The sequence below is a fragment of the Leopardus geoffroyi genome, chromosome A1 (genome assembly GCF_018350155.1).
Source record: "Leopardus geoffroyi isolate Oge1 chromosome A1, O.geoffroyi_Oge1_pat1.0, whole genome shotgun sequence".
Lineage (NCBI taxonomy): Eukaryota > Metazoa > Chordata > Mammalia > Carnivora > Felidae > Leopardus > Leopardus geoffroyi.
This window is the reverse complement of record NC_059326.1, coordinates 78,187,657-78,259,745: the sequence shown is the minus strand read 5'-3', so window position 1 is coordinate 78,259,745 and position 72,089 is coordinate 78,187,657. Positions and strand designations below refer to the sequence as shown.

The 72,089-nt window shown below is 40.5% G+C and overlaps 1 long non-coding RNA gene across 1 annotated transcript; it reads right to left on the bottom strand.

Moving 5' to 3' along the window:
• Nucleotides 1-38,383: 38,383 nt before the first annotated feature.
• LOC123596216 lies at nt 38,384-52,181 on the bottom strand. Its single transcript, XR_006711612.1, has 3 exons — nt 52,061-52,181; nt 39,522-39,809; nt 38,384-38,481 (listed from the first exon to the last, which is right to left on the bottom strand). It is a non-coding gene; the product is annotated as an uncharacterized LOC123596216 (long non-coding RNA).
• Between the last annotated feature and the right edge of the window lie 19,908 nt (nt 52,182-72,089).

Here is a 72,089-nt window from a genome sequence, read left to right as displayed (position 1 = left end):
CATCTGGGCCAGCACACGAAGGCAGTCAGAGAATGAGATTATTTTAACCTTTGGCACAGTGGAGCTCTAGGACTGACCCACAGCATGCCAATCAATTCCTTTTACTTTGTGGAAACTAATGTGTCTTGGGTTTGTGTCACCGGAAACTACCAGAGTTTTAACGTAGAAAATAAGAACAGTTAAACGCAATGGTTCCATAATCTTGCTATTCACTTAGGCTGGGAAAATTTTGTGCAACTTTCTCTTCTTATACTAGTTTGTTATGGGTTTTGATGATGGATTTCTACTTTGGTCCTACTGTCTGTCTATGATGTGAACATTGAGCCTGTCCTATATTTTCTAAATCTGTATATCACATTCTTGCATTTTCTTAATGAAAAGAAATGGACTAATACTTTATGATGCTGATTAAGTAACATGCTAAATGTTAATATATTAGTTAAAACATCCTTAATGGAGAAACCCAGACAGTCACTTCTGCTCTTAGAAGTGGCTGTCCACACATAGCATGACTACATAGCATACACATGGCATTTATGCTTACTAGCTCCCTGTATGCACGAATGTATAAGTGTATCATTAATAACATTGCTAAGAAGGAAAATCTAGGTAGTTGCCTAGTATTGTTTTTTAAAAGCACAGTGAACTGTAGGAATGCTGCATAAACAGAAAGTGACACCTTTCCTCAGCTTCAAATTAATGGAAATGTGTTTTAATTTTTTAAGTTTATTTATATATTTTTGAGAGAGAGACAGAGAGAGAGAAAGAGAGAGAGCAGGAGGGGCAGAGAGAGAGGGAGAGAGAGAATCCCAAGCAGGCTCGGTGCTGCCACCACGGACCCCACTGGGGGATTTGAACTCACCGACCGTGAGATTATGATCTGAGCTGAAACCAAGAGTTGATGCTTAACTGACTGAGCCACCCAGGTGCTTCTAATGGAAACATGTTTTAAAGTAAAGGAACATAGTAAGTATAAGGACATAGGAACAGTAGACTTTTGTGTTTTCAACACATTTAAAAGGTAGCAGAAAAGGCAGGGATATCTTCAAGCAGATGATTTCAATAACCAAAATGTTAGACAATGAAAACAAATGAACAAATGTAAAACAATTACAATACAAGCTTATTTTTCACTTTAGGAGTATTTAAGTGTTTTCTCATTTTAGAAGCAGTATATAGATGATGACACAACCTTGTTAGAGATATGATATCGTGCAGAACAAAGCCACCCCAAGTGAAAACCTCTTGAAAGAAGTGGATGTCAGGAAACTGAACTAACCCAAGCCAATTGACGCAACCTGGCTGATGAGCTACACGGCAACAATCTCCTCTAGCTTACTCTACCATAGATTGGCAACAAATCATCTGTCAATCACGGTGCCCTTTGCTGTAATTATCCCGAGCCCCTTCCCCAGGACCATCACTGGGTAGATTTTATAGCTTATTAATTTGGGGCAATATATATGATGAATCTGTGTGACACCTTAAGGTCTTCATTAAGACCGCCATAACTAGAGATTTTAGAGCAAACAAAAAGTTGCATGATGATACTTTTGGGATGTTTCTTTTTGTCTTTGGCAAACTCAAGTTTATGAACACGAGTGGTCACCTTGTACAAGCATGGCATTAGCTACGTCATAGAAATGTGACAGAAGACAGCCCGTATTCATGAGATATCTGTGGGTTAGCTGAGAGGACAGACACACACTCAAAAGCAGATGGTTATTGTGCTTTGCACATATATCTCACCCATTGTTTAAAGAAAACCCAGGACCAACATTTCAATATCGTGAGAGTTTTTCTATAAATCTGGGCTTACAAGTTCTCTTGACTCCCATTATAAGGGATGCTCAGTATTAACTCAGAACTTCTGAGTGTTCTGGTTGCATAGCCCCTCACTCATGGGTCAGACAGTCCCTAGAGTGAGTGCCTCTGGGCTTCATTGAATTTCTACAACAAGAATGAAAAACCCGTGATAGTCATTTAAGAGATTTAAGTGGGTCTTCCCAATTAAACATTATGGGACCAAAATATTCCAAGCCTCTTATTGATGCTTTGATTTTTTTTAATCCTTTAATTTATTTTATCTTCGTTAGATACATAAAGAATGAATGTAAAAATAAAGGAGTTCAAAATACCACCTTGGAATTGTTAAAAGGGTATATTTATGTAATGTGTTTTTGACCCCAGTTAAATAAATATAATATTTAATATATGATTAACATAATATATAATATAACATAATACAATATAATGTAATACAATATATAATCAATATATACAAAATATAATATAATATAATACAATATAAATACACAATCAATCACACCGGGCATACATAATTACACATGGCAGACTGGAGCAGTCCTCACTGATAACTCTAACACAGAAAGAACAACACGCTCAGATTAAGGAATGTAATATGACTAAGGTCAACCTTATTTATTTCCAGCTTCAATAAAATAACACTAACTAGAAATCCCAAGCTGTCATATCCTCCCCAGTTCTCAACAATCACCCTTATTATTCCCGATCCACACAGGAAACCATGTTACTTAACCAGCTTTGGTTACTAACCAAGCATCTTTGACTTAGAACTCCAGTGTTTCGTGACATCTGGATATCAGATGTTCTTCTGTATCTCTGGTGCTTAGCTCTAACAGGACACTCCAGTAAGCATTTGCAAATGACTAAGTATTTTGAAATTAATTTTCGTTAAGGAAATCAATGGGCCAATTAAAATAACCTTTCACTGAATCTTGTCTTTACATCCAGTAACCAACCTCATGAAAAATGCTCATGTCTTGAAAAATACAATATTTACAATGTCAGTTTGGCAACTCATTGTCCCGAGAATTTATAAAATTCATGTGGCAATTAATCAAAAGTAGCCTTGCCAAGCACAAATTGCCACTGTAAATTAAGAATACTTTTAACCACAAACAACTTACCATTGAAGTTCTTCTCTGGTGTGATTCATTTGCTTATGTTTATATCCACTCAGGGAAAGAACAATTGTGTTTTGTTCTTAAAATAAACAAGTTTCTCAGAGCTGAAACTACCATTTTCCTCTTGGTCTTAACTTTTCCTCACAGCATCTGCGTTTTCCTCTAAAAATTTCTAGGCAGCTTAAGAATTCAATTTGAGTGGTGAAAATAAACTGGGATCCAACGGACAATATAGTTCACAGTTGAGAGTTTTCTGTGCAATATTGTTGAGCGATTGCTGTATGTTGGCATTAAAATTTTTTAAATATCTTGGTGACAATATATAGAAAACATTAAGTAATGGGCCTGGTTTTGGGTTTTGTTTTCATTTTCTGTTTTTGTTTTCATTCTGTAAATAAATTCTTTATGGAAGGAGAATTAAGTTCCACTTCCTGGAATAAGGAGTTAACTATATTATTTGGAATTCTTTTGTAAGAAAATCTTGTCCCTCTTTGCCTGTTTACTTGTATCTATGTGAACTCCTGTTCACAAAGTTTTTCTGTACTTTGGGATATAAACCAATTCTACACTATTCATTTTGTTGCTTAAACCATTCCAGATTTATGCACTGGGAGATCTTTCTGATTGGCTCCTCTGTCCTTCAACACATCTCCATTATTTTATATGTTTGTTTTCGTTTTGAGCCTTTTCTTACACTATGGAACCACATATGTAGGATAATCTTACATCTTCCCTGCTCCACTCCCAGAATCAGGCATTTTCTCCAAGGGGTCTTGGTTCCTTTTAGTGGATAACAGTAGTTAGAAACCAAGAATTGGGTGCTGAGTGCTTTTTCACTATATTGGGGTGTCACTGCTTCTAGACTCTCTTAGAGCTAGGAAACTGTGTATGCATAATAACCCACACATACACACATCTACAATTATTTCTTCATTTTCTATATATATGTATGTATACACATGTAATCATATTGATGTCTGATTCCAATCCATTCTAGTGCTCATTCTAGCTTTCCCTTCCTTGATTAGTTGTAACTTCTAACAGTTGTTTTTTAACCAATAGAAACCTCATGTATCTTTGAACAATAGTTTGCACCAATACAACTGTTTATCCAAACTCTCTAGATAATGGTTACTAAAGGTTCTTTCTTATTATAGATACAATTATTAATTAAAACAAAGATTGAAGTAACCAAAAATACTTATAATTAATAAATCCTTAATAAATAGCTCTTCATTCTTGCATAGTTTTTACACTTTTGTACAGTGATAGTCAATATTCATGTTATCACAGAGGCAAGGTCCTACAGGATTAGAGGTAACTTCTTAATCATCTGAGAAAACTTATCATTGTTGGCTGCAAACTCAATGAAGTGGTCACGTGGTAAATAACACAGAGAATTCCTGGATACCTCTTATCTCAAATCCCCCAATATTAACATTACCACATCGATTTTATTGTTCTCAACCAGTTCAGAGTAAGTTGCAAAGATAATGTTCCTTTTACTCCCAAATATTTCACTGCATATTTCCTACTAATGAATCGCCTCATATGTTTTGTCCTGTTTGATTACTTTCAGTAGGAGAAAGGATACTAAGTTCAGAGGCTGAAAAACTGCTTACTTGAACAACTAAAAATTACTGCGGTGATCTGCCTGGGCAAATTACATTACCTCTCTTGGGTAAAATGAAGTAAATAAAGATGATGTGTAATTCCCATTTCAGGATCAAGACAACAGGGTCATGGTCATGATGGTGGTGGTGATGGTAATTATGATGAGAAAAATGTGTTGCAAGATATTGACAATGTCTTGACCAATGGCCTCACATATACTTGTCCACTGAGACTGTGGAGAGATCCATACAAACTACTAGTAAAAAGGAAAAAGCACTGGGGGCACCTGGCTGGCTCAGTCTGTTAAGCATCCAACTTCGGTTCAGGTCATAATCTCGTAGTTCATGAGTTCGAGCCCTGCGTCAGGCTCTGTGCTGCCAGCTCGGGGCCTGGAGCCTGCTTTTGATTATGTGTCTTCCTCTCCCTCTGCCCCTCCCCTGCTCACACTCTGTTTCTTTTCCTGTCAAAAATGAATAAATGTTAAAAAAATTAAAAAAAACCCCACTAGTTGCTAGTTAGTCTAGTTGCCAGTTGACTAGTAAGTCAATAATCTTTTGAATAGAACAGTTTTGTTATTTTTGATTATATTACAATAATGACAATGTTTGTTCTAAGTGTACATTAAATGCCAAATTGTCTCAGTGGTTTGAGTTGTCCAACTCTTCAATTAGTATTCTTCCTGAACCATCATATTTTTAATCCCACTTTGATTTCTCTTTCCATTTAAGTCAGAGTTGCAAAGTTTTTGCTTGACATAACAAAAATCTTATGTAACTATTGCTGACACAGTGGCACATTTTCTTCTCTTGAATAAGACACTAAAATATGAATTTTTATTATGCTTGTCTCTGGACAGTAGCTCATGACTCCTTTTTTTTTTCTAGAAGGTATTAGCATTCTTTTATGGGTTCATATTAATCACAGCTTTAAAATTGTTTTATGACAAATAGAGAGTGGTATCTCATTATAAAAGAACAGGCTAAACATACATTCTATGTCTGACATTTGAGGAGGCTTAGTCTGCTAATTTGTTCAGAGCAATTAATGGTGAAGTGTTTGGCACTTTTCACTGCCACCAACTCACTTGTGTTTGTAGGCAAGTGTTCTGCCATTCATCGTTTAAGAAATTTGCCAGATTTTACAGGATGGAAAAGTTTGCTCTGCTCTTCGACAGTGAATCTAGGTATAAAAATGTCACTTCTTAATCATAACTTACATTTAGAGAGTTCTTTTGCTTCTTAACTCTGAAATATCATCTTTTTTGCATTAAAAGCCCTTTCGAATGAAGATTTAATTTCAGGTATTTAGGTCATTATTATAAGTCTCTACATTTTGCTTAGGTCGCAAAATGTCTTAGTATTTTTTTTTTATGTGTGGCCTATTAGATAAAATTGAAAAATCTCTAAGAAGTAGTAGAACAAGGATTTAAATATATTTTATAAGCGTACATAGATCATATTTGCATTTTATGGAATTGTTCATGAGCCTATGCTTGTAAAGGTTTTAATCAAAGTGATTGTGCAATTAATCAAGATTGAGACAGATCATATGTATATAATTATCAAATCAGATAGGACTTCATTTGGGAAATCTACAAACATATATAACATTTATTTGCCTAAAAATATTATTCAGTCTTCAAGCATCATCTGACTCATCGAGAGAGATGTGTGTATCAATAGAGATTGTGTTGTGTAGTAGAAAGAGTATGAAACTTGGAACCAAGCAGAACCAAATTCAAATTACCTGGAAGTAATTTTGTCACTGTAAAATGGGGACAGGATATTGGCTTGTGAAGACTGACTTTAACAAATGCCAAGATGGTGTGCGACTTTTGGTTCTTTGAAGAGCGGATGCCATGATGGGACCAGATATGCAAAAAATGTATTGAGGGAGGTATTTGTGATGAATAGAGAAAGAAGGATCAGGAACAGACAGTGAGCAAGGAGGCCTCTAGATCATGATGCATGTCAGACCGCCATGGCAAGAGAGGGAGAACACCCCGGGTAGAGAGACTGTCAGATCATAGTTACTCAATCAGGGAGGGGTTCTCAAGCAAGTCTGCCTATTGGAGCAGTCTCATGCCAAGTAGGAACGGGCCAGCACTAGTACCCCTGCCATGTTCATTCATTGATTGGTGGCAACCCAGAGAAAGCATGGCCTCAGCATAAAGCTGGTACGGATTCAAGGCGTCAACGACTGGAGCTGACAGTCAGTGATGCTCTCCACAGGGAGATCTCAGAGCCACCATCTCTGGCCACTTGTGGTGAGGGGATTCAATAGAGGGCAGTAAATATTGAGAGGTAACATCGATCAGAAAGAAGATGCTGGATTTCAGGGGGAAAAATGTTGATTCACATTGTTAGTAATTTAAGAATCTATTATGTCTGTGTAGTTGAGGAAGGGTATCCTGGCCAACAGAGTGGTGTCAAGAAACAGATCAGGAGGCAGAAACTGTAGAAGGCTTACATTTGGCAAAGGAATGTGCTATAGAATGAATTGTGTCCCTCCAAAATTCATATGTTGAAACCTACCCCCCAGTGTTATGGTATTTGGGGGCGGGGGTGCTTGGGAGGTGATTAGCTCATACCAGTGAAGCCCTCAGAATGGGATTCTTGTAAAAGAGATCTCACAGAGTCTTGTGTTCCTCATGCCAGGTGAGGATACACCCAGAAGGTAGCCATCTATGAACCAGAAAGCAGCCCCCACCAGACACCGGATCTGCCAACACCTTGATCTTGGACTCTCCAATTTCCAGAACAGTGAGAAACAAACTTATATTGTGTATAAGCCATTGAATCTATGGTATGTTTGTTATAGCAGCCTGAACAGATTAAGACAGAGTGAAATGGCTTTAAATGTAGGTTGATTTGAGAGAGAAAAAACGTAGTCCAGTTGGATGGATCCCAGGCTGCAGCTATATTTATAACTCTAACTACCTCAGTTCTGAACCAGGAATCCCCTCCTCATGACAATAATTGTGACTCTGAGAAAAAATCATGTGCAAATAAAATGCTGGTAGCTAAAATAAATGCACATGGACTGGTTCACTCCAACTGAGAAGATCGTGCTCTTGAGAATGCAGTCCACAGTTTGAAGGTCTTTTGTGCAATATTGTTGAGTGATGTGTGTGTGTGTGTGTGTGTGTGTGTGTGTTATTTACCATGTTTGGTATTTTCCAAGATTCTCAGATTTGTGGCTTGGTGTCTGTAAGTAATTTTGGAAAAATCTCAGCCATTTTTTCTTTAAAAAAAAATTTTTTTCATGTTGATTTACTTATTTTGAGAGGAGAGGGCAGAGAGAGGCAAAGAAAGAGAATCCCAAGCAGGCTCCAGGCTGTCAGCTCAGAGCCCCACATGGGGCTCGATCCCACAAACTGAAAGATCATGTCCTGAGCTGAAATCAAGAGTTGGACACTCAATGAACTGAACCACCAAGTGCTCCTCAGCCACTCTTTCTTCGAATATTTCTTCCGTCGTGTTCTCTCTTTCGTCTCCTCTAGTACTCCAATTACACGTGTGTTAGGGTCTTTGACATCACCCCACAGAGTCGGGTGTCTCCATTCTGTTTTTATTAGTATCTTTTTTCTTTTGCATTTCAGTTAGGGTCAGTTCAGACCCATTTCAAGTTCACCATTTGTCTCCTCAGCTGTGTTCAGTCTACTGATCAATCTGTACAGCTTCTGTCACTGTGCTTTTTATTTCTAATATTTTCCTTTGACTGTTTCTTATAGTATCCATCTCTCAGCCTCAATTACCTTCTGATCTTGCATGGTGTCTGCTTTTTCTGTGTATAGCCTTTAACATATTAATCAGAATTATTCCCTGTATGATAGTTTCAACACATGTTTCCTAATGGGGTTGGGTTATAATGATTACTTTGACCCTTCAGACTGTGTTGTTGTTGTTGTTGTTGTTGTTGTTGTTGTCTCTTTCCTTTCCGTGCACTTCACAGTTTTGTGTTGAAAGCTGGACATGTTGTGTGTGACACTAGATACCAGGACAAGCGCTTTCTCTCTTTCTTCTATGCCTTCAGTATGGGGCTTGCTTTCATCTAGGCAGGATTGGGTCTGGATTTCAAGGTTTTATTGTTCTGGTTACTGGAGTTGAAATGTGTTGCTGTTTTGGACACCACATACTTTCAACTGCTCTAGTGATATCTTGTTTTTATCTCCCCGGTTGGTGTTGGGTCTTCAATTTGTCTTTCTCTCTTGAGAGAGTTTCTCTTCTGCTGGGATCTCCCCTTACTTTTGCTGGAGGCTTCTTTGCCATGACTGTGGAGTGGAGAGGTAGAAAGGAGGTGGGCTTTCAATCATATTCAGACTAGATTTCAGGTTTAGGGAAGCGTTGGGCAGACGTTGGCTGTGTGGACTTCACAAGACCTCTTGTCCTCCTGTGGTTGTTACTTCTTTCCCTTCCCTTCTCCACCCCCAGCTGCAGTGTCTGAAGGCTACCATTTTGTCCCTGGTCTTCTGCAGATTAGCCTTTGTCTATTGAGGAAGTAAGGGAGGAATGAGTCCGTGCTGGCCTCTGTCCCCTCTTCCAACTGTACAATCTGTGCAGATTCAGGCAGTGTTTTCTTTAGTGAGGAAAGTGGATTTTCAAGGTGGGTAGCCAAGAGGAGAAGTGGATTCTTTCTGATTTTGCTTCAGATCCTGGTGGATGTGTCCTGGAGCAAAGGCTCTTAGGGATGTGACAGCCCCTCTATGCCAGGGTCCTCCAGGGGTTTCACACTCACAGGAGAGCCTACATTCAGCTTTTAGCACCTTCTTAAATAATTCTACTTAAACTTCCCAGCAGATCCATATTGCACCCAGACATGTCTGCCCCCAAGCAAATGCGTAGGTTCTATTTCTTTCTGCAGCCTTCTGGGTCTCTCCAGAATTCAGAAGCATTGTCTGCCTTGTGGCTCTGTTCTCTGATGGGCTCAAGAAAGTCATCAATTCTCAGTTTGTCTTCCTTTTTTCTTCTTCTAAAATGTGACTGATATCCTTTTTCAGCTCTGTGTCACTCTGAGGCATCTTTTTGTTACGGATGAAATGGCAGGGTTTTTTTTAAATGTTTTATTGCCATCTTGATTAAATAGTTAAGCAGGTGGTGCCTCTCAAGGCACCCATATTCCTGTCTTAATCAAATGTCCACATTTTCTGTGACAACTGTTTTGATTTTTGCATCCCCACATTGGATCTTAAATATAGAAAAATTACAATTTTCAGGATATCTTTTAAACCTAAAAGTAGCTCGAGGTTTCCCAGAGGGGCCCTGGATAATCACAAAGATTTGTTCACTCATCTATAAAAAGAGATGAGCTGGAAATCATTAGGTTTATTTAATATGTTACTATTATAGTTGCATGGGAACACTCGTCAGATCGAAAGAGATGCTGACAGAGCCTCACAGAGAAAAAAATGTCATTACTGTAAATATTCCAGAAATTGCATACTTTGTAGGAAGTTTCTAGATACTTATCAGTACCTGCACGGTCTGCAAGAGGTTTTTACTTATTAGAGTTGTATTGTGGTTTTATTTTTTTCCTGATGATATTAAGTGATATCAGTTATTGGTCGTATGTTTAGTTATTATTTAAAATTCTTACTTAGCCATAACCTTGAGTACTTAATTTGAGTCTGTTACCTAAAACTGGATTCACCTTTTGGTTGGGCATTGAACCCCAAAACACAACCAACCCAAAGAATAGGACAAGGTAGGGTTTTACTTGCAACAGGTAGGAAGAACACAGGGGATCTTTCCCAAAATAGTATCTCCCCGGACAACAACAAAACTGGGAAGTTTAAGCTAAGGGTGCATGGATATTCATGAAAGGGCTCACACAGTGAGAGATTCAGCAAGGAATTGGGCAAAAGTCACCTTTAGGTGGCAGAGTTCAGGTCAAAGTCTTGAAGGCTGCCAAGGTCAGCACCATTCTCTGGCCCCGTTGGTCCGGAACCTGAGTACTCAGAGATTCAGAACCTTCGGAGACAATCCAAGAATGTGAGTCAGGTCAATCCTCACTTTTGAACCAGCACTGGAGGTTTTACCACCGACTTGTCCTTGATGTGACAGGCCATCTCCTAGGCCATGGTGGCTCTTTGCTCTGATATTCTTTCCCAAGAAAGTCGGAGACCTAGAATGACTTTTCTTATGTCAGGAAAGCCGTGTCTTGTCTTTCTTTTGGGGAAGCCTCCTAACTCTGCTTACAAATGTAGCATCTTGTAGGCCAGATACTCTCAATCACTGATGCACATCAGACCTACCCATGGAGTTTTATTAAAAAACCAATGATGGGGCCTCCTCCAGACTTACTGAGTCTCTCCACATGATAATCAGATTATATTTTGAATGGCCGGGGAGGGAGAACTCTTCTGCCATCGAGGTCTTCCAGTTGGACTGAGAATTCAAGTTACATGAGACACATTAACAGGAGAAAGAGGGACGCCTGGGTGGCTCAGTCGGTTGAGCGGCCAACTTCGGCTCAGGTCATGATCTCACAGTCCGTGGGTTCAAGCCCCGCATCAGGCTCTGTGCTGACCGCTTGCTCAGAGCCTGGAGCCTGCTTCGGATTCTGTGTCTCTGTCTCTCTCTGCCCCTCCCCTGCTCACGCTTTGTTTCACTCTGTTTCTCAAAAATAAATAAATGTAAAAAAAAGTTTTTTTTTTTAAAACAGGAGAAAGAAAAAAACATTTTATTTCATATGCACTAAATATTCATAATGAAACTGAGACCCAAAGAAATGACCAAGGCAGGCACTGTTTACACATTTTAGACCAAGAGATGATAAATTTGTGACGAATTTACAGGATAAGAAAAACAGGTGTTTGAGAGCTTTAATTAATAAGGAATTCTAGGCAGTATTTGGGCTGAGGTAGCAGATTAGTAAAAAAACTAACAAGGTTTATTTCTACAGCTTTCTTGACTTCAAAGGCCCTGTCTGTAGCAGTAACAATGTCTTATTTCTTAGCAGAGGTAGGTTATTTTTCCTGTGGGAGATTTGTTCCTTGCTTTCAAGGTGCAGAGGAGGGCCTGCGTGGCCTTGCACGGGCTGTTCCTCAAGTAGCTTCAACTCAAAATAAGCAATATTATTGATTCCCACAACTGTGGCACATTTTGGGGCAGCTTTACCTGGTCCCAGACAGTATATTATATATATTAAGTCTCCAAATAATTGCATCTTACATATCAAGATTTTTCTACAATAAAACGTATATTTATGTTTTAAAATTAGATGTCAGACTCACAACCTTTTTTAAAAATTGCAAAAATTGTAGACACTTTGTTGAGGGTTTTTTTTTTTTTTTTTTGGTATGGCTTTATTATTTAAGAATTTTTTTAATGTTTATTTATTTTTCAGAGAAAGCGAGCGGACGCGCGAGTGCGTGACCAGGGCGAGGGGCAGAGCTGGGCAGAGTGCGAGCGCATGACCAGGGGGAGGGGCAGAGAGAGAGGGAGACACAGAATCTGAAACAGGCTCCAGGCTCTGAGCTGGCATCACAGAGCCCGACACAGGGCTCGAACCCACAAACCGTGAGATCATGACCTGAGCCGAAGTCGGACGCTCAGCTGACTGAGCCACCCAGGCGCCCCTATGAGACTTTATTATCTTTGTCTGTCATGATGTTAGGTAGCTCTTTCTTTTTTGACACTGGAATATAATTCCCCGGCATCCCCAATACTTGTTTACTCCTTGTAACGCGCAACAGGCCTTTTACGTATTTGAAAGCAGCACTGAGTTTTCTTGTATTGCTTTTCTAACTGCTTCACCCTATGAAATGAGGTAATGGAGGAGGACGCCCCTCGGCCCAGCGCCCAGCCCCACTGCACAGTATTAGTAAGCACACACATCGCCCAGGACGGTGGGGGGAGATTTCAATGTGCTAATCCCCTTAGTTGCCTTTTTTTTTTTTTTTACTTTGTCCTCTGATTGGTCTCCTCTTTCATGTTTAGAAGCCCTAGTCAACTCTTTGCTGCCCCAACCACACAGACAACCTCCTGAGCACTGGTTTTAAACAATTCTTGCAAACATCTCTTTCATCCACATCCACAACAGGCACACACACACACACACACACACACACACACACAGACCACATCTTCCTAACTGGTACAGATGCTGTTATAACCGTAGTAATAAAAGCTTCTTTTTAAAACAGTATTGAATTATGTCTTTTCATCTCTAAGAAGCATCAAAATACACTTGTGTCATTGATGTCTCTAGACATTTTTGTCAAGTTTGGAATGTTTTCATAAAAACGAGTTTTCGGGGCTCCTGGTTGGCTCAGTCAGTTAAAGCATCTGACTTTGGCTCAGGTCATGATCTCACGGGTTCGTGAGTTTCAGCCCCATGTCAGGCTCTGCACAGACAGTGCGGAGCCAGCTTGGGGTTCTCCCTCTCCCTGCCCCTCCCTTCTCTCTCTCTCTCTCTAAATAAATAAATAAATAAATAAAGCTTAAAAAAAATAAAACCCTGAGTTTTCATCTAAATGGACGATTTCGGGAGAGGAGAATTCACCACTTACAGACAAAGGAGCCTATAGTCGATCATACAGGCGGTTCTCAAGTAAGTTATCAAAGGGGAGTTTGTGTGTGTAGAGAAGGAAGCTTGGTCGCCAGGAGCCCCGGGCCCAGTGACAGGAGACCTCAGGCAGCGAGCTTTATCTCACCCATCCCTGCACCGCATCTGTATGCCTGCATTTCCCCCAGTGTCTCCTGGGTGTTTTTATTACCCAAGGATTGTGAGTTCCCCAGGGTACAGTTCCTGTTTGCTTCCAGCTCCTCAGCGTCTATAACCAAGTGCACACGTAACCTTGTTATTTCCATTTTGAGCTAGTTCACAACTTCTAGAGAACTGCTGAAAACATGTAGAAACCTACCAAACCATTGACAAGATCTTTCACCAGATGCCTGTGGCATAATGGGAAATATACTCTTTATCCTAACACACACATGTACACACACGAGACACACACAGACACACACACATGCAATGCACACACAGAGTGTTGAGCCCTGTGTGAAATCCCTCAGCCACTCCCCAGAGCTTTCAAGGATTAAGGCAAAATGACCTTCCTGCCAAACACACACCTTGACATCCACCCAAAGGGCATTTGGATGGCAAGGCTGGCCTCCCTGCCTCTCCAGCCCTAGTCCTACTCCCTGAACCTTGGCCTCCGCACTGTCCACTCTGGCACTCTGTGCCCCCACCACTGCATTTGCACACACACACCCACCCCCCACCCCAGCCCTCTCCCCATCACTCCCAGCTGCCACCATCCTTCCTTCCACATTATGCCTCCCTCCCCCAGAACACGCCCCTGGCCCCTCGGCCTCCACCAAGTGAACCCTCCTTCTTTGTGCCTCGCACGCTGGCCTCCGGATCTTGATTTACTTGTCTCTCTTTCTCACCAGACACAATTATCTTTGAAAGCAGAGGCTGTGGTTTGTTTGACTCTGTGTCACCAGCACTTATTTTAGTTCCTAGCAGCAATATTTGTAGAATTAATGAATTATTTATGAGTGAATCAAGGCAAGCAAGAAATAAATTTGACTTAGAAATCCCTTGCTCCTGTGTCTGGGAGGATAATAAGATGAAGACAGGATAAGTGGGTGTAGAAACAGGCTTCGGGAAGAAAAGGTGAATTCAATTCAGACTCTGGAGCGCGAGTCCACGGTGCAACACCTAGGCAGGTAGTTAATTACATCCAACAAATACTTATTCAGAACCTACTGATGGCCAGGCCCAACACTGCATTAAAAGGGGAGTCGCCTTGCCCGCGGGGCGTGGCCCTTTCTCTCTCTCTCTCTCTCTATCAGGCAGCCAGGAGGCCAACAACTGAAAGGCTGGCAGAGGGGTTGTGGGGGACAGCTGGCTTGCCCGGATGAGCCCCCGGGGCCCTCCTTTCGCAGACCTTCTCTGGGATCACAGTGAGGCCGCTTGCTCTTAACCGTGGAAGTGAGCCTCTTCCGGGTCTTCTCTAAGATCCGGCGCGCAACCCAAGTGCTACCGGGTGTTTCTGACTGTTGTTCTTTTGGAATCACGTATTCTTCTGCAGACAAATTTTACACACAAGCTATTTTAAGAAGCCACTGTAACAGGTTTGTAAAAAGAAAGTAAAATGCCTCTCCCGTCGGAGTTTATATTCTAAAGAAACACACACCCACCCACACACACCCCATAAAGTATATGCGCCATCACCCTCCACAGACATTTGCTCGGAAAGAACTGAGCACAACGTCTGTTGAGAGTTTGGGGACATTCTTGTATATTTCAGCATTGTCCCTTGAAAAAGGAACTTTAGGAGCACAATAGCATGTCTTCATAAATAATATCTTCTAATTTCCACATTTCTTGTTATCTGCTGAAGTGCAGTGTGATTATTAAAGAACATTGTTACCTGCTGTATGTGACCTTGACACTCAAACACTTGATATTTGTTTATCGGGAAACACTCAGTGAATCATGGAACTCATCACCTTCACCTCTAACGGACTTTCCTCGTGTCACCAACCCTATTTTCCCTTTACCAGAATACTTAGTTCCCTACTCAGATCTGCGTACCTCTCTTTCTATCTTTCCATAACTCAGGTATTATCCTTCTCTCTTGGAAGAAACTTCTTTTCACCCATCATCACCCATCATGAATAGATTTAAGAATTATCCCAGAAGCAAGTATTTGTGATACTGTCTTAGATACTCATTCACATGAGAAAGAAGGAATATTTTGGGGGGCCTGGGTGGCTCAGTCAGTTAAGCGTCCCACTTCAACTCAGGTCATGATCTCACGGTTGGTGGGTTTGAGCCCCACGTCGGGCTCTGTGCTGACAGCTCAGAGCCTGGAGCCTGCTTCGGATTCTGTGTCTTCCTCTCTCTCTCTCTGCGCCTCCCCAGCTCACAGTCTCTGTCTCTCAAAAAAATGAATAAAAACGTTAAAAAACTTAAAAGAAAGAAAGAAGGAATATTTCTATAGATATCTTTATCATCTACACTCTTATTAGGTTTATGAACCAATTGAGTGGAAAGAGCATTATTTTGATATTGTTTAACATTTATAATTTTAATAAAACATTACAATACTTTTGCATCTTGAAGGTTCTATATTATTTAACAATATTTACATAATAAAATCTTTCATGTAGCTTGGAAATAGTGAAAAAATTGTAGTCTTGAATAGTATAAATACTTATGAATGAATATAGAATAAAACATATCAACAGATTTTACGGTTCTGCATCATTTTTAGAGAACTATAGAGATGCTTCACTGAAGACATTTAAAAATGTAATAAACTGGTAAATCACTACTCTGTCCTTCTCTTCCTCTCGTCCCTCCTCTCTCTCTCTCTCTCTGTTGTATAGGTTCATTGAGTAGACATTAGTAACCATGCATGCACTTTGAGAGAGATCAGTGATGTGAAATTCTATTTTTCTAAAGCAAAGCCTTAGATGGTTTATTTTAACTCTGCATTTATTTAGCACATTTATAAAAATAAGTTCACATGGAAACATTAGGAACAAAATTCACAAGTTTACAGGAAGAGAAGGAAGATTCTTTTTTTTCCCCCCTTCTAAAGGTTCTGGTAATTAGATTTCTCATTTTATCTAGTTCCATTGCTGAATAGTCTTATTTAGAGAAATCTTAAATAGTGAAATTTTTGGCAACAATAATGACTCTTACATATATTACCTCTGCTTTAACTCATAAATGTATAATAAGAGCTAATTTTGGTTTGCTTTTATATCCAAATTTTATTATGATTTTAACACAATTTTGAAATGAGACAAAATAGAAAACAAAGACACTCATAATTTGATTACCCTTGCACAAAATTGTTAATATGTTTTTAATTATAGGGCAAATATGTTTTTTATTGATTTGGTCTTATGTAAACATTTTGCGTATTGTTGTACCATGATTGTATCTTCTTAACCATCTTAACTTCTTATTTGAAATTATTTTATATAACATCCTACTGACTAATTTCCTTTACTATTTCATATTCCTGAGCAATCATTTTGTTTCTGATTTTAATTATATTCAAAATACTATAAAAATCTTTCTGCATATAGGCATCTTTTATATTTAATAATGCTTCTTTTGGATTGATCACAGAATATAGGATTATTAATAGCATGAAAATTGTAATGTTTCTTACTGTGTACAGACTTTGCATTTCAAATCAACAATATGAGTTTATAACATGTTTTAGCAACATCTGAGACAACCAGAGTCACTAACATTTTCAGGCATTAGGCATTTAAACCTTTATAAATGCCTTGTCAATATGTCAAAAGTTTTATTTCAATTCAATTATAATTTACATGAAGTTGAATATTTATGTATATATTCATTTACTTATTGTTTTTACATTTTGTAAATCATATATTATGAATTTTACGAATTAATCTTCTGAAGTTATATTAGCATTTCTTATGAATTCAGAAAATCTTCCTATGTACTTAAGCCTCCAGTTTTCTTCATAGTGTTTTTCTTTTTACTAAGGATATATGTATATTTAGCTGTTTCCTGTGTAATTATTTTAAAAATCTATGTATCAAACTTTTTTCCTTTTTCCATTGTGGTTTCTTCTATAGAATCTAAATTTTATAGTCTTTTCTAGCAACCTGGTAGGAATATAATATGTATTCCTTTTACCAACTCTCCGTTGAATACATTTTCAGTTTTATCTTTCTAATTTTTTAAAAAGTTTTATTTATTTAAGTAATCTGTACACCCGTTGTGGGACTTGAACTCAAAACCCTGAGATTGAGGGTCAGATGGCTGTCCTGACTGAGCCAGCCAGACAACCCTTATTTTTCTAATTTTTAAAGGGTGACACTTTCATATTGACTCAGAAAACAGTGCGTTTTAACATTGAATTCAGGAAAATGGAAATATTTTAAATTAAGAATGTTTGGCGGTTGGGGCACCTGGGTGGTTCAGCCAGTTAAATATCCGACTCTTGGTTTCGGCTCAGGTCGTGATCTCACGGTTTGTGAGTTTGAGCCCCACGTCGGGCTCTGCACTTAAGAGTGCTGAGCCTGCTTGGGATTCTCTCTCCCCTGCTTTCTCTCTGTCTCAAAAATAAATAAATAAACATTAAAAAAGAATGTTTAGTTATTTTGTCCACATCGTCATTATATTATCTTTATTTAAAGGAACATCAGCAGTCTTTGATTACAAATCTATGAACATTTCAGTGCAATCTGTTAGGAAATGTTTTCAGTCCTTGATATTAGTAACTGAGAATTGAAACATAGAGTCCCAAGGAAAACAAAACATTTTTTAAATATGTGGATAATTCAATTCAAAATTACATATTCTTTAATATGTCTAAGATTAATATAATCCATTCTGTCTTTGTCATTGCAATATAGATTTTATGAGAGATTTACTTAGAGATTTTCGCTTAAGGATGGAAGGATTCTGTTGTTGTTGATTATGGAATATTAAAGTGAAAGTGAATCGAGAAAGAGAGCAGCTTAGAAAAACTTCATATCAAGAGCTCAGCTGGCCAAGTGTCAATGTACGTGTTAAAAAATGAGGAAATGTCATGGCATATCCTGCTGATAGGAGATATGGTGGGGTGATCATTATCAAAAATATCTTGACCTGGGAAAGATTAAATATGAAAAAGCTTAAAAGGAATAGAATCTCTACTTAAGTAGAATCTCTCCTTAAAATTAAAAAAAAAATTATAAGGAAGTTTGTTCAATTTTGCCCAATACTTTTTCTACTTCCTTAGGTAATTATTTCCATCATTTTCTTAATGTGGTGAGTTACACTGATTATTTGAACGTTAAACATTATTGCAGGATTTGTTGTTTCAGCCCTACGTGTAAAGATCTTGGGAAGTCCTGTCCTTACAACAAGAAAAAACTAACGAAAAGAAAAAAATAAAAAACAAAAAAAAACCCCCAACCTTTCTTGGGCCAGGCCAAGAACTCAGGTCACAGTGTGAATGATCACCTCCAACTCTGGAGAAACAGTAAATGTAGAGAATCAGAAGTGAGATCAGTTCACCTGCACAGAGCTGGTTGGATCCACAAGCTGGTAAGAATTCACTTACATGGTAACTTTGACCAAATGCTGTAGGTGAGGGGGAGCTAGCACAAATGAGAGACCTGGGGGCTACACTCTGGGGGACCCTGCATTTGCAGATGCCCTAGATCTGGAAAACCCACTGGACAGATGTAGTATGTCATATACAGGGTAGATATCAATCTAAACATATCAATAGTCAATTTAAATGTCAATAGCCCAGGGGTGCCTGGGTGGCTCAGTTAAGCCTCTTCTTCAGCTGAGGTCATGACCTCATGGTCCATGAGTTCGAGTCCCACATCAGGCTCTGTGTTGACAGCTCGGAGCTTGGAGCCTGCTTGGGATTCTGTGTCTCCTTCTCTCTCTGCCCCTCCCCCGCTTCTGGTCTCTCTCTCTCTCTCTCTCTCTCTCTCTCTTTCTCAAAAATAAATAAACATTAAAAAAATCAAATGTCAATAGCCCAAAGACACCAGTGAAAAGGCAGAGATTGTCAGAGTGGATTATAAACAAACAACTATGACCTAACAATATGTTGTCTACAAGAAACCCATTTAAAATTTAAAGGCAAAAATCAGTTGCAAGTAAAGGGTTGGAGAAAGATACCATGCTAACACAAATCAAAGAAGACTGGAGTTGCTGTATTAATTTCAGATTAGAATACTTCAGAACAAAGAAAATTGTCAAAGATCAACAGAAGGACATTACATGATGATAAAGCAGTCTATTCTTCAAGAAGATGTAACAACACTTCCTGTGTGCATACTTAATAAAAGATCATCAAAATATGTGAAACTTGCTATCTCAGCAAGTATTTTGAAATCTACAAAGGCAGTTTACCTATTTTCTTTTTTTAAGAAAAGTGATCTCCTCACATGACTTTTCCTTTTACTTTAATTCTGTTTTCCACGAATCAACTCAACTTGACTCCTTCAATGGGCAGCAACAACAAGAAAATCCAAGGGCTTTATTTTGGGGGGTGGGGGGTGGGTGTAATTTTATAAATAGTTTCACTTCAATCTCTGAAATTTAATGATTTAAAATTATTTTAACTAAGAACATGTATTAGTTATAAAAAATAAGAAATTTGCAATATTAGTTTAAAATCATTGCAATTTCTGAGACACCGAAGGAAATTTAAAACTTCCTGATGCCATTGAAGCTTTTGTTTCAATTGAGGGACCTTCTAAAGAATGACAATATGTGTCAGAAACTCTTGATTTCAGAATCAATAGTACCAGTCAGTGTAGAATGTGTCAATTTTACTTTCATGAGAATGTAAATCTGCCTTAACATTCATTATTTTTCTCCTGTGGCAGAAAACCCAAGCATAGCTTTGCCTTTGTAAACAATTTAGAAGTATGCAAAATTTGAAGAAAAATCACAAGAATAGTTTTCAAATAATAAGAAAGGAAGTTATAAAATAGGAACAACATTCAAAGAGGATGTTTTTGAAAACTTCTTGAAGATGGGAAAGTGTATCTGAAATAATGGGAACTTTTGGGAAGGGCTATGCTGTTGCTGTGTCCCAGTTTATTTGATGGAGCTCAAGATAAGCCGACTAGGATAGGATCCACACTTCAGCTTCACCAAAGGGTATATTTTAATAGTCCAAAAGAAAAAAAAATGATTCACCAACCTGGATTTTAAAATTACAGACCAATCTAAGTATTGATTTCAGTGATTGCACCATTATATAGATTTTTGTTCCTGTGTTTCTAGCTATGTCTGTGGAGAGGTTAGTTTTACATAATTTTAATAAAATAGTTTAATGGCCTATTTATAAGTTATAAGCTGTTCCAAGAAATGCCCTTTTCTATCACATTATGATCGAGAGTATTTTAAAAACTAGAAAGCACTGCAAATATGGGGGTGTATGATGTGAAGATCATTATCTCCTTTCTGTAATGTTGTGCATGCATGTGAAAGTTGGTATGTCATGGCTTATTTTATCAGCAGAGTTTTAAAACTGAATTTTGGAGCAGATTTGAATTTTAGACACATTACTAGCAATGAAAACAGTTCAACTTTGGACTACCTCATAAGGCGTAGACAGACTCCTTTTTCCTTTCTTGTTTCTGTGCAACACAAATTCTTTGTATCATTCTGGTCCTTGTGTGCAGGGAACAGTGTGAGGGGGCTATGGGTCATACCCATCAGAGTTTTTGGCTACAGTACCTAGAATTCTGGTAGGCATGATAATGGTTAAAAGGTATTTGGGGCTTAAACATTTCAGCAGAAATTTTCCAGTGTAACTCTTCTTTCGCTATATTGAAGCTAGAATTCATGGTTATGTGTTTCCATTTCAAAAAAGTAAGTACCAAAGATGAAATCAAGCCCTGGAAAGGGGCTTCATGTTTAATGGCCTTGATGTACTATATAAAATCAATGTGCTTTTCACTTATCAGCTGCTCTAAATCCTCCTCATTCTTTAGGAAATGGAAACATGAACTATAAAACTTCCACTGTAATTACTCCAGATAATAGAAAAGTCTCTTTTGACCTGGTTTTTCTTTTCTTTCTCTTTCTTTCTTTCTTTCTTTCTTTCTTTCTTTCTTTCTTTCGACTGGGCCACTAAAAAACACTTGTCTCTAACCCTGATGTAGGGAAAGGACTACAAAGAGCTACCCCTTTGATCATAATAGGGAACAGCCTCCTTATCCTTCCAATTAGCCTGTGACAGACAGGGTGGTTTCAGTCACTTGGTCGGAAGGATCTAGTTTTGGGGGATGATTCTCTGTTATTTTGATGTATGAAAAATTGGGAAGAGTGGCTTATCGTTGTGGATACAGCAGTCACTGCATCTGTACTTTCTAATATACACTCACAAAATTGTCACTGATAATAATGTGTGAGCATAGGACAAACACAACTATATGAAACATCGCTCTATTCACAATGGATGAGTTATTGGCTCTATTATTTTTCTCCCTCCAAATAATCTTACTATGGAATGAGGCAGAAGATGTATCCAGGCCCCAGTGTGATAAGTAATCTTAAGCAGCTCCTTCCCAGTGGCAAAGTTCAACCTATTAACACCCCACTGTTTTGTTGGACACCTTTGCTCGCCGTTAGAGACAAGACACTGGGTCTCAGAGTGAAGAACCGTTCAAGGGAACGACTCAAATAGATGAGGTTCCCTTGTGTTCCCTTTATTCGAAGCCACATTATTACAGAGCGACACACCCCGGGGTGTGGGGTGGGGGCTGGCTTTGGTCTGTGCCTATAGGCCCAAACACGTAAGCATCATAAAGACACGGTGGTTGGATTGGGTGCGTCTGAAGTACTAGGCGCTGGTTACCAAATACCATCTTCTCACAAAAGGTTCACAAAGTCAATGCGGTCATTGTACCTCATACTGAACAATAAAGAAAACCAAGACGCAAATGGTTAATCGTCCTAGGACCTGAGCTTTCCCTGTCTACCCCAGAGCAGAAACTCTTAACCACCATGCTCTGTGGCCTCCCCATGTCAAAGACAAAAATTCAAGACATTGTGACGTGGGGCGCCTGGGTAGCTCAGTGGGTTAAGCGCCCAGCTCTTGATTTCGGCTCGGGTCATAATCCCCATGTTGTAGGGTCAAGCCCTGCATTGGGCTTCACGCTGAGGGTGGAGACTGCTTGGGATTCTCTCTCCCTCTCTCTCTGCCCCTCCCCCACTTGCACATGCGTAGGCTCCTTCTCTCTGTCAAAGTGAATAAATAAGCATAAAAAAAAAAAAAAGACATGATGACAGAGTAGAGTAAACCTATTTCAAGGTTGATATCTTCTCATGGAAAAAGCCAAATATTCTCACCAGGGGTGATGGGACAAGAGGGGGGTGGGAAGTGGAATGAACCCAATTACTTTTGCTAAAACAGAAAATGGCCAGACAGTTCTTTGTTCGTTAAAAACACTACAGAAATGTTTATTTAATTGAACTTGTCCTGAACATGTGAAATTGCCTGCATACATTCAAGCCAAGGAACCATCTGTTTTCCTCCTTTTTAATGAGTTTGCCAGCACGCGTTTTTCCAACATTTGTGCAGAATTCCCAAGAGCTTTGTAGAGACATGCTAAGGATCCCCACAGGCTACCTTTGGAACACCAGGTAATATGTCATGTTCTGATTGCTGTGAAGAAAGAAAGAGGCTTTTTAATTGTGTTAAAGAGAGAGCGACAGATACGAAAGGCCAGCACAAGTTTCTCGAGTCTCATGTGAAAGCAAATCTGCTTGACCTGACATGCTCTAAAATTGGGTGCAAATGTAAAGCCTTGCAATCTTTGGTTTCAACTGAAAAACATCTTGCAAAAAGACTTAGTACTTTTTTAACGTTTATTTTTGAGAGAGAGAGAAACAGAGCGTGAGAGGGGGAGGGGCAGAAAGAGAGGGAAACACAGAATCCGAAGCAGGCTCCAGGCTCTGAGCTGTCAGCACAGAGCCCGATGTGGGGCTCGAAGCCGTGAATCAGGAGATCATCACCTGAGCCCAACCAAGTCACATGCTCAACCGACTAGCCACCCAGCTGTCCCAAGACTTAACTATTTTTGTAAAGTTTTCCTGGGGGGGAAAGAAACAAAAACATAACACTGTGTCAGATGAGCTGGTCTCTGTGATTTAGTTTATCTTCGGCCTACTTCTTGCGGCATTCATCAAACAAATACTTCTTATGCACAGAAATGTGCATTGGAGATACGACAAGACTGTCAACGTTTATTGAAAGAGAAAGTTTATTATAAGGGTCTAGATTAACCTGGTTATAAATACTCATAGAACTCCATACACAGATACATTATATAAAAATACATTATACTCACCATCATGTTTTACCTCATTGCCTTTATATTTTTGTGTTTGTGTGTCTGCACAGCGCTAGGAAGCAAACACATGTAAGAACAGTCTGGTTTGAGATAAGAAAATAGAATCACACAGCAGATTGGAAGACAGTCTGACACTTATTCCCTGTGCTGTAGGCCATCGGGAGTATGTTCAGGCCACCTGCCCTCTTGTTGGCTCTCAAGGAAATGACATAAGCAAGCCCAAGTCTTTCACTATGTGTGTATGGATACACGTGTTTTGCTTTCTACCAACACACTTGTATTTGCAAAACCAGCCATTTGTATGTAAATAGGGGAGCAATGATTTAGATGGCAGCTGCTATGATACAACCAACATATATGGCTGTTAACTAACATTGTTTGCATGCCATTCAATATTTTAGAATGCAAAGATGATGTCACAACTTCAAAAGAAAGATGGATGGAAAGAAATTCAGGGGGGACCTGGGTGGCTCAGTCAGTTAAGTGTCTGACTCTTGATTTCGGCTCAGGTCCCGATCATTCAGTTTCGTGAGATTGAGCCCTGCATCAGGCTCTGCACTGGCAGCACAGAGCCGGATTGGGATTCTCTTTCCCTCTCTCTCTGCTCCTCTCCCCAGACTTCTGGTTTTCTCCTTCCCAGGACATAAATGCAGATTTCAGCACTTCACAGATTGTGATTCCCTCCTGTATTCATTTTGATGTTTTCATGGGGCACCTGGGTGACTCAGTCGGTTAAGCATCTGACTTTGGCTCAGGTCATGAGTTCAAGCCCCACGTCAGGCTCTGTGCTGGAGCGTGCTTCAGATTCTGTGTCTCCCTATCTCTCAGTCCCTCCCCTGCTCATGCTCTGTGTCCCTCTGTCTCTCAATAATAAACGTTAAAGAAAATTTTTTTTAAAAAGAAGTGTATAACAAGGCTCATTCAGCAAGATACTTTTATTTATTTATCTATTTTTAATGTTTATTTATTTTTTGAGAGAGAGATAAGGGAGAGTTAGCAGGGAGAGGCAGAGAGAGAGAGAGAGAGAGAGAGAATCCCAACTAGGCTCTGCAGAGCCTGACACAGGACTCAAACTCACAAACTGTGAAATCATGATGTGAGCCAAAACCAAGAGTTGGACACTCAACTGACTGAGCCACCCAGGTGCCCCAGCAAGACACTTCTAGATAAAAGAATGATACAGTGATCATAAAAAGGAATGCATTATCCAGTTTTTATGTTTCTGCAACCACAAGAGGAAGGAATTAAGGTCCAATTTGGGGAAATTCATACCAAGGAAAATCCCTGAAGTAATGGGGAAGTGGTGGGCAGGGCAGGTAAACAGGAATATACTGAACTTGAAGATTTCTTGAGACCACCTTGGGCACTACTCAGGCTGGTCGTTCGTCTTGCTTCACAGAGAGATGAGCACAAACGCACTCTGGGCTCGGCCTGTCTCTCTATTGCTACTGTTGCCCGGAAGGACGCTCTAGGGAGCAGGGCAGGAGAGTCAACTGTCAAAATAGATTTCTTTTTGCATTGTTAGCAGAGACAAATTCAGTTGGGATATACAGAAAATTATTGCCACAAAAGGAGATGAAAGCATATGCCAAGAACACAGGAAAAATATACATTTCTGAAACAGATTTTTTTGCGAAACCAGAATTATAGTAGAGTGTCTTCGTGTTCTCAGTAAAAAAAAAATTATCTAGGATAAAAGTACAGGTCACTCTAGAGACAATAAAAGCAAAATTGAAAATAGTTGGAGTGGAAAATGTTAGCAAAGGTTTTTTGAAAAAGGACAGACACGATGTTTTAAAAAACAGGTTTTATATAACAGAAATTGAATTAGTGGCTTAACACATCTGTGAACCAATCACAGAGAGGAGAGAAGATAAGTGGGCTAGGATAAGGTATAAAATACTGAATAAATGACATATCCCTTGTAATACATAAGGAAGGATGGAACAACTGAAGGAAAAGATGTAATCAAATAGAGAAAAAAGGGTCTGTGGATGAATAGAAGAGTATCTGATTCTGTAAGAGGAAGGGTTGCCAAGGTTGAAGGTTACATAACGTAAAGAGGTGCACCTGGTCGTAATCAGGTGACTACTTTACTGGCATTCATGGTTTTAAAAAGAAAACTTAAAGTTATTTATAAAATAGTGCAAATAAAGTGACAGTGTGCTTCTTCAAGTTATTTAACAAACCAGAAAAATAACGCTGTGGTGTCTACAAACGCTGAACCAGTACAAACGTTTGGGCCAGGACATCCATACCCCTCACAGATATTTAGCTCATTGCCCTGAGCTCCTATGTTCACTTCCCGAAAATATTATTTGAAGTCTGAGCCACTGAGAAATGAGGCATATTATGTAAGTATATATTAAAATAGTAGAAAATGCACATATGAACGTGCATACCAGTGGCAGACCAGCCATTACCTGAAATCATATAAAAATCAAAGCTATCTAGGGGCGCCCGGGTGGCTTAGTCAGTTGAGCGTCCGACTTCGGCTCAGGTCATGATCTCACGGTTCGTGAGTTCGAGCTCCACGTGGGGCTTTGTGCGGACAGCTCAGAGCCTGGAGCCTGCTTCGGATTCTCTGTCTTCTCTCTCTGCCCTTTCCCCTGCTCACACTCTGTCTCTCTCTCAAAAATAAACATTAAAAAAAATTTTTTAAAGGAAATAAAATTGTCTAATACGATGGAAAAATTGAATGCTAAAGATTAATAATCTTTTAAAAATTCATTTATGTTGTTGTCAAAATGATAACATTTACAGTCTTAGATAAAACCAAGAAATGCCATTTCAGTTTAGAAAATGGAAGTAGAATAAAATAAACCATTCATTTTTGGTGAAGGAGAAATATTCAACCTGACAGCATATAAAATGTGTTTAAGAATTCACTGGTTTCCAGAAACTGTGGGTTTATTTTTTTTCAGAGACCTGGAAAATTCTTAGATTTTATCTCTTCAAATATTTCCAGTGACCCATTTTTTTAACCTCTTCCAGAATTCTGGTTTGATATGTTTTTGGTGTTCTCTCTCCTTCTCCCATGTCTCCTACCCCCCTCGCTTTTTTATTTAAGATCACGGAATTTCCTCAGCCTTCGATTTCAGGTTTTAGGTGAGTGTTTTGGCCTAACCTCTCCTTTATATTTTCTATCTCTTTGTCCCTCTGTTCTGTATTCTGGATAATTTATTCAGATCCACTCTCCAGTGCATGAACTCTCTTTTTTTAAATCTGTTTTGTTTTAATTCCTGTTTATTGTTGAACAGCATTATTTCATGCATGCATATAAAACCCAGGGCCTTGTTAAAATAATCTTTTATTTTTGTCAATGTAATTATCCATTGTTAAGATGAATTGTTTCTTATACTGCCGGATATAGCTCCTCCCTGCCAAGTCCTCCTCTGCTATGATATTGGAATACTTGGACCATAATTTTGCTTTTGTAACTTTTGGGTTTCATTTTACCAGGATAAAAGAATATTTCAAAACTTTTGGCTTCTGATTCACTTAAAAATGGGGTGCCTGGGTGGCTCGGTCAGTTAAGCGTTCAACTCTTGATTTCGGCTCAGGTCGTGATCTCATGGTTCATGGGATTGAGCCCCACGTCAGTCTCTGCACTGACAACACAGAGCCTGCTTAAGATTCTCTCTCTCTCCCTCTCTCTCTGCCCCTCCACTGCTCATGTTTTCTCTTTTTCTCTCAAAATAAATAAACTTTTAAAAGACAAAAGCAGGGGGCGCCTGGGTGGCTTAGTGGGTTAAGCGGCTGACTTCAGCTTAGGTCATGATCTCAAGGTTCATGAGTTGGAGCCCCACGTCGGGCTCTGTGCTGACAGCTCGGAGCCTGGAGCCTTCTTCGGATTCAGTGTCTCCCTCTCTCTCTGCCCCTCCCCCTCTCATGCTCTGTCTCTCTTTCTCAAAATTGAATAAACGTTAAAAAATTTTCGTAAAAAAAATGATTGACCTTCCAATAATAGCTAAAATAATTTAAAATGTAATTTTAAAATACATAGCGTTTTCATTTTAAAATTACTGTTAAAGATAAAAAAAAAAAGCAGAGATTTGGTGTTATGAGTTATGTCCTCTCCAAAAGATGTGGTAAAGTTATAAACCCCAGAATGTCAGAATGTGACCTTATTTGGAAATAGGGTCTTTACAGAGATGAGAAAGTTAAAATGAGAGCCCTAAGTTATAGGTTAAAATGATCCCTAATCCATCATGACCGGTGTCCTTACAGAAAGGGGAACATTTGGACGCACCCGACATACAGAGAGGAACGACAACATGAAGGGAGGACAGCCTTCCTACTGGAGTCACACATCTAGAAGCCAAGGAGTGACAAGGATTGCCATCTAACACCGGAAAGCAGAAGAAGCCAGAAGAATCCTGTCCCAGAACCGTCAGCAAGAGCACAGCCCTGCCAGCACCTTGGTTTCAGACATCTGGTCTCCAGAACTGTGAGACAATAAACTTTGGTCGGTTTAGCCACCCAGTTTTTGGTGCTTTGTTATGAGGTCACGTCTCCTCTTTTCTTCTTTTAGCTCATCCCAGTTCCCAGGTTTTTCAAATCTCCTTCTTAATTCTTCATACTTTCTTTGTCCATATATTTTCAAACCTTTTGTAAAGTCCACGAAGCATATAGAGCATAGCTATTTCCTAGTTTTCCTCTGATAGATCAAATGTCTTGTTGTTTCCTTAACTTTCTCTGTTAAATCATGAGGCTTTGCCTGTGGAGTCTCCTTTCTTTACGCTTATTCCGTGGCTAGGTTGCGTGTTTTCTTTGACATTTCTTTGTGGCCCCCAAACAGGGGCCAGGAATGAGAATGTAGTTTTCAGAGAGGGTTTTCATGTGTGTCTGCCTGGCACCTGGGGACAGGAGGGCCAGGGCGAATCACATAGGATTCTAGGCTTTGCTCAGGAGGGCTCTAGAATGTAAACCCGCAGAAGAGCACCTTGTCATCTTGTGTTCTGAGATGTAATTGTCCCCCCTCTGCACAGCCTCAGGTGGTGATTTCTCTTGTACTCCTGGGTGTGACGGGGGTTGTAATGAGGAATAGTAATTTCTATTTATGTCTACCCTGAGGAAGTAGCTGTTTGGGGTCCCAATTTATGGGAGAAGAATCTCCTATTAGATTGCTTACTTCATGAGTCCTGGGTTCATCTGACCCTAGCACACCGTGAACCTAAAATATCTTTATCACAAGGACACCTGGGTGGCTCAGTCGGTTAAGCATCTGACTTGGGCTCAGATCATGATCTCATGGTTTGTGAGTTTGAGCCCCGTGTCAGGCTATGCACTGACAGCGTGGAGCTTGCTTGGGATTCCCTGTTTCCCTTTCTCTCTCTGCTCCTCCCGTTTTCTCTCTCTCAAAATAAATAAATAAACTTAAAAAAAAAAAACCTTTATCACAAATTTCCTGATTTGTGATAAATCAGGCAATCAGCATTTGTGTGGCAAATGCTCTGGTAATCAGCATCCCACTCTCTGTGTTCACGAGTTTGACTCCTTTTTTTTTTTTTTCTAGATTCCACATATAAGTGACATCGTACAATGTTCGACTTTCTCTGGCTGATTTCACTTACAAAATGTCCTCTATTTTTATTCCTGTTGTGGCAAGTGGCAATTTCCTCCTTTCTTGTGGCTGAATAATATTCCGTTGTGCATATCTATATCCCCCACACCTTTATCCATTCATTCATCTGTCTGCAAACAATTAGGTTGCTTCCAAATCTTGTCTATTGTGAATAATGCTGCAGTGAACATGGGGGTGCAGATATTTGCTGAAATTACGATTTTCAGTCTTTTTAGCAGCTTGTACGAGAGGGATGTAGCTGCATGGGCTACATGAGCCCATGAGCTGCATGAGCCCCCACCCCCAGATAAGCAATAGTAGTTGGATCAGCTTGGGGGTGGGGTGTCAGTGCCTTCCCTTCTCTTCCTGGGGAACCCCACGCCCCTGCACAGCAGCAGATGGCCCCCTGCTGGGTCCTCTCCGACCCTGCACCTTCTCCACATTCTTAAAGAGATTTCTGGACTTCCAATCCTCTCATTGATTTCTCTTCCAGCCTCCCTGATTTTGGAAGATTATGTTTATTCTTGTTCAAATGCAAACAACCAAGTGCCCTGTCTAATCCCTTCTAGTGCTATGGCAGAAAGTTCCAAAGGATGCCACGTTGATCGTTCTGACTCAGTGTTGCTTAGTGGGGCATGACTGGCATTTGGGTACAATGATTCTTTGTACCTGTGGACCCACCAGATGCCAGCTGCAATCTTGAGCCAATGATGCCACCAAAAAAGAGAGACACAGAGATTTCCAAATGCCCTTTGGGTTCAATACCATCGCAGTTGAGAATTCCTGTGGTTGATGCTATCAAAAATCAGCTCAGTGTTGTTCTCTGATTATGTGTGTGCATGTGGACCTCATCATCTGAGGAGTGGGTGACTTATTTGGGGGAGAAGGAAGTGGTATGAAACAAGCAACTCATGTTTGTGTGATGTGTAGTCAAAACTGTCAATACATTCATATTATAGGAAACATACAAATAAGGTGTATTCTCCTATCCCTCTTGCGTCCGGCTCACAAGGGGTGGCTCTGTGCAGATGTGGAGGAGCAAGGTGGGAGTCTACAGAGAGAATTTACAAAAGAAGGTAGAATGGCTAACAGGAGGTTTGAGCAGTGACTAGGGAAAGTGGAAGAGTTTGTAGGTTTGAGGGATGAGTGTAGAAGCAGAGTGTTTGGGGAAGATGCCAACCCCAGGAAGATGGCGGGCTGGGCTCCCATGGTAAGAGAAGATTTGGATACTTCTCAGCAGCAAGTATGCATTCCACTCTCCTCTCTCTTTGAATAAAGAGAGAAATGCTTCTAGTTTCCTTTGACTGATGTGTGCAATTTGATGTACATCTCGGGAGGAGATGGGAGGAAAGTCGTACCACGACTCGGCCACACAGATATTCATTAAGCACGCGATTGTTATTAAGAACACTAATCCTATTTTCACCAGCATTTTTGTATGTTTGAAGATATGTTTTTGAAATTGAGAAAATCTCCTATTAAGGCCATGGCATTTTCTTTATTGGACTTTCATTTAAATAAAGATATAATAGGAAAAAATTTCATTTGAGCATTTTCTATACAGACAATGTAATGTATCCATTCAGCAGGATAATAATTATTATTATTATTACTGAAACCCTTGAAAATGACTTTGTAGTTGGTTTGTTTCAGAAAAATGATTATTTTGGAGTTTCTGAAATGAAAGCTGATGCAAATACTTTTCTTGTATGTCTTATTTCTATATAATATGCCATGAAGAAATATTTCATTAATCTGACATTACTTAAAAATATTTAAAATTATGAATTGGTATTTAGGAAGACATAAGCAGGCATTGTGTTAACATAAAATGTTCAGAAATACTGCTTGGCACGTGCCCTAGTATTTTTATGAAAATGGATAATACTCATTGCATTCTCTTTTGAATATCAAGGTACTGGCTCTTGTCTCTCGCCGTTCATATTGTTACGATTGATTTAGCAATATGCATAGAAATAGCACAAATAATCACCTTAGCACAATACAAAGTAGGTACAGAGTGATGATGGGAATGTGTCGTCTCATGCGGCATTTAGAACGGGGATGTTTTAGCCAGATGATACTGAACATTAGCCTCTTGGTTTCTAATCGAGTTGATATCAAGAAGCCCTATCTGTATTTTGGTCACATTATTGAAATTAGTTCAAAACGTTGATACCCTAAAATTGAGCTTCACCCCCCTCGGCCCCAGGACACTGATGGGTGTCGTTTAGTAACACATGTACCACTTCTCATACACGGGGCTTAGATGTTATATTAAGTAGCAAAGTGATTTTTGTGTGATTATAAATGGCTAGTACAGGGGGCGCCTGGGTGGCTCAATCAGTTAAGCATCCAACTTCGACAAGGTCATGATCTTGTGGTTTGTGGGGTAGAGCCCCCAACTGGGCTCTCTGCTGTCAATGCAAAGACTGCTTCAGAGCCTCTGTCCCCCTCTCTCTGTCCCCTCCCCGTTCATGTTCTCTCTCTCTCTCTCTCCCTCAAAAATAATAAATAAGGGGCGCCTGGGTGGCGCAGTCGGTTAAGCGTCCGACTTCAGCCAGGTCACGATCTCACGGTCCGGGAGTTCGAGCCCCGCGTCGGGCTCTGGGCTGATGGCTCAAAGCCTGGAGCCTGTTTCCGATTCTGTGTCTCCCTCTCTCTCTGACCCTCCCCCGTTCATGCTCTGTCTCTCTCTGTCCCAAAAATAAATAAACGTTGAAAAAAAATAAATAAATAAACATAAGAAAAACAAATGGTTAGTATAGTAATAAATGTATTGGGTTGTAAGGAAGAAGATGTTTGGTTTTTAATTTGTAGAACACTTCTGAGCTCTGTCTAGGAGAAAGTCAACAGCTTTTCAGAGGACAGAAGTTTCCCCTTGCAGGTTCACACGTGTCAGAAGAGGCCTGGTGAAACTGTCGGGCAATAGCACGCTGGGGTGGGTGGGTGGGGGGACGGAGAGTGGCCACAGCGCACTGTGGTTTCATAACACGGAAATTCTGTATTTCTCTAAATTTTCATGACAGATTCTGGCAGGGTTGGTGTAGGACGGAGTGAGCTATTTGCCTACAGCTGGGAGGAAGGGCTTAAGAGGACAAAAGGAAACTGTAAACAGTATCAATCCAAGAAAACAGAGAGAGGACTTTGGGGGCCATCCACCTGCCCGCCATCTGCTCATTCGTGGGCAACGTGGGACAGACACCCTGCTCGCAAAGGGACACGTGTGTCAGGAAACACACTGGCAGCCGGGTCCTACCCCGAGCACAGGGGAGACGTGAGAAAACGAGCTGTCCACACTGTCACTTCCAGTCACTTCTTCGGGCAGGAAACTAGCTGAAGCCAGCCCTGTGCTTTCCCAGGGATACTCTTATTACTGTCGCGGTGAGAGTGAAAGGCTAACAGATTGGCCCTGGAAGAAGAAAGATAAATTAGGGAGTCTGCAAATCTGAGAGCAGCTCCCCGTCTGGTAAATACGTTTTCCCTCAACTTGCCGAGCTGTTGTCCTGACCGAAAGAATGGCTCCTAGGTTTCTGCCTCACTCATGTGACCCATCCTGAAAGGTACGTGTCATGTCCTGAGACCCTAGGGAAATGATACGTGGCTGTATTTTGAAAAGTAAAATGAATGCTGTGTTTTCGGGGGCCCCAGTTGCATACTGAATTTAGGCAAGAGGACGTGGTTACAATGACTCGGGCTCTAGGACTTTCTGGGTAGTGAAACACGTAAAAACTTTTCCCTAGGGTTTATTTTCATAAAGTTTAAACCAGTATCTTATAGGTAATTTTATATTTTATTATTCATTCATTCATTCATTCATTCATTTAATGTTTGTTTATTTTTGAGAGAGAGAGAGCATGAGCAGGGATGGGGTGGGGGCGGGGGGGGGGCAGAGGATCTGGAGCAGGCTCTGTGCTGAAAGCAGTGAGCCTGATGCGGGGCTTAAACTCACGAACTGTGAGATCATCAGCTGAGCCCAAGTCAGACTCTGAACTGACTGAGCCAGCCCCTATTTATTTACTTATTTATGTATTGAGAGCATGAGCAGAGGAGAGGGGCAGTGGGGGAGCGAGAGAATCTCAAGAAGTCTCCATACTCAGCACGGGGCTCTATCCCATAACCCGGGTATCATGACCGGAGCCGAAATCAAGAGTCTAATGCTCAACCAACTGAGTCACCCAGGAGCCCCTTACAGCTAATTTCACTTTTTTCTTTTTCCTTTTAAATTAAACTCAAGTTAGTTAACATACAGTGTAGTCTTGACTTCAGGAGTAGAACCCAGTGATTCACTGCTTACATATAACACCCAGTGCTCACCCCAAGAGGGGCCCTCAATGCCCATCCCCCATTTAGCCCATCCCCCACTCACGGTCCCTCCAGCAACCCTCAGTTTGTTTTAAAGAGTCTCTTAAGGTTTATGTCCTTCTCTGTTTTTATCTTATTTTTCCTTCCCTTTGCCTACATTCATCTGTTGAGTTTCTCAAATTCCACAAATGAGTGAAGTCATATGATATCTGTCTTTCTCTGACGGACTTATTTCACTTAGCATAATACCCTCTAATTCCATCCACATTGTTGCAAATGGCAAGATTTCATTCTTTTTCACTGCCCACTATTATTCCATTATATATATATCTCACATCTTTTTAAAAAAATTATGGTTTTATTTTATTTTACTTTTGAGAGAGAGAGAGAGAGAGAGAGAGAGAGCACATGAGTGTGGGGGAGGGGCAGAGAGAGAGGGAAACACAGAATCCCAAGCAGGCTCCTAGCTGTCAGCACAGAGCCAGACACGGGGTTCAAACCCATGGACCGTGAGATCATGACCTGAGACAAAATCAGACACTCAACCAACTGAGCCACCCAGGCGCCCCTACCACATCTTCTTTAAAACAAATTCCTATCAGGGCACCTGGTGACTCAGTCAGTCAAGAGCCTAGCTTCAGCTCAGGTCATGATATCACGGTTCGCAAGTTCGAGCCCGGAATTTGGCTCTGCTCTGACAGCTCGCAGCCTGTTTGGGATTCTCTCTTTCCCTCTCTCTCTCTGCGCCCCCCTCCCCACTCTCTTTCTCTCTCTCCAAATAAATAAATAAACTTAAAGAAGCTCAAATTCCTTTAGAATGTTTTCTGTTATTGCCCAAGCCATAAAATTCATAATACTTATTCCAACTCCTTCTATCTGATAGGTGAGGAAACGGGAATTTGTTGTTACCGATGAAAAGTGAGCAGAGGGAAAAGCTAAAGCACAGTATTTGGGGAAAATAATTAAAATGTGAATACAAGGTAAGATAGAAAATTGATCAGTTGATCATATCAGAGCAGGTGATCCAAGAAGCCCTCTGGTACATGTTTTTACCGATTATCCCAGTTCCCAGGAGCCAGTCTTTGCCACTTTGGCACCTGTTTGCTACACCTGGGCGGGAGGGTTACCCTCCCAGGTCCTCGCTGGGGTGCTGACAGAAGGCCACGGTGACAGTGGGTCCAGGGGATACACGACTTCCCCCCACCGCCCCCACAAAAACTGAGGCAGGGAGTGTTCTCAACATAGAGAAGGGGTTCACGGACATACTGATTCTTCCTTCTGCTCACCCACAGCCTCATGGACAGGTGTAAGTCCCGGAGAAGCTAGAGATGGTCTTTTCTTCATGCCCTGGGTGATGGAGTTTTTTAGAATCTTGTGGATCCCTTGTGGGTTTCCCCATCCTTGTTTTTGTAACTATAACCTGTCACATGGGCCATGATTTAAAAACCAAACCTCTAAAGGTGCAAGAGGGAAGTCAGTTGGTGGGTTTTCAAGAACTCCAACACTACATGGTCATAAGACTGTAAAACTCACTATAAAACTGTTTAAAAAAAACCCATAAGGTAAGGAACGGGGATTGTTTGGTTGAAAATTTGTGCATTGTTAAGTGACATGTCTTAACATATTTTTTTATTCATTTCAGTATCAGAAACGACCACTGGACTTTTCCTCGTTGTATATACTTCCTTTATAAATTTTCTCTAAGTGCCTCAAAATTAAATAACATTAAATAACAAACACTTGGGGCACTTGGGTGGCTCCGTCGCTTAAGCGTCCGACTTCGACTTCGGCTCAGATCATGATCTCATGGTTCGTGGGTTCAAGCCACGTCAGGCTCTGGGCTGACAGCTCAGAGCCTGGATCCTGCTTCCGATTCTGTGTCTCCCTCCCTCTGTGCCCCTCCCCTGCTCATGTTCAGTCTGTCTCTCTCTTTCAAAATAAATAAACATTAAAAAAATTATTTGGTGTGAGAAAAAAAGTTAATTATTTATCTGCTGTCCATAAGCCGAGGAAAAGTTTGCCTGCTGATCTTTATAATCATTACTAACATAATTGCCCAATGAATAGAGAGTGTCTAGGACCTAGTTTTGTTTCCTAAGAGACTATGGGAGGGGGACAACCTAGGAAACCTGTTTAGTGAAAATAAGGAGAATTTAGTATAACTGCGATACATTTATGTTCACAGACTGTTTTTACTAATAGGCTTTCAAATTAGGAAGTTTGACCCCTGTATCAGACAGGATCAAGTCGGGAAAACAGAAACCCCAACAGTTTTTGTTTTTTTTTAACCTGAGAGAATTTAATACAGGATATTGGTTAAACAGGTATTGGAAGACAGGAAAACAAAGAGGAAGTGGGGCAGAGCCACCGTGAATTATGCCTACAAATTACTGATGAAAGGAGCAGCAGTTGGGGGGTAGCAGAAAGTGCACCCTCACCTGAGGCGGGCTGTGGACACAGACCTGGACTCCCAGCAGGGAGGTGGCTCGCCACCACATCCTGAACCTGGAAAAGCCTTTGCTGAGCTGGGACCCCAACATCGAAGGAAGAGGCGCTGGTGGACAGCTATTGGGACCTCAGGATCTCACACAAGGGCCCGAATGTCTGAGGGGTGGAAGGTGCCTGCCCCTGGGCTGGTGCTACTGCTTCTGGAAGGTGTGATGAAGTGGTTCTGGGGTGAGGAAAATGGAAATAGAGCCAGCTGTCATTGGAACCCACAACTGCTGCCAAAGGGAAGGGACATTACTGGTGGAGAGGCTGGAAAGGCAAACCCAACCATCAAACCCACCTCCTCCTGCCTCACCTTCTCCCCTGTAGGCTGAGCTACCGGAGAGCTACCTGGCACTTAGCTCTAGCGTCCGAACAGAGCGCAGGGGTGGCTTGGAGGGAGGGAGGAAGAACCTTGCAGCAGACGCAGGAGCCCCCTGTGCTGGGCGCTCAGCCGCCGCGCACCAACGTCCACACTCACGTGCGACCCCAAAGCAGCCATAACACTTGCGTTCTTTTGCCTAATGGGATGAAAGTGTCCTTTATACAAATGAAGAGCTCTCATCCTCTCTCCAAAAGGAGTGAGGGACAAAGAACAAAACAGGAGTCTATGAAATCTGTATTCCTCAGTTAGGGTAGAAGAACTCAGGAGGTCTTGGTCGCTATTGTACGATGTGGGCAGGGGGAGCCTGTCCTGGATTCAGGGATTCTCCGGAACATCTCTTAACCTATCACGTCACGCACTGACAGGGAATGGAAAACTGCAGCAATCAAATCGAGCTAGGGCGTCGGAGCGTTTAGGAAACACTGAAAGTTCCAGTCTTACGTTAGTTAAACACACCTGCTAGCTAAGGTTCCAGGAAGGGGCAAAGGCCAGCTGGCATGGCTAATGGAAGAAAGAGGTTGGAGATGCTCAGTTATAGAAGTGAGAGCTGTGGTTTGGAAGGTCATTTGTCTCTCATTTGTTTGATATATGCATGTTCGTGTGTGGACCGTGTTCTTGCTTATTATCTCCTCCCGTGTGTGTGTGTGTGTGTGGGGGGGTGCCTACCATTTATCTGTCATCTATCATCTGTCTATCATCTATCTATCTATCTATCTATCTATCATTTATCTAACTATCCATCACCTATTATCTATCATCTATCTATCTATCTATCTATCTATCTATCTATCATCTATCTTCATTATCTACCTATCTGTCATCTATATATTGATATTTTCCTGTTTCCTTTCCCCTTATTAATTTGCATAAAAGTTGCAGGTAGTAACTAACTATAATTTAGGCTTTAAGTGATAGAGTTGGGGCCATGATTGAATTTGAGGAATAATTAACTTTGCACTGGTGATAAATATACTGAATGTTGTTATAATATGATATGTGTGTTTTAAGAGAGATGAAACCCTAAACCCCCATGACCTGGGCTATTAGTCAGGCATAAAAATGATAATATGATGAATGTTGGCTGGTGTTAAAAGCTATTTGTAGTGTGTTCTTGGATGATATTTTTTTAACATTTATTTATTTTTGAAAGAGAGACAAAGCATGAGTGGGGGAGGGGCAGAGAGAGAGAGGGAGACACTGAATCCGAAGCAGGCTCCAGGCTCCGAGCTGTCAGCACAGAGCTGGATTCGGGGCTGGAACTCACAGGCCGTGAGATCATGACCTGAGCTGAAGTCAGACGCTCAACCGGCTGAGCCACCCAGGAGCCCCGGATGATTTTTTTTTTTAAAGTGCCCAGAGCTGTGTGAGATTTCCATTTCATTCCACAGTGGTAGCAGAATTGCTTTCTCACTGTAAACAACTGAAAAACTGGACAAGATGTTAAACAAACATTTTCCAGATGCGAGAAGAGAGGCAGACAGGAGACAGATGATGGAAGCTCCTCGGTGCCCTGCCTGACTTTGTGGCCGAAGGCACATTCCCGACCCGGTGCAGGACTGGCCACCAAGCAGCTGACGGTGGGCTCACTGGGCCGAGGAGCAGGGATGATTTGGGAGCACCCGCAGCTGGAGGCAGGAAGGCATGGGGGGTGCGGGTACACAGAGACTGGGGGCTAGAAGTTTATTAGGGTTTAAGTCCTTGCCTGAGGACTCAGCTGTGTCTGTGTTGCTGAAACCCCATGAGGCTGAGAGAGGAGTTGTTACTGTTGTGTAGCTGTGACTGGACAATTCCCAGAGCCCCGAGGAGCCCAGAGAAGGAGCTCCTGCCCCCTGGGGTGCTCAGCCTTCCTAAGTAAGGCTGCTGTTGATCACGAGGAAGGCTCCCTGCTTCTCCTGAACGCGCCGTGGGGTTGCAGCATTGTTCTGGGCCTTCAGAGGTTTTAAGCGTGCCACATCTACTACTCACTCTAGCCTCGAAACAGCTCAGCGACTTAGACACTGTCGTGCTCCCCGTGTCCCCGGCAAGGAAAGGAAGGCACAAACAGGCAGGTGCCACAGCTGCCAGGATGTGTACCTCCACGGGCTGACCGGGGTCCTCCCCCCAGCAGCAACTTTCTCCCCTGCCCGGAAGGGGGGAGACCAGGATATTAACAATGACCATGTCCTTGGAGTGGGATGACGCTTACTTTAAAATGCTCCATAATTGGCTTATATGCATTTTTAAATGTTTCTAAAATGAGCAAAGTCTGAGATTATAATACAAACATTTATTTTAGCTAAGAATATAACAATGGTTGTGAAAAACGTACATAGGTGCCATCTTTTGAAAAAGCAGTTTGGCAGGAAGACTCTGGAACAAAAATAAAACCATTTGCATTGTAGGTAAAGTTGGATCCCACTTTTTAAAAAATGCACAGGACATATAAACTGAAAAACTGAGGACAGGATAGGATTATGAATCATTCCGATTATTTTAATTCTGCTTTCTGTGCCCTTGACTTATATTGTACAAGGAGGTATATTGAATATTAATTTTAATGAAGGAAAATAGTATTTTTAAGTTCACATTATTTCACGAGTAAGCTCATTTGTAGGAACGTTTGATAATAGATATTTAAGATTGTACTGTTTATAATAATAAAACCTCGTGAGGTTTCACATCCTATATGTGAAACATTGAGATTAATTAATTAAACAATGGTATAGTTATATAATAGGTTATTATGAAGACATTAAATAATCATGTTTCTAAAGGATATTTAAGGACTTGGAAAATAATTCAGAATGTGTTACTAAAATTAATATTTTCAACTGCACATAACCTCTGTTTCCAGTTTGGTAAAAGCAAGTTACAAAGACAAACATCGCTCCACCCACACCCTACCCCTCACACATAACCTAGACAGTCTCCAAAAATATAATAAGTTGTTCCTTCTGGATAGTGAAATAAGAGTCATGTTAATTTCTCCTTTATTCTTTTTGTTATTTTCCCAAGTTTACCATGAGAGTGTTGTCTGGTTTTCCCTCCACAAGCAATTGATATGTACTCTTAATGCAGAGGCAAAACATAGAATTCTATTTTTATACAGTTGCCAGGAATTTAGAATAGATAGAGAAGCAGTTTTCTGCTTCCTTGGTGCCTACCAGTGACTTAGGGATATCAGCTTCCTTATGTAATGACAAAAAATTCCAGCTTTCTTCTTTGCCAGCAATTTTATAGTTTTGATTTGGATGAGAGTACATCTAACAATATTGGGGGAGAATATGAAGACTTTTGGTTTATCATAGAATTAGCTGAAGGCTAAAATATGTGTATATTTTAACACTTTCAGTATGAAGTTCCAGGTAATAATTTTTAAGCCCCCAAGAAAAATAAATCACTACTGTTACCTGGTATTCAGCCAGCATGAGGAATGTACACATTTTGCGTGCTGATGTCTATAAAATAAGAGAGGGCAGCACCCATTTTCATCGCTATTTGTTTTTCTCCTACGTGGTATATTTGCAAAATTGTTTGTAGCATTAGTCTCCGGAAAGGTCATATTTGATCGCTATGTTTTGAACCTTTATCGTTTCAGCTTTCTTAGTTCTTTTGTCTCTTTTCTCATTTCATTTTAGAAGAAAGCAGCCACTGCTCCCTCCAAGGCTGAAATGCTGGATTGGCAGACACGCCTATTACTTTTAAGCACAAGATAAGAAGAGTAAAAGAGAGACACACGTTTTAATGGGTAATAATAAATGGCAGTAACTGAAGTCCTGAAAATCTGAAAATGTTTTGTGTTTGAATTATCTGAGAAAACGAAACAATCACGACTTTTGTGAGTTTGAGGGACTATCAGAGTTTCAAAGATAACCCCAAGGAACATTTTAATAAATATTTGTGGATTATTCGAGTTCTTGTCTGTGCTGTTAGCGAAGGTGGAGTATGCAGCTACGTGAGTATCTTTAGGTTCTCACGCTGATGCAGACTGGCTAACGTTTCCTCAGCTACAGTTTGCAAGCAGGCTCTGTAGGTAGTTTGCTACGTTAGCGTGATCATCTACCCTACTCCAGGCATTTACTTTTTAAAACGTCGAAAAAAAAGTGAGTTTCTTAGGAGTGAGAATCAATATTGTTGTGTCCTTTGTAGTATCCTGAGCGCCTGGGGTCTGGACCGCCTGGTGGGCTCCCAGCCGATAGATGGTGAAATAAAGAAATGAACGTGGACCCACTTTAAGGGAACATAGTATAGACTAGTATCTACGTGATGTAACAGTTTCTCACATGGGCAGGAAACTGACTTTTTCTGTTGTTATTAAGACTCTTAGGTTTGCGAAAAGGCCACCTGTTTCCCTGGAATTTAAATTTGGTAATTTGAGCTTCCACATTCCATTTTTATATGTAAATGACTGGGGTAAGTGGATTTTTAAATATTATAACTTAATAATTAATAGGGTAAATTAACCTACGCGCATTTAACACCTATGGAGAAGGGGTTTCTATTTTCTCCAACCAAGAATCAAGATTTAAAATATCTGATCTGACGTTCCCATGTTCTTTGTGGGAAATCAGAGTATTTGAAATAAAGGCTCCTTCTGAAAACCAAGACGTTTTCTGCCATACTTGTCAGTGGCTTCTCTTTTGCATTCGTACTATTACCGCATGCACTGGTGAGGTTTTAGCGGGGCGGTCGGCAAAGTCTATTAAATAATGTTGTGTATATCATGCAGATTAGACACCCTCAGCGGCTCAGGCAATTCAGTACCAGACAGCTGCCCAGGAGCAATGTCCAAACACGGAACGTCCAAAGAATTTAAGTTATTTTGCACCTAAACAGTTCTATTTCTTTTTTTTTTTTTAAGTTTATTTATTTATTTTGAGAAAGAGAAAGAGAGAGTCAGAGAGACAGGATCCCAAGCAGGCTCCGTGCTGTCAGAGCAGAGTTGAGACCTTGAGATCATGACCTGAGCCGAAATCAGCAGTTGGGTGCTTAACTGACTAAGCCACCCAGGTGCCCTGGAACTAAACAGCTTTTAAAAGGCATTCAGGTGAAGGAGCTAAACAAAACAAACAAACAACAACAACAACAAGCACAAAAACACAAACCCCCCAAAAAACAAAAACAAAAAAAAACCTAAACAAAAACAAAAACAAACCCCCCAAAACAAAACAAAACAAAAAACTGCAGATAATATCAAAACTATGGACACGTTTTTTTGAATGCATGAAATTCCAGGAACCAGGAGCACCCCCTCTCCAAATTTAGAGCTAGGCTTGAGGCTTTGCGTTTTAAAAAATATTATTCAGGAAGTGAAAGGGATCGTACTGAGCTTGCACTTAATATATAGTCAACTAGGTAGTTCGGGTAGCCTAATTCCTATGTCCGGTCTTCAACTCTGATCATCAAGAATTAACTATGTAGCCCAACATCCAAGAGGTTACAACTTCTTGCTCTGAACTGCTGTCGTTGCACCACACTCTATTCCACACAACCCACTAGCCACAGGAGACTGTTTACATTTACATAAGTTAAAGTGAAATTACTTTTAAAGACTCCGTTTCTCTTTTGTCCCACCCACATTTCAAATGCTCAACGGCCACTCGAGTGTGAGGCTACCACATTTCCATCATCTCAGAAATTTCTATAGGGGAACCCATAGCCAACCTCCCCGAGAAAGACAGTGATGGGGAGCAGGCCACGCAGAATCTGGGAGACAGCGCCATGTCGGAAAGACAGCCATTGTGCGTTTTACCCTTTTGTTTGTCACATCGTATATCAATATCATATCAATATATTGTATTGTCATCTTCATGCTGTAAAGAAGGATATTGGAGTTTAAAGGGAAAAATAGTTTGCCAAGGATCGTAAGATTAGTTGGTGGCGATCTAAGACTTGAACTCAGGTCTCTTGCTTCCCCATTCCGTGTGTAGGCATCACTGTAGTAGAACAGGATGTCCAGGAAGAGCAGAAACATGTCCCCGAGACAAAGGGTAGACTTTGCTGTGTGTGGGTGTGGAATGGAGGAAAGTCTGGAAGGGGCTGGGGTAATTCAAAGATTTAAGTAAGGTGACATTTTAACTTGTAGATTTTTGTCTGGTAGAGATGCAAGTGACTTTTCTCCAGAGATAAGCTAGAAGTTTTTGTATATATGGCTCTTTTGACATTAGTCAGTTTTATATATTAACCCAACACTCTTACCCTATGATTGCCAATTTCGTCTGCCTTCTTCAGGGCTTTGTTTTTTTTTTTTAATGTTTGTTTATTTTTGAGAGAGAGACAGAGAGACAGAGCATGAGCAGGGGAAGGGCAGAGAGAGAGGGAGATGCAGAATCCCAAGCAGGCTCCAGGCTCCGAGCTGTCGGCATAGAGCCTGATGCAGGGCTCGAACTCATGAATTTCGAGATCATGACCTGAGCTGAAGTCGGACGCTTAACCAACTGAGCCATCCAGGCGACCCTTCTTAAGGGGTTTTTGAACTGGGTATAATATCTTTTTTTTTTTTTTCAACGTTTATTTATTTTTGGGACAGAGAGAGACAGAGCATGAACGGGGGAGGGGCAGAGAGAGAGGGAGACACAGAATCGGAAACAGGCTCCAGGCTCTGAGCCATCAGCCCAGAGCCTGATGCGGGGCTCGAACTCACGGACCGCGAGATCGTGACCTGGCTGAAGTCGGACGCTTAACCGACTGCGCCACCCAGGCGCCCCATGAGGAACTGGGTATAATAATACCAGTTCCTTTAATTGATGGTTTAAACAAATGTTTGGTATATATTTATCTTACTTTTATAAATTTCATTTAAAAAGCATATTTGGAAATGAGACATTGAAAGTTTTGGAAGTTTCACCAGGAAACCCAACTGGAGCAAAGTGAACCGTGCTGTTTGGGAAAACACCTCACGGGCAGTTGAAGTCCAAGTGCCCCTTTTCTCCCATCTTGGAGTGCGTTCCAGGCAGCAGCTAAACTGAACTCCCTGCTTCCCTCTCCTTGGATGTTTTGTTTCTGTCTTGTGCATGGACAGTAAGTCATTTCCCTTCAGTGGTAGCATTCGTGGGAATTTGATTCAAAGGTCTGGGTATTCGGTGATCCCTACTGGGTAGAATTTGGACAGCTACCTTCTGCTGGGTGAGAGAAGGTAGAGAATTCAGTTTGTCAGTCTTTTGGGTTTTGTCTAATTGTGACTTTGATTAGGTCCATTAAGATGTTTGTGTCCAGTCAGAAGGGGGATGAATAGCTCTTTTGATCTGGTGTCATTGTCTTTCTGTATATTTCTTTTCACTGCTAGTTCAGGTTGGACTGTAAGGTTATACACTCTTCATGGATCTGTGGCCCTGCCTGTCCGTGTTTAAGAAGTAGTCCCATAGGAGTGTGAACTATTTTCCTAACTCCAGAGGACATGAATAAATGTGATGTAACATCTTTTGAATCAAAGGTGCTCTCTTTGACTGGCTTATACAAATTTTTAAGAGTTTTCAAAAATCTAGTAATTTCAAATTTCACCAAAAATGAGAAACTTATGATTCTGTACATGTGCTAGACTTTGAAGAAAAAAAACCCTGCTGGTTCAGCTATATATTAAGAATCTAAGACAAACTGGGGCACCTGGGTGCTCAGTCAGTTGAGTGTCTGACTTCAGCTCAGGTCATGATCTCATGGTTCAGGAGTTTGAGCCCCATGTTGGGCTCTGTGCCGACAGCTCAGAGCCTAGAGCCTGCTTGGGATTCTGTGTCTCCCTCTCTCTCTTCCCCTCCCCTGCTCCCACTCTGTCTCTCTCTGTCTCTCAAAAGCAAATAAAAACATTAAATAAAGGGACCTAAGACAAATAATTAAGGTAAACCTTTTTACTAAATAAGACCAGCTTAATAATTTTTGCTTAAGAAAGAGAAACATCTTTGATTTATTCATGTGAAGTATAATGCAGCTGTATATTGATTTTAAAACTAAGCTCTGGGTTTGTTTTCTCATGAAGAAAACCTCTACTAATCTGAACTTCCTAAACTTTTCTTATGTGTTTACTGGTCAAATAAGCTAACAATATACCTATGTAATATATACAATTACAAAAATTCATTTATTTTATTTAACTACATTGAATCATTATGTTGGCAACTCTTTAATATCCACAGTAATTATGTTTTGTAGTATGTCAGCTTAAACATAATTTTATTTTATTTATTTATTTTTTTATAAAATTTTTTTTTTCAACGTTTATTTTTGGGACAGAGAGAGACAGAGCATGAACGGGGGAGGGGCAGAGAGAGAGGGAGACACAGAATCGGAAACAGGCTCCAGGCTCTGAGCCATCAGCCCAGAGCCCGACGCGGGGCTCGAACTCACGGACCGCGAGATCGTGACCTGGCTGAAGTCGGACGCTTAACCGACTGTGCCACCCAGGCGCCCCTTAAACATAATTTTAAAGATAACTTACAAACTTGGTTTTACAATACATGGAAATAGATTGATGAATAATCTTTGTATATCTAAAAAAATTCTAAGTACGGGTGAGTACTAAAACTTTGACTATTGGGGCACCTAGGTGGCTCAGTTGGTTAAGTGGCCAACTCGGTTTCGGCTCAGGTCATGACTTGTGGTTTGTGAGTTTGAGCCCTACTTCGGGCTCTGTGCTGACAGTGTGGAGCCTGCTTGGGATTCTCTCTCTCTCTCTCTCTCTCTCTCTCCCTGCCCCTTCTGCCCTCTGTCTCTTTCAGAATAATAAATAATAAACTTTAAAAAATAAATAAAATTTTGACTATTAAACATTATTTGGTATTTGTATACTGTTGCTATTTATGTATTTATTGAGAGAGAAAGAGCACGTGCACAGGGGAGAGGAGAGAGAAGGGAGAGAGAGAATCCCAAGTAGGCTCAGTGCTGTCGGAGGCAGAGAGCCCGATGCGGAGCTCGATCTCCCAACTGTGCGATCATGACCTGAGCCAAAATCAAGAGTCATGTCGCTAAACATGGGGCAAATGTAGCATCCGAGGGTGTAGAAAGTTGTGCAACAGCTGTCCAACATTTTGATAATCTGTCAAACGATAGCATATTATACACACAGTTCTCAAGATAAAACTTCCAGTTTTATTTTGTGAAATATAAGTGAGTTACTTTGGCTAAAAGTTTAATGAATATAGATTGTTGAGACTATACTGGGAGTTACAGTGACAGACATTCAGCTGTGAATGCAAGTTGTTAAAGTGAGCTTTTGTTTCTCCAAAGAGAAAAAAATATTTGTCATGAAGTATGATTTCCCCAGAATAAAAGAGAAGAGAGACAGACACAAACGTATGGATAGGAAATGTTATAGAAGGTGGGCAGGAAGGAAATTAAATTTTTTTTCATTTATAATAACTGTAAATAATGAATCTGAAAAGAAGAAATAAAATGTCTTAAAATTTTGCCCAAATTGGCTCTTACTCATAAGGAATAAAAAGCTTGTGAAACTGTATAAATATTTAGTAATGCAAAACCAGATTTCAGCTTTCTGTGTTAAAACTATCAGCTGGGCTTAGAGTTCTTGACAATGGATTAACAGAGGTTCTTAATTGCCTTCTAGGTAATCTTCCCAAGTAGCAGAGAATCCATATCTCACTAGAATAATTTACCTGCTATTGCTGACTTTACTGTATCATCGATTTTCAAAAATTATTGTATGAAAAAAGTAAAATAAATAAAAATAAATTAAAAAATTATCATCCGACTCCCTCATTTTTGAATGAGCTAAGATACCTCACAATCCCATTGTCACATTGAGGAAATAGGCATCCAAGTATTCTTTCTCAGGCATGCAAAATCCTACCTTAACCAAGTGAGCTGCCTTTCATATATCATATCATACCTTTGGCAAAAAGAAAAAAAATTTCCATCTATATTTCACATAGGAATCTATCTCAGATTTTCTAGAGTCCTGGAAAAAAACATCACCTTAAGGAAAGAGCGAGGCTAGATATAACTAAGTTTGTTTGCATATGGATATTAAATTGCTCTAATATCATTTATTGAAAAGATATCAAATAGGTGGGTAAGGAGAAGGGTTGGTTAGGATGCAGAGAACCCCTAAACCTTGGCCTTGCTAGTGGGAATGTAAAATGGTGCAGACACTGTGGAAAACAACAAGATAGTTCTCAAAAAATTGAATACAGAATTACCGTATGCATTTCCACTTTCGAAATAGGTCTAAAAGAATTGCAAGCTGGGACTAGAACAGATATTTATGGCCCCAGGAGGGGAGAAACAATCCCAATGTCCGTCAACAGATGGACAGATAAACAAAATGTATGGACAATAATGGAACATTATTCAGCCTTAGAAATGAATGGAGGTGAACCATAAGACACTCTTAAATGCAGAGAACAAACTGAGGGTTACCAGAGGGGAGGTGGGTAGGAGATGGGCTAAATAGGTGGTGGGCATTAAGGAGGGCACTTGTTGGGATGAACACTGGGTGTTACATGTAAGCGATGAATCTCTGAATTCTACTCTTGAAATAAGAGAAGAGTGAGTTTGTGACTGCTGTAGTATCGATACCTTGAAGACTCTACACCAAGTGAAATAAGCCAGACACTAACAGGACAAATGTTGTATGATTACATGTACACAAAGGACTTATGTAACTGTCAAATTCATAGAGAAAAAGTAGAATGGTGGTCGCCAGGTGCTGGGAGATTGGGGAGTGCAGGGTTCTGAGCGGGGGAGGGGCAGAGAGAGAGGGAGACACAGAATGGGAAGCAGGCTCCAGGCTCTGAGCTGTCAGCACAGAGCCCAATGAGGGGGCTTGAACTCACGAACTGTGAGATCATGACCTGAGCTGAAGTCAGACGCTCAACCCACTGAGCCCCCCAGGGGCCCCATCATCCCTGGTAATTTCTTATTGGATCTCAGACACTGTGAATTTTACCTTACTCGGTGGTGAATAATATTATATCCCTAAAAGCATTACTGCTCTGTGTTCTAGGACAGAGTTAGCTGGAAACAGTTTCATCCTTCCAGATGTTGTTTTTGAGACGTGTTAGGCAGGACCGGAGCAGTGGCGAGTCTAGGACCACCGGCTACCAGACCTGAGGCAAGACCCTCTGCACTCTGTGCCCGCAGCCCCGAGAATCATGAGATCGCCAGTCTGGCCGGTGTGAGTAGATACTGCTCAGAGCCCTGGGCAAGAACAGGGCCCTATTTCTGCTAGACTTTTTTGTGGTTTTCCCACTGACCACATGTCTTATGTCACCTGCATTTGTTGATCAGCTGGCTGCTGGAGGGGTCCCTCTGCTGATCTCTGGAATTCTCTCTCACTGCCTTTTCTTATTTGGTATTCTCTGAACCCCAGACCTAGCCTGGACATGCTCTCAAAACAGTCATCTCAGGGAATCAGAGGACTCGTTTACTTGTTACCGGTCTCTTGGGGTTAATGTCCTTTTCCGCCTGCTGTTCAGAGTGTAGAAAATGGTTACTCCATCTTGACCTGAAGTGGAAATCTTGATAAGTTCTTTTTTAAACTCTTGAATGTGTGGTTGAAGAACCACCAGATCTCCAGCCACTGTTTCTGATAGTTCATTGATTTATTCATTCTCCCTCTTCTTCCTTTCTTTAGTTAGCATCAGTCAACGTTGGACATGCCAAATATTTCTAAACAACTAAAGATTCTGCATCATGAAATGCTCCCTGAAAATAACCCTCCTGGAAAACAAATGCTGTGAAGCTGACAGCAGTAGAAATTTGCAATGTCAAGTTTTCTGTTTGTTGTATCAATAGACCTTTTAAAGTAATAGAGATTTTTAACATTTCTGGTTAATCTTGGAAATCCTTTAGAATAATAATGAGGTTGAATTTATTGCTTATCCTATTAATAAGAGAAACTGGTGGATAATCAAACAACAATTTTCAGAACTGAAGAGGAATGAAGCTGACGGGATTTATTTTCCTCAGTAAAATCAAAATGTGCGCGACGATTTTATTTTCAAGTTTCCCTAAAGCACACAACTCTGAAAATACATTAAAAAATACCCAGTTTTCAGGGGCACCTGAGTGGCTCAGTCAGTTGAGCGTCCGACTTCGGCTCAGGTCATGATCTCACAGTTTGTGGGTTTGAGCCCCGCATTGGGCTCTGTGCTGACAGCTCGGAGCCTGGAGCCTGCTTCGGATTCTGTGTTCCTTCTCTCTCTGCCCCTCCCCTGCTCATGCTTTGTCTCACTCTGTTTCTCAAAAATAAATAAATGTAAAAAAAAAAATTAAAAATAAATAAAAAATAAAAAATACCCAGTTTTCTTTTAGTTTATTAAATTAAGGGAAAACACCCACTGATGAAGTCACTTAGAGACTCTGAAATAAATGGCATAATTCATTTGCTCCCCAGGATTTGATCCTAGTAGAGTCTGGTGTATAAATCACGGCAGAATGCTTTCACATGGTTTTATGTCTTCTGTAAAGAAAGATCAGTTACGTTTAATTCACAAATCTAAGACTCTAGTGATTTTAGGAGACCAGGAAAATAAATGAATGCTTCTGGGAAGGTATCACAAGAAAAGTAGAAACGCTTCAAGGGGAGAGCACGAGGGGTCCACTGTTGTAGCAGGAATCTGATGTGTGATATATAATTTGGGAGGCTCAGTTTTCTATGAGGATACTTCTTTTAACTGCTGTTCATACTGCAAAGCCCCTAATTTAATTCATGTGAAAAAAGGAAAAAAGCGTATGTGTAGACCAATATAAACACAACAAGCAATGGGATTTTTCTTGCCTTTACATATTTTATTACTTTTTTTAGAGGGAGACCAAGTGCAAGCAGGGGATAGGGGGAGAGGGAGAGGGAGAGGGAGAGGGAGAGGGAGAGGGAGAGAGAGAGAGAGAGAGAGAGAGAGAGAGAGAATCTCAAGCAGGCACCAGGCTCAGCCTGAAACCCAACATGGGGCTCAAACTTACGACAGTGAGATCATGATCTGAGCTGAAATCAAGAGTCAGACACTAAACTGACTGATTTCTCCTTCTTTTCTTTTTAATACATGAAAAATAAAATAGCTTTCTACTGAGTTTTAAAAGGGACCCCCCCCCCCGCCAGCCATGTCAGCAATCTATAATTGTAATTCAAAATGGCAACTTAAATGTGCATGAAAGCATAACTCTTAAAAGTTAGTGGACTTGTTCCTAGTTACTGATTCAATTTTGGAAGAGTGTTAGTTTGGATACTGTCTAGTACATAATTAACCAGCTTTGAAAATGAAATAAATAATTCTTAGTTAAATGCATCACCTTTTCCTTGGAAATAAAAGTTCAAAATCTATTTAAAAACCCTTTCATTTTAGAATTATTCTGAGTTTATTTATTTAGATTTGAAGTGTATTTATTTTGAGAGACAGCGCAAGAGTGTGAGGTGGGAGAAAGGGGCAGAAGGAGAGAGAGAGAATTCCAAGCAGGTCCCACGCTCAAGCCCTCTGTTCGTGAGATCTTGACCAGAGCCGAAATCAAGAGTGAGACACTTAACCAACTGAGCCACTCAGGTGCCCAAGAATTGTTTTGAGTTTAAAAAAAAGTTATGGGGCACCTGGGTGGTTCAGCTGATTAAGGGTCAGATTTCAGCTCAGGTCACAATCTCGAGTTCGAGTTTGAGTTCCTGAGTTCGAGCTCTGCATTGGGCTCTGTGCTGACAGCTCAGAGTCTGGAACCTGCTTCGGATTCTGTGTCTCCTTCTCTCTCTACTGTTTCCTGCTCACTCTCCGTCTCTCTCTCTCTCAATCTCTCTCTCTTTCAAAAAAAAAAAAAAAAGAAATTAATTAAAAAATTGTTTAACAGTTACAAAGAAATGCCGAGTTCCCATGTGTCATATACTTAGTTTCATTTACTACTGACATCTTTCATTAGTATTATATATCTGTCACAGTTAACGAATCAATATTAATACATTATTGTAATGATCAGTTACTAATTATTAATACTATTAATCAGGCATTGAGATAGTTTTGAAACACCACACATTAAATATTGACTTAACTCCTCTTTAAACCATGGGGATCAACTTCTTCTGTTTCACAAACTGCCCCCTGGGAATGCTAGCAACCTCTCATGTCATATTCTGAAAGCTGCCTCCTCGCATCAGGCAGCATGCTGAGGTATATTATATATTAGATCATGTCAGATTTCTCTGGTGTCATGATCCTTCCTGGCATTTATTTCTACTTCTTGGTCCTCTCAGTATTCAGTCAAATAAAGTATCATGTTCTTTTCCTGGAGGAAAGTTCGAAACAGGAGAAAGCAAGAAAAAGGTGCCTATCTATAGCTTTTAGAGAACATTGCAAATTTTCCTCAGCATACGTCCCACGACCTGCTTAATGGTCCTTGGGGTTGATGGAAGAAGGAGAATCAGAGGCCAGAGGGAGGTGTGCAGACCTGGGGGAGATAGGAAGAAGCCTTGAGATGGGGAGGCAAGAATGAACAGAAAGGTGTGTGGGATCTGAGAGTGTGTGTTCATTGCTCCAGGTGGAGCCCTGGGAAGGTGGTGAGACAACGGAGGAGAGGCTGAGGGGTGTGTCAGGAAGGACAGGCCAGAAGCAATCCTACAACATTCCCCTCACGCTATCAGTGCACAAGAGAAACACAGTAACTTCCATGGTTCCAAAGTAGAACTGAGTAGGGGCGCCTGGGTGGCTCAGTCGGTAGAGTTTGAAACTCTTGATCTCAGGGTTGTGGGTTTGAGCCCCACGTTGGGTGTAAAGATTACTTAAAATTGAAATCATAGGGGCGCCTGGGTGGCTCAGTCGGTTGAGCGTCTGACTCTTGGTTTCTGCTCAGGTCTTGACCTGGCGGTGCGTGAGTTCGAGCCCTGCGTTGGGCTCTGCACTGACAACTCAGAACCTGCTTGGGATTCTCTCTCTCCCTATGTCTCTGCCCTTCCCCAGCTCATGTGCACTCTCCCTCTCTCAAAAATAATAAATAAACTTAAAAGAAATTTAGTTGTAGAACAGCAGATTGAGCTTTATTTCACTTTATATGCTTAAAACTTCACTGAATATTTTATTTACGAATGAAAATGGAGGCTTTTGCGTGTGTGTATGTCCCTGTGATTGTCTATATTCAGACCTCATGTTCTTTTAATTCTTCTTTTGTTTATCTTTCATCACTTTCAAAGGCATAGAGTATTTAAAGGAGTGTTTAAATTTATCTTAGAACCATTTTTAGATGTTAAAATGTTCTGATTGCCAATGTGGTTTCTTGCTCTGTTTAAACAACAGCTGTGCACTGACATCCCGTGTTTTTCTTTTGTATTTTAATGGTTCGAGCTACATCCTAAGAAACTGGCAGTACAATTATTGCTGTGTTACGATATCGATAAAAACAACTGGAACATGGAAGTTTGAAATTAAGTTAATTTGGTATCAAGTTTCCCATATGTGTAAATATTAACACTGGTGATTAAATGGCCCACGCTACATACAGTTTCACCGAGAAGCGGTCAGATTTGTAAATGCAAGCATGCAGAGATGGATGAAATACAGATTTTCTTCTGGGAGTTCTCATGAGTGCTTTGTTCCGAAATTATATAAAGTGTGCGGACAACTTTAAAGAACCCTGTCATTTCCTATCTATCCTATGGATGCGCCATGAGTCAGTGCCTAGAAACTTACTTTTCACTCTAGAAGCAGGTTGTGATCGTAGCTAACAAAAACTGAGTACTTAGGATGCACCAGGTATTGTGATAAGCATTTTCACGTATCAAAATATTGAAAATTCACTATAAACTGTTACGTTTTTACCATTCTTCTGTATTAATTTGCTGTAAGTGCGCCCACAGGGGTTTTGGATCAGAGAGAGGTTTATTCCTTACCCCAGAGCACACAGCAAGGTGGTTCCTTCTCCTAGTTCTTATCCCTGGGCCATCATGAGGAGAGCCAAATGTCCTACCTCCCCCCCCCCCCCCCCGCCCCCAGGAGTCTGGTTTAGGCAAGGAACAGAGGAAAACCAACGTTACCTGAGTAGACTGGGAAGGGGACAGACCACTGCTCCCTCTCCCTTCGTAGAGTCTGCTTTGAACCATCTTCCTCTAACCCTTTGGGGCGGAAATAAATCCCCCCAGAAAGTGACAAGCCTGGTTTCTCCAGTGTTCCAGGACATAATGATGTCGCCGTGGTCCTGGGCCACCCCACCCTGGAATGTTGACGTGTCTATCTAGGTAGGTCTCGAGTTCTCAAAGACTAGACAGTGGCAAATCCACTTCTGAAGCTTGCTTTCTGTTCAGGTCCAAGTTCCAGTAAGATCTTCTGGGAAAACATCCGCGTCTTTTCTCACAACACCACCCACACCCTGAGTTATTTTTCAGATGAGGCAAATTAGAGGAGTGAACTTGCTCTGGGTCAAATTTAAGTTACAGAGAAAGTCAAGATTTTGACCGCATCTAAATTTAAAGCACAAACTCTTCCATATTACAGTATCTTGCTTATCTGTTGTTTGGATAAATGAACAAACCCATAAAATGGCCATTCCTAATTGCCACAAGTATCTTTTACTTCATAGGCTCTTCTCCCTCACCACCACCACCCTGCCCCCTGCCCCCCGCCTGCTGCCCTTTTGAATGTGGCCTCCTCTCTATGGTTAGCCATGGAGAGTCTGTTCCCTGGAAATCTCTTCACATTTTTTTTAACGTTATTTATTTTTGACAGAGAGAGGGAGACACAGTGTGAGTGGTGGAGTGGCAGAGAGAGGGGGAGACACAGAATCTGAAGCAGGTTCCAGGCTCTGAGCTATCACCACAGAGCCCAACAAGGGGCTCAAACCCGTGAACCACGAGATCATGACCTAAACTGAAGTTGGATGCTTAACCGACCGAGCCACCCAGGTGCCACCCCCTTTCATGTTCCTTTTTTTAAAACTTGTCTCACAATAATGTAGAAAAGTGGCTGTAACTTACAAACTAGGTTGATATCACTTATTCACTCATGAGAATGAACTCTGGCCTAGGGGCAAAAGTGAGGCCACATGGGATCATTAAATAGAGGGAAGAATCAAGTACATTGGGTAAACCAATACAGATGAATTACAGATTAAAAAAAAACATATTTCCTGATGTCTCAAGTGGATTATGTAATTTATTAAATAAACTGAGAAGCATTGTGCCTCACACAGCATAGATGCCTGTAAGTAATAAATGAATGAAAAACGAATACAAGAGTGGGACTTGCTTATAACATCTAGGCATACATGAGCGTCAAGAATGGCATGGGTAAATAGATTTTTGTTGTAGGTCTTTTTCCATATAAACCCAACAATGCATTTAAATGTAATATTTGGCTTTGTCATCTACTTTTCTCCTTTTTGCTTAAAATTTCCCTTGAGGAAAGGATATTTAAAATCAAATATTTAAGGTATTTACATTTATTATGCACTTTCTAGACAACAATACTTTTCTCTCTCTTAGAATAAAGGACATTTAGAGTGAAGAGTTGTCTTAACATCTGGCAGTTAGTGATAGGTTGGGACTACTTTTGCCTTTTTTTCAGTATTATTGGTTTCTTTTTTTTTTAATATTTATTTATTTATTTTTGAAAGAGAGAGAGAGAAGGGCAGAGAGAGAGGGAGACATAGAATCCCAAGAAGGCTCACCACTGTCAGTGCGGAGCCTGATGTTGGGCTCAAACCCAGGAACTGTGGGATCATGACCTGAGCCCAAATCAGGAGTCAGATGCTTAACCAACTGAGCCCCCCCAGGTGCCCTTGATTGGTTTCTATAGTTGGTAAAACATAGTGTGGAAGGAAGGTAGAGTGTAGTTCACATGAAACCACCATTTTCATGTCTTACCAGAACTATGATAATTTCTGGAAAGGAAAGAGAATCTGTGATTTCAATACAATCCTAAAACATTTGCTCTTCAAACTGGGACATAATAAGTGGGTTTTAACCCAACTCCTTTGAGGAAATATCTACTGAAATACTAGCAAATATTGATCACATAATATTATTATTGTTATTATTATTGAATTTAATAAATGCTAGGCACTTAGCAAGGTTACCATGAGTATGTCTTCCTGAATACTCATGGACAAACAGGGAAGAGAATCCGTGTGAGTTAGAGAGGGTGGCAGTTTCATGGGAAGGAGGAATATCCATAGACTATAGAGATTTGAGGAGTGGTCCACTATAATTCAAAGGCATAGCACCATAAAAATAGAACAGATCCAAGGAAACGATGCTGAAGATAATAGAGTAACTTCCTTACTTGGTTGTCAAGGAAGGAGTAAAGACAAAGTGGCCAATGGAGGCTGAAACCATTATTCCCATTTTATAGATGAGAAATTGAAATCATGGAAATGAAGTAACTCTCTGAGGGAGAAGTAAATAGTAGAGCAAGAATTACAAATCTATTTACCTTGTAGATTTTCTCTATCATACCAAACTACCTCCAAGAGTCAATTCTATACATACTATTTTTCTAGTAAGTTCCATTTTAAGTCCCCAAGGCTTTGGCAACAATGAATCAATCTCACTAATAGACATGCTATTGCCTCTCTTTCCTGAAAGTAACTATGAAAGAATTTATAATTTATATTACATCTGACAACACAGATGTGAGTGCAAAATTGCAAAGAATCAGGATTGCTGAAACCATCAACGTTGCACAGAACTGTAGATGGCCTTGATGATAAAATCAGTAATTAGACAAATGTGGTTAGAAAATGTTGATCTTCCATAAAGTAGCAAACGAAATGTCAGTATGTGTTCTATCTGATTTTCAAAAGAATTTGAGATCGTATCGGTAAATCTACGAAAGCCAACTACAAGATTTTCAAGATTGCATTTAGGGAAGAGCAAAGCCAAATATGGACCTCCAGTCCACTTACTCCTTAGGAAACTTCCCTCCATTGTGGATTTTCTTTGCATGGGAACTTCCATTCTGTTTGCTAACATCTTTGCTTGATACCTGCATCTGTCATGTATCAATCTAAAAACCGTAGACCACTACGGGAGCACTAAGTCTGCTAACGTGAAAAACAGGCAAAGAGGCCATGGAGTCAGATGCCTGGGACAGTTGCTTTGTTATTTACCAATAGAGTGTTGAGGGGGGAAATGGCGGGTGGGGGCCAAAGAAGAGAATCTAATTACGTTTACAGAGAATTCTAGAAGGTAGCAACTTGACATGCTTTATACAGCTTATATCAGAGAAGATTGATATCTTTATACTTTGCAATATACTTTGGATCCATAACATTGTGCTCTAAGATAAAAAGTTGGTGATGACAACATACTTAGCTGACGCTAGGGTTGCATCCAAGTTTCATGGGACCTGAAATTTATATAATTTGGATAGCCAACGATAAGGAGGAGAGAGCACACCCAGAGTTAGAAATAAAAACACAGGTATCAGGACTTGGAAGGAACTTGTGTAAATGCGGGGCCTTGAAACTTAAGAGTCTCTGACAGATACACAGAAATGTTTTTGAGATTAAAGTTTTATTCTAAAAGGAAACTTTAAAACATTTTAAAGTAGGGAATTTAGTAGTAAAGGCCCTAGAAGAAACCAGATTCTCTAAGTAAATGGCACTTTGACCTCATTGGTTTGAAATCCATTTTGCTCTAGGATACCTAGCCCTCAAGTTGAACATACTGGAGTAATCCTGCCTTGTTTCCGTGAGTAGAACCTCTAATTTGCCACCTGCGGATGATGGCATTAAGTGATGATTCCATACTTGTGGTCTGACATAGGATGAAATACCCTGTTGCAAACTAAAACTATGTTGCTAATGATATGTTACATAATTCTTCATTAATCTTTTTCGAATGGTTTACACAGTGTCACTTCAATAAATAAAACATATCTCTAATTTGATGAGAGTTGGGTTTTATTTCATTCTTCATGTTTTTCCTATACTTTTTAGTTGTTAGTTCTTACCTTACGATTTGTTCAGGTTTTCTATACTTTCTTCAATAAGCAGGTGTCATTATTTATTTTACAATACATTATTAATTAATAGAATATTGTTATTTATTTTGTAAATACAAAATTTCTAACGTTGAGACAATGGTGAAAAGTGAGCTAACTGTCAATCCTTTAACTCAAAATAAATGAAGACAAATTATTCTCATGAAATGGTATAAGTAGAATGTCTGTTGAATCAACAGTGCATTATAACCTCAAAGAAAATTTGCAATATTGTGTCTCTGCACAAGTAAAATCTTGGTAACATATGTGAAAGCATTCACAATTTTCTTGGTGTGAAAAAAACTACAACTGTCCTATTTTTATTGCCTGTATGCAATAAAAATACAACTTTTCCTTAACTGACTGACACACATAAATTTGCTGTATGTTAAAAAAGAGAGATTAAACCAGAATCTACTCTGCTTTTATCTTATATGCTCCCAGCCATTTGTTACACTCCCACAGTAAAGGTTTCTAGTCAATTATGTAAGTTTGAAGTTATCTTTTTTTTTTTTTTAATACCATTTAACCTCGATTTAGTATTTAGCAATCTGGTTCACATGAGCTTCTAGCTTAATCTGTAGAACAGTAAAACCACAGGTTGCTTTTGGCATACAACATATTCTAATGAATGAATAACAAAGCTATGGCATGGATTAAGCACTAAATATTCAAATATAAAAAGTGCAACAGTTTAGAATATACTTTATATGTTTAAGGAGAAACAGTAAAGCACTGTGCAAGATATTCTCTCTTCTCTCACTCTATTTGTGAAACTTTCGTAAAGCATAAATGCATATCAAGTTTTATTGGGAAACATTTAAAAAGAAGACATATTAATGTATGTCATTTGCATACATGCCTTATGCCTATTCCTCCAACCCCTTTCAAAACATAAAATAGAATAAGTAATCAAAAGCTAAACGTAAAGAAATGTAACACAGATGATAAAGTGTTAATTTTTATAATATGGAAAGTCCTCTTTGATAGTAACAAATGAACAAATTAAAGAAAAAAAGTGGATAAAAAGTTAGATAAGAATCCACGTCTGCAGGGCTCACTATGAGAGCCGGTGGCCATTGGTGGTCATTTACATTTAAATTGATTAAAATTTGGGCACCTAGGTGGCTCAGTCGGTTGAGAGTCAGACTGCGGCTCAGGTCATGATCTCACGCAGTGTTCGTGGGTTCGAGCCCCGAGTCAGGCTCTGTGCTGACAGCTCAGAGCCTGGAGCCTGCTTCGGATTCTGTGTCTCCCTCTCTCTCTCTGCCCCTCCCCCATTCATGCTCTGTCTCTCTCTGTCTCAAAAATAAATAAACATTAAAAAAACAATTAAACATAAATAAATAAAATGATTAAAATAAAAAAATTAAAAATTCGGTTTCTCAGTCACGTTGCTGCATTTCAAAAGATATTTCTGGCATCTGAAAATTTTATTGAAGAGTGCTGTTTCAAATTGTCAGTTTATATAAGAGCAAATGCAAATGTCCAACTGGCCGACACAAACCAATGTCCCTGTTCGCAAGGAGTGCAGGCAGCAGTGATCTGGGAGGCGGGCACCATGCTGGCGAAACTTGAGAAGAACAAGAATATTCCCTCTGCCTGAGATCAATTTGTTCTCACCCTTCCCAGAGAACTATGCATCAATGCATCATTTTTATTTATTTATTTTCATTTTTATTTAAAACATTTTAACGTTTATTTATTTTTGAGACACAGAGACAGAGACCGAACATGAGCAGGGGAGGGGCAGAGAGAGGGGGAGACACAGAATCTGAAGCAGGCTCCAGGCTCTGAGCCATCAGCCCAGAGCCTGACGCGGGGCTCAAACCCACAGACCGCGAGATCATGACCTGAGCCGAAGTGGGACGCTTAACCAACTTAACCCAGGTGCCTCTTAATGCATCATTTTTAAATGCAAAATAATATTTACTTACTACGTGCTTCATAACATGTATGTGCCACGTATAAATCTCGACAGTGCTATCAACTCTGGCAAACTCTCCCGCAGAAGTAAAAGTCCAAGAACAAATGACAAAAGTGTGCAGGTGTTTATGAAGGCCTTGCATGTGATGTCCCCTCCCCCCAAACAAGAAAGGAAAAGACACAAAAGCAAAACCTAAAATCAAAGAGTGCCCATCAGAAGAGAAGTGGCTGAATACCTCCCATTGTGCTCACATCTTGAAATATTCTCCAGCCATTGAAAATAAGTTAAAACATCACAAGTTGACTTGGAGTGGTGCCCACAAGGAGCTCTGAGTGTAAAAGGAACAATTGAGAAAAAATGTACACGGGATGAACCCGTTTTTAGCAAAGCAAAATGAGAAGCGATACATGTATGCACATACACACAATATACACGTCAGTTTATGCATATGCATGTGTGAGTATGTGAGCACAGAAAAGGAGGAAGATTCTGTGCCAGGCCACTCCCCTGGCTAACATGTGGAGGTCAGCTCAGAGATTGTGATATAGGAAAAGGGACAGTTGAGCATAAAGGCACTTAAAAAGAAATAGGGGTGATATTTCACGCAGCCACATGCAATTATATATGCCTAGATATGTGTGAAGACATTAAGACAATTTAAAACAAAATTCATGCTTTCGAAAGCCAGGGAATATTTAAATTATCCAGATCGAATTTTAATGCACATTTCTCTTTCAAAACACCCAGATACGATTTTTTCTTGCAGCTTATTGCTTAATTGCTTTATTTAAGTGCCAGTCAGGCTTTCTGTTGTTTACATAAAGATTTATTTCACACATCTGAGTAAAAGCATAATTTTATTTAAGTAATCGTGATTAGGAGAATTAACACACTAGAGAAGTACTTCCAATAGAAATAAATACAAGGCAGTTTGTGAGAGTCACATGGGTAATTTAAAACTTTCCGATTGCCATATTCAAAAAGTGAATGTAGGGTTGGGGCGCCTGGGTGGCTAGTCGGTTGAGGGTCCAACTTAGGCCCAGGTCATGATCTCTTGGTCTGTGAGTTCGAGCCCCGTGTTGGGCTCTGTGCTGACAGCTCAGAGCCTGGAGCCTGCTTTGGATTCTGTGTCCCCCTCTCTCCCTGCCCCTCCCCTGCTCTCGTTCTGTCTCTTTCTCCCTGTCCCTCTAAAGAGTAAATAAACATTCGAAGAATTTTTTTTTAAGTGAATGTAGGGCGCCTAAGCAGCTCAGTCTGTTAAGCATTCAACTCTTGGTTTCAGCTCAGGTCATGATCTCGCAGTTCGTGGGATCAAGCCCGTGTCTGGCTCTATGCTGACAGGGCAGAGTCAGCTTGGGATTTTCTCTCACTCTCTCTCTGCCTCTCTCTCTCAAAAATAAATAAGTAAATATAGTTTAAAAAAAACTTGAAAAAATAAATAAAAATAAAACGTGAATGGAAACAGGTGAATTTGAGTAATTGGAGTAATTAATAACTTCAGCAATATGTTTTGTTTAACCCCAAATATCCAAAACGTCATTGTGTCAGTAAGTAGTTAGTATGCAAGTTATTGAAATACTCTGCATTGTTATTTTATACTAAGCCTTTGAAACCCCGGGTTGATTTTACACTTTGAGCACTTGGCCGTTTGCTCAACTACATCCCCATCGGTAGCTGGGGCACAGGACAGAGCTGTACTAGTCAGCTGGCAAAAAGGAGAGGTCACCAAACGCTTGCTCACGAAACAGAGTCATTTAGAACCCTCAGATTTTTTTCTGTTCATTGGCACACTGCATAGAAATGACAAAGAGCGTCTCCAGAATAAAAAAACCTGGCCAGTGTTTCACAAATGGTTTCCTTTTCTCCCCAGTTCTCGTGTGATGCGCTTGGTACGTTGAAGGCACACGGCCGGATGATGGGACTGAACACATATCGTGCCATGACCGCCGTGAGTTTAGCTGACATCTGTCATTTCATATGTCAAGAAACAGTGTTATTTTCCCCTCTTGGAACTCTTGCAGTCCAATTCTCTCAACTGTCAAACGCACCACACAACAATGGCAACTGTCGTCACCATGTTGGCAAAGCTAAAATTCTTTCATGAGGATCCGCGAGGACGTTTTTCCTTAGTGCCTGCAAAGCGACCCTCCTCTGTGCAAGTGGTAATTTTAGGAAGAGGGGTGCAATGGAGAAGAGTGTGCGTGCAGTGCCTCTGTGCTTCCTGTAGGCTGTGAACTTTCTCCTTTAACTAAGCCATTCATTCTAATCATCTGGAGAACTTCCATTTCTTAAAATTCAGAATCTTGAGCCACTCCAAACTCCTGGATTTAGGGTATTCCCAATGGGTAGGTAGGTGCCCACGGTTCCACTTTAAAAAAAAAAAAAAGCTCATGTCAAGACTCTGAAGTGATAATCTCGACTCGGTTGTGATGAACCCTGTTTTAGAGCCTCTCGCGTCCATCTATGGCCTGCGGGCATCTCAGCGCCTAAGCTGTAAACAGTTGGCTCCTGTGTCTTAGTGTTCAGTGTTCATTCCAAACTGGATCCATTGTTTTAAAATCCCACCGTTATTTTCCTCTCACCTTGAAAATGAACTCGGCTCACCTAATGCTGACCCGCAGCACATTTTCAGTCTGAGTTTTTCAACAGAGAAAATCCTGAGAGGTATTCATGTGTCTTTGTGAAACATCCTTACAAATGCACAACTTGAAGCCTTGTGGCCCCAGGCGGTTCATTTGCCTGCAGAGAAGATGAGTAATGTTACAAGAGGAATGCAAATAAAAAGTCTCTGCTGCGAAAAACAGGATTTTGGAGCAAAACAATTCATCGTGCAAGCCCATTTGTCTTGTGGCTAAACACACCCATTTTTCCCATTTCTCAGTGTTTTGTATCCACAACCACGCCCACTGCTGTGTGCCCTTAGAATTCTCCTAGAAAGCAGTTCTATTTGTGACAGTACGGAAGTAGGGGATATGGCAGGATAGAATACAAGAGGAGTCCCAGGGCCCTGGAAAGAAATCCGGGGGGGGGGGGGGGGGAGGTGCAGGTAGCCAATATCCTGATGCCCAGAGTTGGGGGGGTGCGCATTCAACAACTGAGACAACATTAAGATCCCGCTTTTAGGATTGTGGATAGCAGCTTCCTGTCGGCCGGCACTTACCAACCTGGGGGACAGAGTCCAAAGGAAGCTGAGGCTTGCAACACAGGCCAGCGGCCGCCTGCTTTTGTGCCTCCCCCCCCCCCCCAACTTCTCCCTCCGTCAGACGTGTGCAGGACAGCGTGGACTGCAATGTGCTCAGCAACATGGTTTAGAGAGAAAAAAAAAAGTAAACAACTCAATTGTTCACAAATGGAAAATGGACAAATTATGTCCTCAGACCGCGGAGTACAATATAGCAATGAAAATAGACACAGTATTTCTGTTACTTAAGAGCAGATCAAAAGGGGCCTCTGGGTGGCTCAGCTGGTTAAGCATCAGACTCTGGATTTGGGCTCAGGTCATGATCTCATGGTTCGTGAGTTCGAGCCCTGCATTGGGCTCTGTGCTGGCAGCAGGGAGCCTCCTTGGGATTCCCTCTCTCCCTGTCTCTCTGCCCCTCCCCCCCGCCTCTCCAAATAAATAAATAAGCATGAAAACAATTTTATAAAGCAGATCAAAGTGAATGATATATACCTTAGAGATTGAATAGACAGTAAATTACAAAAGAAAACACAGAAATGGCTAACATGAAACTGAGATCAGGGGTTACATCTGGGTGACGAGTAATGGAAGAGAGAAGAATTCAGGAGGCACCAAAAACACTGCTCATTTTCAATTTCTTAAACTGCACGGGAGACAGCAGTATACTACTTAATATTATTTTTAACTGTGTGTGTGTATATGTGTTATATACAAGTCAAATACAGTCACATATATACTTATGACATTTTATAAATATATTTATGAATTTTATATACGACATTTAAAAATAAATTAAAAAATTAAGATCATGGACTTTGCATGATTAGAAATTTGAGTTTGCATTCCAACTGAGCCATATTCCAGGTATGATCCTGAGCACTTGCGAACCAGTGTCAGCCCATTCTTTCCACTTTCTAAAATGGAAAGAATACTTAATTTAAAGGGAAATAGTCAATTAAAACATTTTTTATTTCTAACACTCTCTCATTTCCTTAAAAAAAATTTTAACATGAAAAAAGTCAGGCTTGGTAGTGTACTGATAGAGTCCTGGGGTGCCTGGGTGGCTCAGTTGGTTAAGTGTCTGACTTAAGTGTCTGACTCTGGCTCAGGTCATGATCTCACAGGCCATGAGTTCGAGCCCCGCGTTGGGCTCTGTGCTGACAGCTCAGAGCCGGGAGCCTGCTTCGGATTTTGTGTCTCCCTCTCTCTCTCTGCCCCTCCCCAGCTTGTGAGCACGCTCTCTCTGTTGTCATCTCTGCATAATTTAAGCTTTGTTGATATTGTTATTGTGAAAGGGATTTCACTTAGATGGAAAATGTTCACTGGTCCCTAAATTAAGACCTTAGAAGAAGTCGAATCGAGACTGCACTCTCTAACATTTCCGGCAATCCGTTCTTCAAATTTTTGAAATAGAATTCAGTCAAAGAGCAGCCTTTGCCAAAGTGGAACTTTAAACACGTAGATTCTGTTCATTTATAGAACTTAGAGGTAATATTTCTTCATGGATTCGGATGTAAGCGGGACACACACAAGTTTTGCGTGATTCGCTGGATATTAAATGGCTAATTACAATAAAATCGGTTGTGTTCGTAGTTTCTGTGACTTTTCATGTTTTTCTATCCCTCACATCAGATATTTCACGAGGCAGCTTACTCTTACCTCTCTCAACCCACACAAAGTGAGCAACCACATAGGCAGCTTGACTTTCTGTCCACGGGGAAGGTCGGCCTCATCACTGCCTTTCTGCTACTTTCCTGACAAGGCTAACCAAGTGGCAGTCCGCTGTCCATTGGGTGTGGCTTCTGCACAGGCCCCTGTTTTCATTCCTCCTGTGGACACCGGTCTGCATCCAAGCCACCGGCTCACGCGGACTTATTTGGACCTTCCGGACCGAATCACACCCGATCTCTTACAAACCATTTCCGCATGATTAGGGATGGCTGTTGAGCACGCCCAGTCTTCAGGTGTTGGGGTCAGATGCCATCCGTTCATGATGGGCAGTGGTTATGTAAAGTCTGAAGAGACATGCATTCAGTCTCTGCTGGGTCTCAGGAGAAGCCAGGAGCAGTTTCCTTAATGGAGCATCGTTATATGTGCAATGGCAGGAACTTTTCTCTAGACGTTTAGAAGTCTGTGTTGGTATTTTTGGAGACTTCCAGAAGCAAGTCCATCTCCCCTAAACGCCTCAATTACCATCGGGTATTCTGGCTTTTAAGGCCCACATGCTAGAGAAGCTCCAGCAGCCTGGACCTGACAGAAAGTCTGTATCTTTTCTTGTCCTGGGCCTCACTCAAAATAGCTATTCAATGGGACACGTAGCACGTAGATCAAGCCAGCCCCCAAAATATACTACATGCTGACTACAGAGGTAAAAAGGACCGACATTTATACTGTGCCACATTTGAGTGCAATGTATAGCATTTTATCTCCCACTTCAGAAGGGTAGGCACACATTCCAGATCCTTGGACATTCAGAGCGATGGGCTTCTGAATTTTCAGGGGGTGTATCCCACATACTCTGCCACACGTGTCTGCTGGTAAAGGCATTTTAGTGTTTTGCCACCACCTGCTCATCAGGTTCAATTAGCGTGATTTCATCAATACAACAGAGTAGTGAGATGTTCTGTAGTGAAAATATTTGCAGACTACATTAGGGTGACTTCAGTGGGTCCTTGCCAAGTAGTAGAAAGAAAATGGTATTTTTCACATCAAAGGCAGAGTTAAAGGACCAATGTTGATTTGCTATGTTGATTAGAGAATGAGCAATACAGGAAAACAAAGGAGATCTTAATACATGAATGCATGAAGGCAAAAATCTAATGAGATAGAAAGTAGAGATTGAAGAGAGTAGTAAATAAACCCAAAAGCTGACTTAAAAAAAAGTTAATATGCAAAATATATAAATTTCTGTCTAATGTAAAAGAAGAGAGTCAAAATTTTGAATTTTGAAAATTTTGGAAAAGAATGAAGTAAAAAAAAGATAGCAAGGGGCGCCTGGGTGGCTCAGTCAGTTGAGCATCCGACTTCAGCTCAGGTCATGATCTCACGGTCCGTGAGTTCGAGCCCCGCGTCGGGCTCTGTGCTGACAGCTCAGAGCCTGGAGCCTGCTTCAGATTCTGTGTCTCCCTCTCTCTCTGACCCTGCCCTGTTCATGCTCTGTCTCTCTCTATCTCAAAATAAATAAATAAATAAACATTAAAAAAAAAAAGATAGCAAGAGGAAATAATTTAAAAGAATCATAAAAGTCACGGCTTTGGACATTATTTCCCATGATTTCCTTATTTGCTGCAGATTAAGTTTACTATGTGAAAAAAAAAAAAAGAATCATAATAGAATAACTTTTTTTTAAAAAAAAAGGTTTTATGTTTAAGTCATCTCTGCACCCGACGTGGGGCTCGAACTCACAACCCCGCAATCAAGAGTCGCCTGCTCTACTGACTGAGGCAGCCAGGTTTCCCTAGAATGACATCCTTAAAACTGTTACTGATCTATGTTTTAATCTGGGTGAAATACTTTAGTGGAAATATATGATTTTCTAAGATGATTCTAGGAGTGATAGGAAATATAAAGAGCCCAATTTTAATGAAATAAATAGGAGAAAATGTCACTATTTTACTTAAATATAAAGCATTGGGTTCCCCGGGTCTGCACAGTGTTGAATAGTATACAGTGAGCCTTCTTCTGAGGCCTGTAGTGCTCACAACTAAAGCCAGTGCTGTTGCTTTTGTTTACATTGTACTAAAAACATGTTAGTCTACCTCGATATTATCAATACACATTTTCAGCTTTATCAATATGCATTTTTATCAAGAACAGATTTTGGATCTTAAAATGTTCTTCCAGGACTCATGGAGATCTTTTATTTTTCACTTTAGATCTGCAAACATGATGCATGAATTAATACATTTCTTAATTCTAAAAAAAAAGAAAAAAGAAAAAAAGAAAACTTGTATGTTTTGGATTCACCCAAATTTAGTCACGTTCTGTTATTCTTTTAAAGCTTTTGCTGGATTCTATGTGCTAACAGTTAGGATTTTTGTTTCCTATTTATAAAGGGATCGGTCTGAAAATAGCTTTTTGGACTCATCTTTTCATTTGTTTTTTATTTTTTTTAATGTTTATTTATTTTTGAGAGACAGAGAGAGATCAAGTGCGAGCGGGGGAGGGACAGAGAGGGAGGGAGGCACAGAATTCGAAGCAGGCTCCAGGCTCTGAGCCGTCAGCACAAAGCCCGATGTGGGGCTTGAACCCACAAACCGTGAGATCATGACCTGAGCTGAAGTCGAATGCTTAACCGACTGAGCCCCCCAGGTGCCCCTTTTCATTTTTATTATTTATAGTTATTTTTCTTCAAAGAAGTTAGCTGCTTTTGTTCTCTTATATAATGTTAGTAGTGCTGCCCACCTCTTTAAAGCCATGCTTCATTGAAATCCTTTGGTTGAATAGACTCATACTCATCTATTATATTCATAAGGAAGATTAGTGTTATTTTTCCAGATCACACATAGAATTTGATCTAAAACTTCTGATACAAAAAAAAGTAAAAAACAAATAAAACTTTTGATTCAAATATGCCAGGATTGGCTACAACATTTGTAAGACCCAGTGTGGAGTAAAACTGTGGGCCCTTTGCTCAAAAACCACCAGAAACGTTAAGATGATACAACAGAGTATTGCACAAAGCACGGGGCTCTCCTGACTGCAGGGCCCTGTGACTGCAAGCATCAGACATCCATTGGCCAGCAATGGCAACCCAACACAACTCTTTCATAAAACCAGGGATATGGAGCCAGAAGGGACCTGGAAACGATATCTTAAGTTCATAGAAACTCATGCTTTCAAAAAGTCTTGCTTTGTTGCATTGGGTGGGGGTAGAAGGTAGGAGTGGGGGAGGGTTGACAGCAGTCCTAAACATTCTAGACTCAAGTTCCAGGCATTACCCTGCCATACCTACCTCTGGTTTTGCTGGGTATATCCTCCTCCTCAGTTGGCAACATATTATTGATGGAACCACTTGTATGTGGGAAAGAACATTCAACAGCCTGCTATTAATGCTACATGGACTTAGAAGATGTTTCTACTCTTCCCACTGGTGTTGTGTTTACCACCCATCACGAAGTTGTTTTCAGACCTTATGGAATTCAGGTTCCGGTACTCGTGATCTCTTTAAAAATGACCACAGAGCTATTCTTGAGAAGTAAGTAGTGTCACAACACCGCTGCTGCCCTCTTTGAATTACTGCCAGGCAAATCAACAGTTAAAGCCAGTAAATGTAAAAGGTGGGTGTGAGGGTTTTAAGGGAAAAGCTTAATAACAGCTCTTAATTCACAAGCTGCAGAATGAGAGCCACTCCAAAATGGCCAAATTAGGTCGTCAAAAATGGCTGGCCGTGACAAGCATCAGGAATATGGCGGTTTATTCCCAGTGAGCAAGGATTTTTTTTTTCTCACTAAGTTCTGTTTTCTATTTATTATGCAGAACTATGGCATAAATGTCCACTGTTCAGTCTCAGGGGACTGAGAGTCAAGCTTTATGTCACCAAAGACCATTTATTTTCAACCCTTTCATTGAACAATTTTTAGCCTTCTGAGTGAACTAAGCCCTTATTTTTACTTTAAGTGGTGTTATGACATTTTGTCCTTGATGAGTTATTGTCATTTGAGTTCGAACATCATTTAAATCATGAAACATACAGAGCTTTGAGAAATAACTAGCAATTATTCTAGATGGAGAAATTACGGCACAAATCCTTAAATCCTCTCTCCAAACACAAAATCAAGGACCAATATTCCACACTGGTCAAGCCCCAGCATTACCACAAGTACCCCGGGTTTCTCCAGTACAAATGATCTATTTTAAGATTTTGTATCAGTTTAGTTTTTGAGTTAACTTTTAACATTGCATTGTATAAACTCTTTTGAATGTGTAACGATCACAAAATACTGTGATAATATCTTTATCCATGGTTACAGAACTCCACGTGGACTAAAGAAGCAAAATAATTTTTTTTTTTTCAGGAGGGAGACAATTTCAGCTTAGGTTTGTACGAAGCTTGTACAAGCACACACATTTCTTGTAGCTGTAGATTACTGCCCTGGTGGGACCATAGAGGTCGAGTTAGGGAAATTGGAGCCCTCCCCTCCCCCACCCCGAAATAAAGCGCCTTCCTCGAGGGCATGTAATTAGTACCTGGCAAAGTGTTAGGATTTCTGACTTTAATTTAGTGCTGACACACAGCGCCGCCTTGATAACACGCAAAGAAAAATAAGTCAAACTGACTTATTTTTGTGTGTGTATTAAGGGTCACACTACTATGCTTTAATCATCTGATTATTTTAACCACAGTAGAGTCTCCATCATTGTACAGGTTCGGTTATGTCTGAAAACTCAAGAGCCACAGGAAAAGGGAAGTGCTTACGATGATCCCAATAATAGTGCTGAATTCCAGGTATCACAAATACAGGTGCTTTTGGAAGTACCCTGCTGTCACTTTTCAGAACTTCATAGGGGCTGGGGAAGTCCAATGCCCTTAGCAGGGCTTCGCGGCATGAGAGAGTTTGGGGGTGGGGAAGGAAGCAGGGGTCCTTCTCTGCCTTGGTGGCCTGTGGGAACAGGGGCTGTCCTAGGTGAATGACAATTAGTACGGGGAGTGGGGGAGGGGGGGCAGCGAAACTGTAGACAACCCGTGATCCGTGAGGCCAGCTTTCCCTGCACGGCTTTGTGTCTTCATGGAAGTTTTACAATCCATGGAAGCATGACTGTGCCTGGCCCTTCAGCCCGGTGCAACAGTAGAGGAGCCCTTATCTGCCTATCAGTGAGCGAAAGAGACCACAGCTGCAACACAACATTGCACACGCGTGGAAAAGTGGAGGCTGAGACCCCAGAAGAAACACAGGGGGAGGCGGGATGCTGGAGTCACTGAGGTTGGGGAACTGTGCACTTACCCAGCACTCTAAGGGTAGGCGGCCCCAAACTGCACCCGAGGCCTAATCTGGGGTCAAGAGAGGGGAAACCGGGAGGCGCTTTGGGGGGTTTAGAGAGGGACTCTGTGGAGAGAGCACTGGTCCCTGGAATGCTCTCCCCAAATCAGAGGCGGGATGAGGACACTGCATGAGGTTCTGAGATGATGTCCTGTCCATGGGCAGTTACTTCAGAGAGCCTGACACGGACGTAGGAAGGAGGTGGAACCCAAGGGGAAGGAAGGAAGGAAGAAAGAGAGGGAAGTGGGGGAAATCTAAGGAGGAAATGAGCAAGGGTTCTGTCACCCCCATTTACAAGGGAGGACATGGGGGTACTTAAGAGTATAAGCAACTGTGTCTCACTTCTGTGCCTGGTGCTTCACCACCGAACTCTTCAGCTAGTTAAGAAAATACTCTGTACAAAGGACGGCAAAAAAGGAGCCTGGGAATCAGTGGGTGCCACAATCTCGGCTGTGTAGGTGTACGGAGACATGGGACCAGAGAACTCAGGTTGAGGCAGATGTGACTCAGCTCCCCGTGACTGCAGCCGCCAGTGACTCTTGTCTTATAGCCATATTTTCCACAATGAGTATTTATTCTTCAAAAAGGTAAGAAAAAAGAAATACAGGATTTTTATTTGAAAAACATACATGTATGGCACATGCATTCATGTGGAGATGAACCTGGGATTTTTTTTGAGTTTTTTTCTCTCCTCTCCTCTGTAAATGCAGTCAGGACCTTTTGCTCAGCTTGTCTCAGGTATTATGAAAGTAAACATGTGCTTACAAGTGAAGACCAATCTAAAAATGAAATTGAGAATAAAGATCCATTCAAAACAGCATTAACAATACTTATAGTAAGTTTAAGGAAAAGAAGTGAAGACTTATAAACTGAAAAATTACAAAACTTTGCTAAGAGAAATTAAAGAAAGTATAAATAAATGGAGATACACTGCACACTCATGGGTTGAGAGCCTCCATATTGTTAAGACGGCAATTCTCCCTGAATTTGATCTGTACTTTCAATTTACTCACTATCAAAGCTGCAGCATTTTAAAAATGGAAATAGGCAAGCAAATAAAAAAAATTATATGGAGATGCAAAACACATATAATAGACAAAACACTCTGGGAAAAGGTAAACTTGGGGGTCTTTTCACTTACCAATTCCAGAACTTGGTAGAAAGCTCCATTTACCAAGAAAGTAAAGATAGACAAATGGGCAAATGAGACAGAATTAAGAGTGCAGAAAAAATAATTGTATTTATCGTTCTATTTGTGACAAAGGTGGCAAGAATATTAATTGAGAAAAGGACACTCTATTCAACAAATAATGCTGGGACAATTGGATATCCATAAGCAAAAAGATGAACTTAGACCTATACCTCACGGCACCCACAAAATTAACTCAAAATGGATCATAGACCTAAAGGAAATAACTAAAACAATGAAACTTGCAGGAGAAATCGTAGGAGAAAATCCCTGAGACCTTGGGTTAGGCAAATATTTCTCAGATGTGGCACTGAAAATACAGTCCATTAAAGAACAAAAAAAGACCCACTGAACTTCACCAAAAATCACCATTAATACACATCCACTAGAATGGCCACAATTCCTAACAGTGACAATATCAAATGCTGGAAAGGATGCACAGCAACAGAAATCCTCACTCCCTGCTGGTGGGAATGAGAAATGGTGCAGCTACTTTGGGCGATGTTTGGTGGTTTCTTACAAAACTAAACATATGATCTTGGACTCACACTCCTTGGTATTTACCCAAAGGATTTGGAAACTTATGTCCAGACAAAAACTTGCACATGAATGATCATAGCAGCTTTATTCAGAATTGGATTCAACCAATTGGATTCAAATTGGATTCAAATTTGGAAACAACCAAGATGTCCTTCAGTAGGTGAACTGATCAACAGTGGTATATCCACACAAGGGAATACTACTTAGCCCTAAAAACAAATGAGCTATCAAGCCATGAAAAGATGTGGAGGAATCTCAAACGTATATTCCTAAGTGAAAGAAGTGAGGCTGAAAAGCCCACATACCATGTGATTCCAACCATAGACCATTCTGGAAAAGGCAAAACTATGGGACCAGTAAAAACGCCAGTGGTTGCCAGCCTGGTGAGGGGAAAGGGAGGGACGAGTACGGAGAACACAAAAGATTCTTAGAACAGTAAAAACACTCCGTATGATATTATAATGGTAGATACATGCCATTATACAAGCCATAAAATGCACACCACCAAAAGTGAACCCTGCTGTAAATTCCGGGCTGGGTGATTATGATGTGTTCAGGCAGGTTTATCCATTGTAACAAATGTACTACCTGGTGTGGGATATTGATAATGTGGAGGTTGTGCATGTGTAGGGGCAGGGTGTATGTGGGATATCTTTCCACCTTCTTCTTAGTTTTGCTGTAAACATAACACTTCTCTGAAAGAAATAAAGTCATTAAATAAAATCACCGTTAAGAAAATGAGAAGATAAGCAATAGATTCAGAGTGAATAGAACACTTATCTGATAGAGGACTTAGAGCCACAATTTACCAGGCACAATTACAACTCAATAAGACAAACAAACTGATAAAAGAAATAGATGAAGAGATATGAACAGACATACAGAATAAGGTATATGAATGGCTAGTAAGCACATGAAAAAGATGTTCAAAATCATTTATTATTAGGGAGAGGCAAATTAAAACCACAATGAGATACAGTTGCACACTTACAAAAATGGCTGTATTAAATGACAGCCCAAAACAAGTGTTGGCAGGGATGCGGAGAAATGAACACCCTCATGCACTTCTTGTGGGAATGTCAAATGGGACACTTTGGAAAATCTCTTCAGCAATTTGTCAAGAAGATAAACATAAAACTACTGTATGAGCCAGTATCTCCACTGCTAGCTATTTAGCCAAGAGAAAATAAAACTAAGTCCACGTTAAGACTTACATGTGAACGTTCACAGCAGCTTTATTTCTAATACCCCAAACTGGAAATAACCTAAATGTTCATCAACTGGGAATGAATAGACAAATGCGGTACATTTATACAATGGATTATTCTTCTTCAGAAAACAAACTACTGACACTCTGTATCATGGATGACTCTCAAAACATTATGCTAAGTAAAAGAAGCCATATACAAGATAATGCATATTGTATGATTCTATTTATGTGAAATGTGCAGAAGAAATTTATAGAGACAGAAAATAGATTAGTGGTGGCTTGGGGCTGAGGGCTGGAATGGAGTTTACTATGAATGGGTATGAGGAATGTTATTTGTGGGATGGAAGCATTTTGTAACTGATTTTTGATGGATTTGTTATCAATGAAGCTGCTAAGAAAAGTAATATATGCATGTCAGATTAATCAATTTGGATATTAATTGTTCTGTCTCAATGAAGAAATCAAAGTCAATTAAGTTCCGAATGGAACAAATTATGTGATTGGGCTTCTAGTAGGAAATAGTAAAGCAGCCCACATCTGCACATCAATTAGCACAAGGGGGACCGACCTATTGGAACACATCTGGTCTGTAAAATGTCACGTCCTTTGTTTTTGAGATTTCTAATAATTGGGGAGATCATTTCTCTACTCAGCAGTGCTGACATCAGAACGGTTAAGTCGGTGAAAAATAACGTTAAGAATTATGCCACATAAGGGCACCTGGATTACTGTTTACATTATTATTAGTATATGTCAAATGATGCCTAAAAATAATGGTCAGTTTTCAAGTCGTTTATGTCCTCTTTTGAAGCACAGAATTGTGAATTCCTTTTAGATATCCTGACTGCCTTGGAACAATCTGATAATTTGTCAATAGCGAATCAATTAAAACTGTACTTAACATTTATTTTCTCACTTTCAAGAAAGACTGTGAATGATGGGGAGAAGAGTCTGTCCATCCAAAGGTAAAAAAGAGAAGGGCTCACTGGGGAGTGGAAATACTAGATGCGGTAGTGATTAAATAAATATAAACGTGGTTAGTAAGGGCCCACATTTGGT